At 35.8% G+C, this 72,089-nt stretch overlaps 1 long non-coding RNA gene across 1 annotated transcript; it reads right to left on the bottom strand.

The window, feature by feature from the left end:
- Positions 1-16,648: 16,648 nt before the first annotated feature.
- LOC116271279 lies at positions 16,649-67,626 on the bottom strand. Its single transcript, XR_004179748.1, has 3 exons — positions 67,557-67,626; positions 67,025-67,085; positions 16,649-16,716 (listed from the first exon to the last, which is right to left on the bottom strand). It is a non-coding gene; the product is annotated as an uncharacterized LOC116271279 (long non-coding RNA).
- Positions 67,627-72,089: the final 4,463 nt, after the last annotated feature.

The raw sequence follows: 72,089 nt of genomic DNA, 5'->3' as shown, positions 1-72,089 counted from the left end.
TACAACTATTTAGAGATAGAAGTTAACTTGAAGAAAACTCATAGTAATGTAAATACTTTCTGTTTAGAGCAATGCAAATTATTACTATTCATAGTAATGGAATAAATTTTATCAGGAAGATGCCATAAATCTCTCTAAATTAAATTATCATTTGAATCAATTTCAATATATTTCTGATTCCCTTATAATGAAAAAATGTAAAATTTTAACATAATTTTATATTATATAAAATATTTATATTTGCATTATGCCTTTAACTTTTTGGTTAACTTCACTGTTCTTTTAATTACTTTCTCAAAAATCTGTTTTAGTCAGTGGATTACAAGCTCAGTGAAGGCAAGGACCATATTTGTCTTGTTTATTGCTGTATCCTGAGGGCTCACTATTAGGAATTTAGAAAGGGCTTAGAAAATGTCCTCATGGTTTCCTGAATTAGTAAATGCAAATGAATCAAAGATACTTCTGAGCAATCAAATGAGTCCTGAGGGATAAAATTTCAGTGGTATTAAGAAAGCATTGAATGGCCTCATTAAATCAGAACATGCAAAGTGTTTACATGCAAAATTCATAATGAAAAACCACTATTTAGAGAGTATCTTTAAATATCACTGCTGGGGAACTGCAGTGTTTTTGGAGAGGAGTCCTATAGTGTCAAAAAGGTATGGACTGTTACTATTTTAACTTGGGATATAAACATATCAGAGAACAGTGCAAAATAATCTATTATATGCCCTGTACCTAGACATTAAAAACACACATATTTCTTATTCATTTTTTATATGTTTAAATGTTTACCTTTAAAGATGATTTTGGTTTTTTGTAATTAAAAATTATTATTCTGATAAAAATATTTTGCAGTAATCAAGAAAGTCAGGCCAATAAAATATTTGAGTCTTTTACACATCTAGATTTAGATCTATTATAAGCTGATGCAATTCGCTTAGTACTATATAGGTGACTGAAGGAAACCAAAATATACTACCTGAAAATATACTTCTTTAGCATATTTTGGGATGGCTATTCAGAGGGCTGCAGATACTGGAATAGCTCTGAAAAGCTGTCCTTTGTAGGGGAGATTCGCATCTATAGAGGAAATCTGTATTAGTGAAGTAAAAAAAGAATGCAAACAGGTTTACTCTGGGTCCCTTTTATCTACCGTATTCAGATCTAGGCAAGATTAACTCACAGAGCAAGGAGAATAAAAGTCTAATGCTTTTAAAGGTCTAACAGAGACACTTTCATAGGCTACCAGCTATTCTTTCAGAGGCCCACTACTTGTGAGGCTTTGCTCACCATGTCTTTCCTCCCCTCTCACTCCTATGACCTTTCACCATGCTTCAAGCATGTATTTCTTTCTCTGCAAAAGAAAAATTTTAGTCATGTGGGTCTTCCTCAAGTCTCACATTTTGTGTTTTTGCTGTGCTTATGTATGTTAATAAATTTGTATGCCTTTTTTTCTGTTAATCTATTTGTTGTCAAATTCCTTTACTAGGATGACTCAATTATTGAACCTTCAGAGGGAAAGTTTAAACTTCCTTCTATGATCTTATAAAGGCTAATGGAAACTGATTTTGTATATAAATATTTCCTAATAAATGCAGTACTCTTGCTAATATTCACATCTAAATTTTTGACACATATGTTCTCAATGAACATTGAAATTTTAAAATCTAACATTTCGTTGCTCTATAACATTTGTAATAAAATTCCTTATTCTGTGACTGTCTGTGGTATTTGTATGTTATAGAAACAGGGAGATGAGATGATAAAGGAAAACAAAAGCATTGCTATGGAAGTAGTAAATCTCTTCTGTAAATACACAAAAACATACACCAAAAAATTTTTAAAGTAATTTGTAATTCTAATTAGGCATTAGAAAACCCAACACCCACAGACCTTCCAACTTACATTAAGATGTTAAAATATCCAAAGATCTTTCTAGTGTTATCTTTTTACTAAGAATACCTGCTTTAGAGCTGCAAGCAAGATACCTACAGGAAGGCTGTTTTGCCTTGCATCCATATATTTAGTAACCATAGAACCTCAACTGCTTTTTTTAGCATAACTCCTGAGTACTTTTTTTTTTAACAACTGCAGAACATTCCTGATGCGTTAATTATAATTTCCAACTGGCAAATCTCTCCCTCCAATAATTGATATTGAGTAAATCACTGTGATTATCATCTTGATTTCTCTAATTAGTAATTAATATGTTTAAAATTTTAATAAGATGAAAATGGTCAGAGTGGAGATAACCCAATTTACCATCATTGTTTTCCTTATCCATTTATGAATTCATAGCTAACCTGCAAAGGCCTACAAAAGAGGAAGCTTGCTAAAGCATACTTTTTCCATGGGAAATCATGAAATACTATTTGTGTCACCACAGAATATGCTTACTGGTGTATTAAGACCTGGTTTCATTTCTGACCCCCTACTTAAGTAACTAGACCAAGGTCATGTAATTTTTACTTGTCTGAACTTCAGCTTCCTTACCTGTCAGCATGGAGCTGGGGGTTCAAATGAGATAATACTTGTAACACACATTGCACAGTACCTGACCCTAGCCAAAATTTAATGTGGTAGGATCAACTAAATTTGTTAATACTTTTGAAAATTGAAAGTAATTGCTGTGGCTTGTCTTTTTGATGGAGATCGTTATTTCATCCAAAACTAGTACACAATTTTTTTAAAGAAGTTTTTAAATAAATGAAAGAGATATCCAGGAAGAGAACCAGACAGATAAACAAAGGAAATCAAAACATAAAATGAAAAATTGACAGACAATGACAAAGTAGGTAAAAATCAGGCAATGAAGAAAGAAAACAAAATGCTGAGCACTATTTTGTGTCTGAATTGGGGCAGCTATCCATTTGTTATATCGTATTTTCTCACTTATACTCAGATTAAATGAGCAGTTAAGAAAAATGGATAGTTTTCATAATAACAGGACTGGTGGTCTAGAAAGTTGAGGTAAATTTGCTATTTATGGATTTTGTGTCTTCAGGCAAGGCACTTGATCACTCCATGTTGCTTTGTTCATCTGAGGATCTTAAAGCAATTATATACTAAACTTCCTTCAAGCTTGACAATTTCTATGTCTATGATTCTTTGAACTCTAATACCCCAGTTTAACCTACCAAGCTCAATTCTATTTGAGTCCAAATTGAGGACCAGCTAAACAGAAACAAAGTAGAAGCACCTTTCTATAAAACACACCCACCAGTGTGCCATGTCAGTTTACCATTGCCATGGCAATCCAGAAATTACTGTCCCTTTCCATGGCAATGATCTGGCAACCCGAAGTTACAATCCTTTTTCTAGAAATTTCTGCATAATCTGCTCTTTAATTTTCATATAATTAAAAGTGGGTATACATATGACTGCAGAACTGCCTTTGAGCTGCTACTCTGGGCACATTCTCTCTGGGCATAGCCCTGCTCCTCTAAGATCAGTACCTCTGTTGCTGCTGTACACTGCCGCTTCAGTAAAAGTTGCTGTCTAACACCACTGTCTCGTGCTTGAATTCTTTCCAGGGAGAAGCCAAGAATCCTCCCAGGGTAAGCCCCAGTTCTGGGGCTTGTCTGCCCTGCATCAAAATAGTCCAAACTTTTAATCTTTAGACCACTGTTTCCCCCCAATTTTTGTAACTTTGTCAGCATCCCCTTTACCTTGTTCTTTAAAGAAAAGACCCTTGACTGGTTTGTGAAAAAGAGACAGTGCATGCTTAAAGAATACCTGCAAAGTACAATAGCTGGCTAGTCATGAAATTCTTCCATTACCAATTAGTCAACTTGGATAAACAATGTTATAATTAGCTATACCCATAATTATAAGGAAGATAAATATCATAGCTAATATTGGAATAAGTCCATGAAATAATTATCTGTGTAGTATCTTAACTGCCCCTTCTCCTATTGTTGTATAGAGTAAAATTTGGTGGCTGGTGTTTGTGAATTTCCAAGTTCTTACAAGAAAAAAACAGCAATTGAACTACATTTTGTGGGTTAGTTTATATTTTTGAGGTAGGCTAAATCATGAAAATCACATAAAGTGGTTACGGTTTCCTAAAACTGTTCTTCTTGGATGATAATATGCAGACAGATAACATGAAGAATTATTAAAATAATGAAGATTTCCATTCAGTAAGTCTTGGGTCAGAATTGAGTACCGGAATTTTTAACAAGGTCACACATAATGCCAATGCTGCTGGTCTGATGCCTAGCTGTAGAATGGTGAAGGTATAGATTGAACAGTCCCAGCCCCTTCTGCCCTATCCTTAAATGTAGTTTAAGATTAAGTAATTACAACTGCTCTGCCGTCTTGCTTGAATGATCAATAGGCTAGTTGTTGTGCATCTCAGTTTTCTTCTCTGAAAGGGAAAGCAGAAAGGAATTTTACTGGTTCTGGCAAACAAGTAACATATCCAGTGGAAAGTATCCAAAGGAATAATATACTTTGAATAAAGTTGTGGAATCCTTTCAGGATGAAGTCATTTATCAGAAGACTAAATGTATGAGCTGTTTTGCTTCATTCACTCGGATCCTCAGACTAGAAATTTCAGTGGACTCCAAAATGTATAATTATAGTTGATATTTATCTCTGACATTCTGCTGATAATCCCTGTCTCAAGTTCTAGCTAGAGGTACCAATATAAATTCCATGAATTTCTATTCTAAACCAAGAACAGTTTTGTGGTTTAAATGGTAGCTTTTTCTTGCATTTTTTAAAATATGAAGTTTAAAATCGCATGGGGCTTTTAATTTTAAAAAGTTCAAGTTTGGATTATTTTTGAGTGGCTATGTGTGAGGCACTCTGCCAAATGCTTTATTTATGTTTTTATTTGATTTCCAGTAGAATCCAGCCAGGTAGATGTTTTAAATCTTATTCTACAGAGAGGGAAACAAAAAAATCTATTATTGTAATCAAAATCCAGGACTGTCTGGTACAAAAATAAATTGTTATTCTGAATTTTCCTACAGCCGAGTATAATTGGAATAATTGGAAATGCAATTCAGAGCAGCAACATTAAAAATAAAATTAGAGCATTTCCACTTCCAGAAAAATGGTGTAGATGTATTTGTCCCTACTTGTCTTGCTAAGTACAAATTAAAATCCTGGATACTATACAGAAAACAAACACAAGACTCTGAAAAATTGGATGGAAGAAAGCATGCTGACTAGGAAACTCAGGACCCAAAAAATGGTAGACTAGTGAATTCTCTAGGTTTTCTTCCTGTCTTACATGTCTCAGACTTGGAGTTGAAGAAACCAGCAATCCAGAAATACAAACAGGCATAGACAAAAACAAACAACAAGAGTCTGCTTTTTGTAGCTCAAAAACAAGGGAAAGGGGAGCTTAGCAAGATAAAAACTTTTAAACAATAATCATTCTATTTTAGCCACATGCTCTAGAAAAAGCTGTAGCCTCATGCTTACCCCAATATTAAAGGCTAGACTTCAACTCTTACCTGGTTGTAATAAGGAAATTAAACAATTTTTAGAAAGAGTCTTGAAACATAAGAATAAAAAAGAAAGAATAATGGAAAGAGTAAAAATGTGGTAAACATAAGGCATTTTGTTCCCCTTTGAGTTTCCTAAATTATGTTTGACATTTGAAAAAAAATTATAGCACTGTCTGATGTGGTTCTAAATGCTTATATAAAAATATTCAAGACAATTACATTATTAAAGATAATGGTAAAATGATAAAATGGGAAGCAAGTTTCATGCAGTACTTCAGTCTGTAAATTAATGACATCAGCAACTGACATTGTGGCATATTGTGATGACTCATGAACTTGTAAAATAATACCTACAACAGTTTAAAAGTTATAAAGAGATACACTCAAAATCACTTTAAATGTAACAAATGAATTTCCAAAAATTGTTGAAGTAACCCATGAGTAGGCAGAGAAGAAAAAAAAAATACAAACAATGAGAATAGTCACAATCTAAACATAAAATGGCAAACTTATGCTTTGTTGTATCAATAATTACATTAAATATAAATGGTCAAGTTTTCTGGTTCCAAAATAGCAGCATAAAAGCAAGCTGGTTTCACTCTCCCCTCACCCCTACAAAACCATAACAACACAAAACAAATATGCAGCACTACAATTATTACCAGCAATATCCCAGAACTTTAATAGTTAATTCTCAAGAACACAGAAAAGTGGAAAACTCTGAGCAGAAGGTGAGAGAACTAGACATCCATATCCATGTTGTCTTTGAGATTGAGGTGGGCAACCAATTTTTCTACCATCTTGAATTCACTGGCCGGAGGCTTGTCCCTGCGTCAATCTAAGGAAAACATAATGAGCTCTGAAAGGATAAGTACCTTTCAGAAGTACCTGTAAGGACAGCCAGAGACAAAGGGGAAAGTGAAACTATCCTCAGTGGTGGAAACTACCCTATAACTTGGGGGAAGGCAATGCCAAAATTAGAGTTGCTATTCAGTAGCATCACACTGTACATGGCAGGTTCCATAATTTCCCTGGGTAGAAACCTTTAGCAAGCCTTACCACTCTGCTGGGATATTCCCTTTGGGACCTCCTCTCATTTGGCATGGGAAGTGCTCTGATAGTTACTACAGTTGAAGCAAACCTGGGCTTAAGGCACCATCTAGCACCAAAAAGGAGGGGAAAAATGGATAAATCTAAATGTAAAATTAAGAATCTCTAAGCAAACATATACAACAGAAAGTAAAATAGGCCAAACAGAAAACACTGGAATAAATAATACTTCAATACAAAAACATAGATGCATATCCACAAGAAGCAACAGCAAACAGGGAACCGTGACCTCTCCAAAAGGACAAAGCCAAGAACCACTGATTGACAGTAAAGAGATGGAGACATGTGAGCAATCTGACCAGGAATTCAAAATAGCAGCTTAAGGAAACTCAGTGATCACCAAGATAACACAGACAAGCAATTCTGAAATGTATCAGAAAAAAAATAACAAAAAGATTGAAATAATCATGAAAGTAAATAGAAATCTTAGAAGTGAGAAATATATTTGATGAACTGAAAAATTTATGTGAGTCTCTAAATAGAATGGATCCAGCAGAGGAAAAAATAACTGAACCTAAAGATAGGCAATTTAAAAATACACAGAGGAGAAAAAAGAAAAAAAGACTGAGAAGTAATGAAGATTCCCTAGAAGATATAGAAAATCACCTCAAAAGATTAAATTAAATATTGGTTTTTAGCAGGAAGTTGAGAATGAGCAAGGGGTAGGAAGCCTATTAAAAGAATAACAGCAGGAAACTTTTCAAAACTTGAGAAAGATAGGAATATCCAGATAAAAGAAGGTTAGAGAACACAAAATAGATTTGACCCAGTTAAGACTACCCAAAGGGTTATAATAATCAAAATCTTAAAGGTCAAAAACAAAAAAAGAATTATAAAAGCAGTAAGATAAAAGAAACAAATAACATATACAAGAGCTTCAATTTGTCTGGCAACAGACTTCTCAATGGAAACCATACAGGCAAGGAAGAAGTATGTCAGCATTTTCAAAGTCTTGGGGAAAAAACTGCTGTCTAGTAACTCTGTATCCCACAAAGTTATCCTTTAAATATGAAGAAGACATAAAGTCTTTCTCAGACAAACAAAAGCGGAGAGAATTCACCACCATCAAACTCATCTTATAAGAAATGCTAAACAGAATTCTTCAGTCTGAAAAAAAAATTAATGTGCACAAAGAAAACAATTGAAACTATAAAACCCACTGATAAAATTAAGTATCAGACAAATATGCTGTAATCTAATACTGTAATTGTGGTGTGCAATCAACCCATAACTATAGTAAAAAGCCCCAGAGACAAATCTATTAAAAATAATAAATAGCAATATCTATAGCAGCTTATGAAAAGGAATAAGCAATATAAAATATAAAACTATGTACATTGAGATTTTTAAAAATTCAAAATGTTGGGAGGAATAGAGTTAAAGTGTAAGACTTTCTTTAGTTCTTTAAAATTTGTTTATTTCTATTCTTTGTGATCTCAGATAGGTTGTCATTTCTTTAAAAGAGCTAGTGATGTCTATAAGATGTTTTTGTAAGCCTCATGATAAGCACAATGTAAAAATTCACAATAGATTCACTAAAATTAAAATGCAATGAATTTAAATGTACTACTATAGAAAGTCACTTAACCACAAAGGAAGACTGTAAGAAGGGAAGAAATAAAGAATTTACAAAACCGGAAAACAAGTAACAGTATGGCATAACTCCTTATTACCAACAGTAACACTGAATGTAGCTGAATTCAATTTTCCAATTGAAAGAATGTATGAATGGATAAAGAAACAACTCTGTGCTGCTTACAAGAAACCTACTTCACCTGTGAAAACACACATAGACTGAAAGTGAAGGGATGAAAAAAGTTATTTCATGTAACTGGAAACCAAAAGAAAAAAAAAAGCAGAAGTAACCATACTTAGATAAAACAGATTTTAAATCAACAACAGTAAAAAGAAAAAAAGAAAAGATTAAAAAGATCATTATATAATGATAAAAAATTAATTCAACAATAAAATATAACAATTCTAAATATATATGCACCTAACACCAAAGCACCTTTATTTAAAAGCAAATACTACTGGACCTGTGAAAAAAGATGGACAGCAATACAATAATAATGAAGAAATTTAATACTAAACTCACAACAGTAGACATCATCAAGACAAAAGAAAAGTAAATAAAGAAACACTGAACTTAAATTGGACTGTAGACCAAATGAAACTAATAGACATGTATAGAAAATTCTACCCAGCAACTACAGAATATATGTTCTTCTCACCAGTGCATAGAACCTTTTGCAAGATAAATTATATGTTAGGCCACAGAACAAGTCTCCATAAAATTTTAAAAATCAATACTTGCTCATAAACTGGAAAACATAGAGGAAATGGAAAAATTCCTGGAAACATACAACCTCCCAGTACTGATTCAGGAGGATACAGGTATCCAGAGCAGACCAGTAATGGGTAGTGAGACTGAATGAGTAATTTTAAAACTCCCCCCGCAAAAAACAAACAAACAAACAAAAAAAAAAAACCAAAAAACCAAGACCAGATGAATTTACTAGACATACAAAGAAGAACTGGTACTAATCTTCCTGAAACTGTTTCAAAAAACTGAGGAGTGGGGAACCTTTCTAACTCATTCTATGAAGCCAATATCACCCTGATACCAAGGCAGGTAAGGACACAACAAAAAAGATAACTATAGACCAATATCTTTGATGAATATAGATGCAAAAATCCTCAGCGAAATACTGGCAAACCGAATCTAACAACACATCAAAAAGATAATGCACCACAACCAAGTTGGTTTTATCCCAGACATGCAAGGATGGTTCAACATACACAAATTAATAAATGATACTTACCTTGTAAGCAAAATTAAAAACAAAAACTATAAAATTATCTCAATAAATGTAGACAAAGCATTAGATAAAATTCAGTATAACTTCATGATAGAAACTACCAGAAACTAGGCATAGTAATACTATACTGAATGGGGAAACGTTGAAAGCATTCCCCTAAAAACCAGAACAAGACAAGGATTCCTACTTTCACCGTAACTATTCAACACAGCGCTGAAAATTCTGGCCACAGTAATCAGGCAAGAGAAAGAAATTAAAGAAAAAAAATTTTGAATTAGAAAGAGGAAATATAATTTTCTGTTTGCTGATGATATGATCTTATGTCTGGAAAACATTAAAAACACTAACAACTCCAAAACTCTTCTAGATTTAATGAATGAATGAATTCAATACAGTTTCAGGATACAAAGTCAACGTATAAAACTCAGTAACATTTCTATACACCAATAAGGATCAAGTTGAGAACCACATCAAGAACTAATTCTCATTTACAACAACTATAGAAAAATGAAATACCTAGGAATACGTTTAACCAAGGAGATGAAAGGTACATCAGTATCCAATATAAAACACTCATGAATGAAATTGTTGAGGACACAAACAAATGAAAAAAATCCCATGCTTATGAATTAGAGGAATCAATATCATTAAAAAATGACCATACTGCCCAAAGCAAACTACAGATCTATTGAAATATCCAAATTATTTTTCACAGAATTAGAAAAAAAACTATTGTAAAATTCATATACAACCTAAAAAGAGCCTGAATAGCCTAAACAGTCCTAAACATAAATAACAAAGCTGGGGTCATCACATTAACTTACTTCAAATTACACTGCAAGGATATAGTAACCAAAGCAACACAGTACTGGTATAAAAATAGACACATAAATCAATGGAATAGAAGAGAGATTTCAGAAATAAAGCTACATACATACAACCAAACTGATCCTCAACAAATCTGACAGAAACATACACTAGGGAAAGGATACTCTATACAATCAATACTGGTGGTAAAATTGAATAGTCGTATTCAGAATAAAACTTGATCCCCATCTTTCACCATACAAAAATTCAATCAAGATGGATTAAAGACAAATGTAAGATGTAAAAATATAAAAATTATATAAGAAAACCTTGGAAAAACTCTCAGCAAATGGCTTAGGCAAAAGTAAATGCAACAAAAACAAAAGTGGGCAAATGGGACTTAAACTAAAAAACTTCTGCACAGCAAAAGAAATAATAAATAGAGTGAAAAGATTCTGTCAAATGGGAGAAAATATTTGCAAATTGTATATCCAGTGAATCTACAGGAAACTGAAACAACTCAACCAGAAAAAAAAAAAAAACAAATAACCTAATTAAAAAGTGGTCAAAGGAACAGAAAATTTTCAAAATTACAGATATAAATGGCCAACAAATACATGAAAAAATGTTCAACATCACTAATATCAGAGAAATGCACATTAAAACCACAGTGATATACCATATTACAGTAGTTAAGATGGTTACTATTAAAAAGTCAAAAAGTAACCCACACTGGTGAGGGTGGAGAAAAGAGAATGTTTATACACTGTTGAAGGGAATGTGAATTGTACAACTTCTATTGGAAAACAGTATAGAGATTTCTCAAAGAGCAAAAATAGAACTACCATGTTATCCATCAATTGAACTACTGGGTATCTACCCAAAGGAAAAAAATCATTTACCAAAAAGTTGCTTGTCCTGATAATCACAGCACTATTCACAGTAGCAAATATGGAATCAGCCTACGTGTCTATCAATGGATGACTAGATACAAAATGTGGTGTGTATATATGTCATGGAATAGTAGTCAGGCATAAAAAATAAAATCATGTCTTTGGCAACAACATGGATGAAACTGTAGGCCATTATCTTGAGTGAAATAACTCAGCAACAGAAAGTCAAAACTGCATGTTCTCACTTATAAGGAGGAGCTAATTAATGTGTACACTATAGATATAGTCTATATAACAAAACTTGTTAGCTTGCATTTATTAGCTATAAAAAACGATGAGTGGATACTAAATCCTCATCACAAAAATACCATGTGAGGTAATAAATGTATTTGTTAATTTAACCATTCCACAATGTGTAAAAGTTTGAAAACATTATGTTGTACATGAAAAATACATACGATTTTATATACCCATTTAAAAATAATTAACTTAATTTGGAACAAAAAGAAATGAATGGCAAATCTAAATAAATTAAAAGACATGCCACACATATGAGCGGATTGGAAGGCTCAACAGTTCTTACCAAGCTGATTTACAAATTTAAAGCAATTGCTTTTAAAATCCTGCAGGGTTTTTTGTAGACATAGGCAAGATTATTCTAAAATTGGCATGGAAAGACAGAGGAATTAAAACAATTAATACAATTTTGAAAAAAAGTAGGAGGAAACAGTCAATTCAACTTCATACCTTATACAGTTCCAGTAATCAAGATTGTATGGTATTTGTGAAGGAATGGACATACAGGCTCATGGAGAACAACAGAGAATTCAGAAATGACCTATGCAAATATCCCCAACTAATATTTTGCAATAGTGCAAAGCAGTTTAATGGAGTAAAGGTAGTCTAATCAAAATTGATGTTGGAGCAACTGGACTACAAGGAGGTGGTAAATGAACCTCAACCTAATCTCACACCCTTACAAACTTATAAGTAAAACTATGAATCTTTTAGAAAAAAAATTAAGAGAAAATCTTTGAGATACACAGCTAAGCCAGTTCTTAGACTGCATACTAAAAGCACAATACATGAAAGGAAAAATGGGTAAATTCAATTCCATAAAATTTCAGACCTTTGCTCTGCAAAAGACCCTGTTAAACAGTTAAAAAAGGAAAGCACAAAATGGAAGAAAATATTGTAAACCACATATCCAACAACAGAGTAGAATCTAGAAAATACAAAGAGCTCTCAAAACTCAACAGTACAAAAATAATCTAATTAGAAAATAGGCAGAAAACATGAAGAGACAGTTCACCTGAGAGTATGTACAGATGGCAAATAAGCACATAAAAATGTTCAAATGATGAGTCATTAAGGAAATGTATGTTAACAGGATAATGAGATATCTCTATATACTAATCAGAATGACTCAGACAAAAAACACTGATAACGCCAAATGTTTTACAGGATGAAGAGAAATTAGATTATTAATACACTGCTTGTGAGAGTACAAAATGGTATAGCCATTCTGAAAAAGTTTGGCCATTTCTTTTTTCATTATAAATCTTATTTTAGGTTTAGGAGTACATGTGCATATTTGTTATATAGGTAAACTGCATGTCACAGGGGGTCAATGTATAGATTGTTTTGTCACTCAGTTAATAAGCATAGCCATTCTGAAAAATTTTGGCAGTTTCTTAAAAACTGAGCATAAAATTAACCATACAACCTAACAACCAAACTCTTGTGTATTTATTCTAGAGAGGTGAGAACTTATGTTTACATAAAGTCTATATGTAAATTTATGGTAGCTTTTTCATAACCCAAATTGAGAAGAACGTAGGTATTCTTCAATGTATACATGAACTGTGGTGCATTTCTGCCATGAAACACTACTCAACAGTAACACATTATAAACTATAGATACAGGCAGTAACTTGGATGAATAGCCCGAGAATTATTCTGAGTGAAAAAAGAAAGCTAATCCCCAAATGTTACTTAATATCAGATTTTTGAAATAACCAAAATTATAGAAATGGAAAAGAAATTTGTGGTTGTCAGTGATGAGAGAGTAGGAGTGAGATGGAAGTGATTATTGGTATCAAAGGGTTAAGGATCCTTGTATTGATGGCAATGTTCTGTGTCTCAATTGCATCAATGTCAATATCCAATGTCAATACAGATTTCCAAGATATTACCATTGGGTGAAACTGAATATACAGAAGATCTCTCTATTATTTGGTACAACTGCATGTGGCATTCATCCCTCAAGGTAAACATTTCTTTACAAAATGAAGCAACAAAAAACTAAGGAGCTTTGAAGTGAGTATGAACTTTAGTAAATTATCATTTATCAATACTGGCCAATTCATTTTGAAGTTGTTAACAAACAGGGGAGACCATGAATAGGATGTAAGAGAACTCTCATATTCTACCGACTTTTCTATAGATCTAAAACTTGTGAAGCAAAAACTATATACATAAATAAAATGAGAAAATATGAAGATACACTTATGTGTTGTGCCATTTAGAAAGTGGCATTAGGCCGGGCGCGGTGGCTCAAGCCTGTAATCCCAGCACTTTGGGAGGCCGAGATGGGCGGATCACGAGGTCAGGAGATCGAGACCATCCTGGCTAACACAGTGAAACCCCGTCTCTACTAAAAAATACAAAAAAATAGCCGGGCGAGGTGGCAGGCGCCTGTAGTCCCAGCTATAAGGAGGCTGAGGCAGGAGAATGCCGCAAACCTGGGAGGCGGAGCTTGCAGTGAGCTGAGATCCGGCCACTGCACTCCAGCCTGGGCGACAGTGCGAGACTCCCTCTCAAAAAAAAAAAAAAAAAAAAAGAAAGTGGCATTATTAGCTTCAAAGAGAATAAAGGACCTCTTCAAGGAGAACTACAAACCACTGCTCAGTGAAATAAAAGAGGACACAAACAAATGGAAGAACATTCCATGGTCATGGATAGGAAGAATCAATATTGTGAAAATGGCCATACTGCCCAAAGTAATTTATAGATTCAATGCCATCCCCATAAAGCTACCAATGACTTTCTTCACAGAATTGGAAAAAAGTGCTTTAAAGTTCGTATGGAACCAAAAAAGACCCTGCATTGCCAAGATAATCCTAAGCCAAAAGAACAAAGCTGGAGGCATCACGCTACCTGACTTCAAACTATACTACAAGGCTACAGTAAACAAAACAGCATGGTACTGGTACCAAAACAGAGATATAGACCAATGGAACAGAACAGAGCCCTCAGAAATAATACCACACATCTACAGCCATCTGATCTTTGACAAACCTGACAAAAACAAGAAATGGGGAAAGGATTCCCTATTTAATAAATGGTGCTGGGAAAATTGGCTAGCCATAAGTAGAAAGCTGAAACTGGATCCTTTCCTTACTCCTTATACAAAAATTAATTCAAGATGGATTAGAGACTTAAATGTTAGACCTAAAACCATAAAAACCCTAGAAGAAAACCTAGGTAATACCATTCAGGACATAGGCATGGGCAAGGACTTCATGTCTAAAACACCAAAAGCAATGGCAACAAACACCAAAATTGACAAATGGGATCTAATTAAACTAAAGAGCTTCTGCACAGCGAAAGAAATTACCATCAGAGTGAACAGGCAACCTACAGAATGGGAGAGAATTTTTGCAACATCAGAGTGAACAGGCAACCTACAGAATGGGAGAAAATTTTTGCAATCTACTCATCTGACAAAGGGCTAATATCCAGAACCTATAAAGAACTCAGTCAAATTTACAAGAAAAAAATAAACAACCCCATCAAAAAGTGGGCAAAGGATATGAACAGACACTTCTCAAAAGAAGACATTCATACAGCCAACAGACACATGAAAAAATGCTCATCATCACTGACCATCAGAGAAATGCAAATCAAAACCACAATGAGATACCATCTCTCACCAGTTAGAATGGCAATCATTAAAAAATCAGGAAACAACAGGTTCTGGAGAGGATGTGGAGAAACAGGAACACTTTTACACTGTTGGTGGGACTATAAACTAGTTCAACCATTTTGGAAAACAGTGTGGCAATTCCTCAAGGATCTATAACTAGAAATACCATTTGACCCAGCCATCCCATTACTGAGTATATACCCATAGGATTATAAATCATGCTGCTATAAAGACACATGCACACGAATGTTTACTGCGGCACTATTCACAATAGCAAAGACTTGGAATCAACCCAATTGTCCATCAGTGACAGACTGGATTAAGAAAATATGGTACATATACACCATGGAATACTATGCAGCCATAAAAAAGGATGTGTTCATGTCCTTTGTAGGGACATGGATGCAGCTGGAAACCATCATTCTCAGCAAACTATCGTAAGAACAGAAAACCAAACACCGCATGTTCTCACTCGTAGGTGGGAATTGAACAATGAGATCACTTGGACACAGGAAGGGGAACATCACACACCGCGGCCTACTGTGGGGAGGGGGTGGGGGGAGGAATAGCATTAGGAGATATACCTAATGTAAATGATGAGTTAATGGGTGCAGCACACCAACATGGCACATGTATACATATGTAACAAACCTGCACATTCTGCACATGTACCCTAGAACTTAAAGTATAATAATAAAAAAGAAAAAAAGAAAGTGGCATTGTTTTTATAATAAAAATAGTTTTTATAGTTTTCATTATTGTTTTTATGGTAAAAAATGTAAAAATCTGTGAAATAAATCACATTATAAATATACATTGGTAAATATATCTGTGTATGTTATATATGTTTACATAGATTAGATTAATAATAATATTAGCTAAATTTTTTTAAAAAGGCAAAGATATTGGTGATAATAAATCATATTGTGTGTCAATGTGTGAAACCTGGTATCACTCAATATTTTTATGTACGAAGAGAAGTATATATAATCCCACATGTGTCTATGGCTATGTTTTTAAAATATTTCATCCAATGTTCATAATAATCGGGTCTTTTAGCTCCTCTCAAAATCAGGTGTAATTATCATACTTAATCTTTGGATCACTAAATATACAAAAACACTTGACTCAAAGAAGACATACAACTACTGTTTGTTCAACCAAGATTTGTGTTGTCCAGGATATCACAATTATTGAGGGGAAGAGGGAAGGAAACCACAAACATATCCTCCTTCTAAAATTGGAGTTCATTTCACCACAGTTTAATTTCTGGTATGGCTAAAAAGGAGAGCTTTCTTCTGTGTTTTTTCTTTGTTTTCCCCATCATCTTTGGCAGATGTCACATACATAGTAAGTGCTCATTAAGTATAAGTTGAAGAGGATGAAGTCATTTCTCCCTCTAAGACAACTCTCTTGCTTCTCATGGTCTTGCCATTTCATAGTTGAGACAGTAAAACTTGGCAATTTTCATTCACAGTTTTGAATGATTTAGAATTCTGTTTTGCATTTCAGTTTTGTCTGAACCCATATGGTAAAGTCAAAACTCCAAAAAAATCTGATAAATTCCATCTTGCGCTAGCCATTCCCTGTGGCTTGGTACAGCACTACAAGCTTTTGCACTGCTTAATTTTTTCCTTGTTCCATTACCATCTGTATCTGCATCTTTAGACTTGAATAGGTCTTGCAATTGTCTGAAACACAGTATCAAAGAGCTCCGATAAGTTCATTTGTTAAGGATGAGTCTCTAAGAGGCTAAGAGAGTAAATAAACCAATCTGAGAACACAGAGTTTGCGGTACTAGAGTAGCATCATACCTCAGCACAAGTATGCTCACCTGTAAAGGATAACTCTTGGAGTTAGAGAGCCCAGATTTAGAGTTAATAAATTGTCACTTGTTGGTATGAATACTTACCAAGTAATTAATATGTATTCAATACTAAGGACAAAATGTATTAGATACTTTTTAAATTCTCCAAGCAAACCTTTGAACTAGCCCCACTAAATTGTCAGTTTCATTTTATTATCTATCAAAATGCTAGGCACTATAAATTTAGTTTTTTTCCAGGGTACAAATTGCATCTAGGAAGATGCCGACAAGAACATGTAGGTAGTCGTCACAGTGAATTTTACGTTTGAGCTGTATCTTGGGGAATGAGTGGGCTTTTAGCAGGCAGAGTATGATGGAAAGGATATTCTGTTCTAAAGGATCATCCTGTACCAAAGATCCAAAATAACTTGTAATTGAATGAAATATTCAGATAACAATGTGGCAAAATGCATGACTGAAAGTAATATGAGATATCTGATAAGCAGGAAGGTAACTTTAGATCTAATTATGGATGGCCTTGAATGCTAGATGAAACATTCTGGACTTCATTCACTAGCTAACAGTGAACTGAAATGTGGAATGCTGTGACCCTCTGGCAGCACCGTGAATCATGCATTGAGGGGAAATCAGAGATAGGGACACCAGGTAGGTCTTCTCAGACTAATTGGTTGAGGGTGAACAAGAGCTTTGAGCTCATTAATATGCTTTGCTCTCTATTAGACTTTATGTCCTGTGGCTCATTAATTCCCTGTTGATATAGCCTCAAGCTGTGTTTCTTCCTCAGTGAGTTCATGGGGTAAAGATTTTCCTCTCCCTCTTAAAAGTATATCAACATCCAGCCTTGCTGGGCTGTGCAGCATTTGCCTATTCCTTTGTGAGCACTTCTGACCCATAAGAGAGTTCAGTTTGAAATGTTAACTTAAAAGCTGGGGGAAAAAAATAATTAGCTATCATCGGCTCTGGCTTAGGTATTCACAACATCTATTTCTGAGACTTTCCACAACAGACACGTGGTTTCTTTGTTATGCCATTGGTCTTATTTCTCCAGAGGATGCAATTTAATAATTTGGGGGGTTACTTTTATTATTCAGCTTGCTTGTTTGATGAGAAGAGATGGAATAGGCCAAGGCAAAGGCTTAGATAATAGTTTTCTTTTTTCAATACATTGAAAATATTTACATAATTGTGTGTCTCCTGTTACATATAAACACCTAAGATAAAAACAAAATCTAAAAGAAGAGAGTGAAGAAATTAGAACAAATGGAAAATGAGACTCAGAATGAGATAATAAAAATGAGAATGACGCTAGTACCCGCAATTATTATTCTGAAAACCTGCACCCTTTTCAGCGATGGGCCATCAATTGGGCTCTAAACTTTCTCATAATTAACCCTGGGACTGTAAGCCTTTTCAAATGTCTCTAGAGGGAAGAAAGGGAAAAGTAAACAAAACACACATGCCAAAAAAAAATGTATTCATCATTTCTGTTTGTTCAATTTCTCTAACATCTAATGGTACTCAGGAGGATATTATAGGTTGTAATGAAAACAGTTCTTCAAAAATATCCTTGTAGTACAGATGCCACTTTGAAGAATTTTTCTCAATTTGCCCATTAGTATAAGGTTGAAACACATTTCAATAACATAAATGGAATGAAGTTGGGTGAAAGAAGGAAGAATACAGTAATGCTGTCTAAATATGGAGTTTTCTATTCATCCCATGTAATCCAAGACTAGGTCTTAAAACAGGCATTCTAAATCTCCAGTGGTGTTGGTGTCCAGAGAATTTTCTCCAGTGCATAGTTGAGGCCACCATCAGATCTGTTAGAACATTCCATCTTGGACCAAGTTTCTTTCTGGTATATCATTAAGACAAACTGGATGCAAGACATACAGCTAAAGAAGCAAATACATTAATTTGTGATATGATAATAAATATGTCAGTTTAATATTGAAAAACTTCACTAAAATTATTGACTTAGGATTTACAATAGTTAATTATAATTTTTGACTTGTTAATTATGGTTGCTTGACTTCTTGAGTAAATACCTAATTTATTTGTTTTTCTTTAAAGCTAAACACAAGGCATTTCTTAGAAAAGAAGACAAGGCAATGAAATAGATTCGGTCCCCAAGCAACCTGGCTGGTTGATATTGGGAGCTAAGGAGGTGGTGGGGAAGAAGGGGAGCATAGGATGCATTAAACACAAACTTCTGTTTCATAGCCTTGCAAGTAGCTATTTCAACTTAAGAAACACTCAAATTGGATCCCATCCAGAAGTAGGTTAAAAATGAGAGTTTTATTTCTTGCTTTCTCTATTGAGCATTTTCAGCATCTTTGCTGCAGAACCTCCCAAAGTTATTTACCACAGGTGTGTTCGTAATTATGATATATTATAAACATTTACACTGTATAATGGTCCTCAACATCTTGCATCTGTGACCTGGTACCTGTGTACCAAGCAGTCATGCAAAGCAGGTAGAAATACAGGCTGCCAACTTCTGGTAAAAGGCCTTTGTTTTGTATTTTCTTTTCTCAGATGTGCCATTCTCTTAGGACATTAATATTTGTGTAGCAATTTTTCTCTTAGTTTTCTACATTGCTTCAGTTAAATGCACCTTTTTAACTTAAAATATTAACAATGTTTAACAGAAACCTTTCTAAATGACATGCATGCTTCATTGTCTTCTTAAACCAAGTTAAGATAAATTTATATTTATTTTCTAAATGACCCAGAGTTTATTGCATCAATAATTGGAGTCCCATTGGTGTCCCATTGGTGAGTATTAATGACGCGTGAGCAGATTTTGCTTGGTCACATATGTCCTTGTCTTATGAGCCCTTGACTTTATTATATAATAATAATACTGATTCATCTTCTATATTATGAGTCCAACTGTCAGTTATTATGCTTACTGGTATCTATATTCCTACATGTATTATCATTTCCCCAGGTCCACCCCCTTTAATGGACATCACTCCTTCTTTTTTTTTTTTGAGATCGAGTCTCGCTCTTGTTGCCCAGTCTGGAGTGCAGTGGTGCGATCTTGGCTCACTGCAATCTCTGCCTTCTGGGTTCAAGCTATTCTTCTGCCTCAGCCTCCTGAGAAGCCGGGATTACAGGCACCCGCCACCACACCTGGCTAATTTTTTGTATTTTTAGTAGAGACGGAGTTTCACCATGTTGGCCAGGCTGGTCTCAACATCACTCTTTCTTAAAGCATACCTCCCATAATAGCAACAGCATTGGTGACATTCACCAACCACAGCACTTATCTAGCACCTAATGTACCTCAAAGACCCTATTAGGAGCTCTACACCCATTTACCTTCACAATTGCTTATGCAGTAGCTAATTGACTTAGGTGAGGAGAAAAAATACACAAATTTCAAGAGGGATGAAAATGTGCTTTTCACACAGAAACGATACACAGACATACAACTAAAAGAGGCACAACAAAATATTTTTGGAAGGAAATCTGTAAGAACATCTGTCATACAGGTAAATAAATTCAAACGAATATGTCTAAACAAGAGAATTCAAATCCCACACAGGAAATTCCCCAGACATAAGAAATTTACATCTAAGGGAAAAATAATAGGAACTTACAGATTTTATTTTGTTTCTCAGTATAACCCTTATCTTTAATGCTGTTCTGTTTATGCTATTGTTATTAAAATTCAAGAATAGGAATAGAAGAGGACCACGGATGGAGTGAGCAAGAAAGATGAAGGAGCCGAAAAGTGATCAGGAAAATACTATCCTGGGTGCTAAAGATGCTATAAAATGGCTTCAGAAATCAAGAAAAGAAGTTGGTGTGGAGATAAAGAAAATGAGCATCTGAGGCCAGGCCCAGTGGCTCTCATCTATAATCCCAGCACTTTGGGAGGCTGAGGTGGGTGGATCACGTGGTCAGGAGTTCGAGACCAGCCTGGCCTACCTGGTGAAACCCCGTCTCTACTAAAAGTACAAAAATTAGGCGGGCATGGTGGTGCATGCCTGTAATCCCAGCTACTAGGGAGGCTGAGGCAGGAGAATTGCTTGAACCCAGGAGGCGGAGGTGGCAGTGAGCTGAGATCACTTCACTGTTTCACTGCACGCCAGCCTGGGTGACAGAGTGAGACTCCATCTCGCAAAACAAACAAACAACAACAACAACAAAAAACGAGCCATTGGTATATTGATTGTGAGATGCCACAAGTGCACCTAGAAGGCCACATGACAGCTGGCTGTACTCTTCTTGAGATCCTCAATATGGGAGGTCTGAGGAGAAGATGAGCCGCTAGAAGAGAGGAGACAAGAAACAAGGCTAAGGCACTATCTCAGAAGCAGAGGAAGGAGAGGACTTCAGAAGGATGGGGGTGGTGGTCAGGAAGGCCCAATTATATTTTGCAATAACTAAAACAGCAACATAATTTTAGTGATTCTTTTATGTGACTATGTGGGTTGAACCCAAATGTGCTAGGAAAACATCAAATGTGTTGGAAATTCTGGTCTCTCTTGAAGTTAACAGTCTTCCTTGACTATTCATTGAAAACAGTTCATAAAAACTAATTTGCTTTCCATCTATATTCCCCAGTATTTAACCTAGATGTTTATCATTCATTCTTCCTGCACTTTTTCATCCTTTGTAATTGCAACTAGGGTTCTCTGTCTAAATTTCCACTTTGACTTCTCTCCACAGTATTTCTGGTTTACTCCTCACCTTGACTGGGCTGTTTCACCAGCCTTATATAAGAACTTCACAGTTAAAAATGTCCTCTCTGCCTATCTAATCCTGTACCATCCTCATGGACATGTAAAGACTGTGTATCAAAGAAGCCGGCTATACCAGGAGCGTATACAAGCAACTGTTAAAATCCAAATAACTATTTTGTTACTGAAGCTTTTAAGCATCAGAGCTTAAAATGAAGCATCTTTTGTAGTTTTGTTTTAAGTTGTTATATGTAAATTAAGTTATTCTTCCATTTCACAGTTGGTAACACCTAGAAAACCTGATTTAAAAAAACACATCCTAACCTTGTTCTGTAGATAAAAACTAAATTGCTTGGGAGAAAGAGGACACAGATAGCATCTGGAAGGGAAAAAATTTGTGTTAACAAATATATGTGCTCACAGTGGAAAGCCCCCACTTCTCACTTTCCCTCCTCCTTCCAGCTGACATGGGTTTGGGTTTGTTTTGTTGTTATTTTATAAGCTGTCACAGTGGTAGATGCAGATTGAAGCTCCAGGCAATTGCAATTAAATCAGGAAAAAGATATGCATTCACCAAGGTTAACACAAGTTGCAACTTAATCAGGGTGAAACAAACAAACACATCCAAGGACCTTAAAAAAATTCAGCCATTTCAATCACCTTCTTTTAATATCTGCCCCCACCCCACAACCCCTGCAATAACTTAAAAAAACATGCACAATGAAAAGCTAAATAAATAAGTTCCCAAGTCAATATACAGGTCATGAAAATTTTCAGCTACCAATGTAACATGTTATTTCAATTTATTGGTTATTGATCTCAAAACAAGTCATTATAGTATTAAAGACAAATTTTGATACAATTGAGGCTTCCCATATGTAAGCCATAGACACATGTATAAACTTAATATTGATTGACTTAACAGATAAATATTCCTAATGAGCTCATTGTTTTAATTTGTGTTTGAATACATGTCTCTTTTTAAATTTGGTTTGAGGATATAAATTTTGGTAAATGGCTTATCAGCATTACATCTAAATAGATGTGCATGTTACAAATACATTGAGGATGGTGGTTCAAATGTAGTAGGCCATATGAACTTTATATGATTGGGTTTTTGTGATGGCATTACATTTGTCGTCATCTCTTGTCATTATCATTTTTTAAATGACCTATTTAATTTGGATACTTTCAATCTCTATAGGTAACTCTCCATATTACTGCCAGACCTATTATCCTTAAAAAAAATAACTTCTATTTTTCTCAAAATGTTGTATGCCTCTCTGTTTCCTACAGATATAAATTCTAAACTCTTTAGCTTAATTGTTAAAGTTATCTATTTTTCTCTATGCCCTTGTTTTTTTCTGATTAAATTACTTTATAGGAATGTACTTATACAAAGCTTAGACCTAACAGTCTTGATTAACTCATCTTTAACCAAGCTTCTGAGCCTTTGTTGGTGCTGCTCCTACAACTTGGGATGGTATTTTCACTGCCCCCACAATTATCAGTCTCCTAGTATTTTTTAAAGACTGAAGCCCCAGTGTGTGATGTTCCCCTCCCTGTGTCCATGTGTTCTTATTGTTCAACTCCCACTTATGAGTGAGGACAAGCAGTGTTTGGTTTTCTGTTCCTGTGTTAATTTTCTGAGAATGATGGTTTCCAGCTTCATCCATGTCCCTGCAAAGGACATGAACTCCTCCTTTTTTTAGACTGAAGGCATCCTTTTGTGATGCCTTATCTAATGCTCCCAGTTAGACTCACTCCTTCCTTTGCACTGCCAGCAGTACTTTGCTTATACTTTTTGAAATAACATGTGTTTTATTCTATTGCCTTGATTTTAGTCATTAACACTTGCATCTCTTGATAGACATTTTTATCATCTTAAGGTAAGGGGCCACATCCAATATAATTCTGTATTTCACTCCCGTATTATTTAGATTACTATTGGTACCTGGTAGGTTTAGACTTATTAATTTATATTTTAATCCACAAATCTAACCATCTGTTTATTCAATAATTTATCAGCTCTCACATAAATATTGAGCTCTTTATATGATACTCAATGGTAACTAAGATACAGTGAATGAACCGTAACGAAGACACAGTGAATGAACAGACAGTAGTACCTATCCTGGCTTCACTGACATTCTTGTCTGAAAGACAAGCTTTAACAAGTAGTTGCAAGGAAATGTGCAATGAGTGTTTGGTCTAGTTTGAACACTAGGAAAAGAAGAATGCCATAGTGTAGGTATCATTAAAGTCCACCTTGAGAAAGTGTTCTTTAATTTGAAGTTTGAGTGATTAGAAAATGTTCACCAATTTAAAAAGAGGAAGAAGGCAGAACGGGGTGTTTCACTCTAAAGAAGAAAGAGAATGTGGAAATCTGGAAAGATGAAAGAAATTCTTTATAGTTATTTTCTGAAAGAGAAAGTGGGAGAAAAGAATGAAGGAGAATGACAGAAAAATACTAAAACAAGGGTTTTATGGAATAAGACCTCAAAAGGATGTAGAAAAGCCATTTAAATTTATAGTCTTGAGCAATAGCAAAATAAGTAAGATAATTTTGAAAAGATTCTATTATATTCTGACTTCTCCAAAGAGAACTTAAGGATGCCCTTAAACAATAGTCAAATGATAAGTGAATAGGGAAGGTGGGAATTGATTCTAGCATCTACAGATAAGACCAAATATATTTGTCATTACCAAACAATGGTATGACTATGTGCTTAATTGGCTATCTATAGTCAACTCTGAATATCTATCCCATATCTAATTCATCGTTTCAACTATAAGACCCAAAACCTAGTTGGTATCCAATAAATCATTGTTGTGTGATAGAAAATATTTTAAACATTGCATATCTTCCCAGATGTGTGCAAATTGTTACATTGCCCACATGTTATAGAGACATATATATGACAGCTTTCACTTTTATTTCTCACATCTCTCAGATGCACATTTTTTGCTTTATTGGCTTCAAACTCATATTAATACCATAAAATCAGCCCTGGGGGCACTATTAGGCTATAAGTATTTCTCTGCTTCAAATGTTGTATATCCATACTCCTACATCATTATTTCCCAGTGTCTGTTATTTTCAGAATTTTCTGAAGGCAAGATTCTTGCCCTCCTCTGTCATTTAGACTTAATTTATTCTCTTAAAAATTGCATTCAAGTCAGAACCAGTTATTACTAAATGGTACAGTTTGTTCCTTTTCTAATGTTTTTCCTTTGTTTTGTTTCTTTTCTACACTTCTTTTTAGAAGGAGCTCCAAAGATCTGCCACTTTATTTTCCTCTCTCACTCTTAAATCCTTTCTGCAGTAATGGCAACTAGTGGTCCTTTTGTTCTATTTAAGCAATTTATGGAACAGCTGGTTCCCAACATCCCAATAATTTTGTACATGATTAATTGTCAAAATAGTCTTTATTTTAATGAACTCAACTTAGCCTCTTTGTAACCTTTGTAAAAAAAATTCTACGTTATGCTTTCTAGAGACATTAAGAAAAAAATAAATAAAATTACTCTCTTCCTTGCATGGTAGAATTCCACTATTTTAAGACAATGCTTACAGTATACTTTTTTCCTTCTAAACACAATATGGTCCAGATGACAGGTATGTGTTCCTGATCTCTTGAGAGTTACATATCCCTGTTTCAACCCCTGTCCTGTGTTCCACAGAAGTTTAGATCAACCACCAATATTTCTGGAATTTAATGGGTTAACTGCATTCTCAAGGCTCTCTATGTTTGTGGTTTGTGTTTCTATATACAGTCATTCTTACCTCAACCTAATTAGTCAGGATAGGGAATTTTGCAATTTCTCAATGTCTTGATTCCATTTAACACAAATGATTTGCAGAATATTGAAGATTCTGGGAATACAGTAGTGTAGAGGAATGGTTTATTTCTATTTTCCAATAACGTATACCCTTGAAACAGAACACTTAACATTCCTGTTCTTATACTGCCTTTTACTGTCTTATACTTTCTTTTTCACTGATTAGCTTTATTCTATGCCCTTCCCAGTCTCTTTATCTTCTCATTGGCTTATCTTCTCACTGCACTATCTTCTCTGTCTTTTCCCTTCTCATTGAAATTGTGGGTAGATCCTCTCTCCCCACTCTCTCTGTAACTCTGTCCCTCTCCTTCACCCTTGCCTTTCTTCCTCTCTTTCTTCTCCTATCTCTCCAACCTCTTAACCATCTCTCTGCTTACCTCACTATTAGTTCTAGTTTCTAAATTCAGAAAATGAGTCTCAGAGAAGTTAAGTGACTTGTGCAAGTTCACCTGGTTAGCAAGATTAGGATTCATACTCTGCTCTGTCAGCCATCTATTTTTGTTTAGTTTGACCTTCTTAAAATTAATGTTGTTAAATCTGACCTGTGATGACTCCTTGTTAGACAGTAAAAGCTTATTGAATTACATATTTTATGCTTTTTGGAAATGTGGCCAATGTGTAATGGATACTGTTAACAACAAATTGAATAAAAGGTATACGCTTAATACCAGAGTGAATTAGGGCAAGCTGCAAACCATGTGATATATTACTGGAGTCATTGTTATTGAATTAAAGCTTTCCTAGTATTTTATATATGGACTACTAATCAAACATATATATGTATTTTAATATGGTCCATCTCTGAATGATGAAACATGAAAAGAAAACATTGCACCCATCACTGTTACATTGTTTTTAATTTTGAAAGTAACTAATGTATTTATCTAGAAATAAAATCATATTAACCCATACAAGCTTATACATAGCACAAAACATTATATAATACACATTAAATGAATAGATATTTTTACATGTGTCAAGATTGAAATTGAAGTGTGGGGTATAGTAATCCCAGAAATAAGGAAGCTATGAGTGGGGGAATCATAAAAATATGAAAAGAAACTCCTTCCAAATTATTGAATGATTCTTAAGCTGTGCATATGCAGAGTAAAATTTCAAACAAAAGCAATAGCTATAATTGAACAGTTTCAGCAATTGCCTTTTGAATTTGTGCTTTTAAATTTTATACTTTTACATTTTGATATAACTGGAAGCTTACAGGAAAACTGTAAACTGTGTATCCAGATTCACCAAGTGCCTTTATTGCTCTCTGTGTGTATGAATATATATGTAAAATAAATATTACACATATAAAACTAAGCTACATGATCCATGATCTAATTTTACACACACACAATTTTTTAAGTATTTGAGAAGTTGTAAATATCATATCCCTTTTTCTCTAAATACTTCCTAGTGTAATTTTTAGGAATAAAGATAGTATCTTACATATGCACAGTACTGTGATCAGAATGAGAAAAATTTACGTGGATACAATGCTGTTATGTACTCTACAGTCCATATTTAAAATCTGTGTGTTATCCCAGTAATGTTTTGCATACTATTTTATTCTTAGACCAGGATCCAACGCAGGATTACATAGCATATTTAGTGTTCATGGTTCTTTAGTCTGTAATCTGGAACGGCCTTTCAGCCCTCCTTCAAGTTTGTTGACTATGAATTTTGAAGAGTACTGGACAGTTATTATGAAGAGTGTCCTAAATTTGAGTTTATCTGATTTTATTTAATAATTAGATTCCTATATGCTTTCCTGGAAGGAATACTACAGAGATAGTGCTGTATCCTTCTCAGTGTATTTTATCATAAGCACATGATATCCATTAGTCCCAATGTTGGTGATATTGACTTTGAGAACCTGGTGTTATAGTCTAAATGTGTGTGTCCTTCCAAAATGCATATGTTGAAACTGAATCCCTAATGCAGCAGTATTAAGACGTGGGGCTTTGGGGAGGACGCTAGGTCATGGGAGTTCTGCCCTCATAAATGGGATGAAGGCACTTATAAAGAGATTTCAGAGAGCTGCCTTGCCTGTTTGGCCCCTTTTACCATGTGAGGATGCAGCAATAGGGTGCCTTCTATGGAGCAGAAATGAGCCCTCACCAGACACTGAATCTACTACCTTCTTGGTCTTGAACTTTCCAGCCATTTTAACCGTGAGAAATGAATTTCTATTATTTATAAATTAGTTGGTCTAAGGTATTTTGTTACGGCAGCAAGAACACATTAAGACACTTGGAGTGTCTGAGTTATATCTACCATGAAGTTACTATTTTCTCCTTGTAATTAATGAGTCGCTTGTGGACAGGTATCCTAAAAATACTCAACTCTTCTCTTTCTTGACAAAGTATCACTCAATAGCTTAGTTCCATTGATGGTTTTCCAAAGCTACCGTTCGTTCTGTATTTATTAGTTAAACGTCAACTGTAAGGAAGAATTTTCTTTTTCATTTCTTTATTTATTCAGTTAATTATCTATATAATTTTGAACCTCACAAATCCTTTTGTTACGCAATGAGTCATAGCCCATTACTCTTATTATTATTTTGATGTCCAAATTGTTTTTAGTTTTTGGCCAGTCAAGTCCCTTTAAGCTGGCTTCTGTGTCACTTGCATATGTACTTTCTTTATATATTCCTCACTTCAAGGCATATCAAGAGTATCAAGTTTATTGTTTACTTTCCCTGACCCAGCCCTGAAGTCAATCTTTCCTCCAAGCCACCTTAACTTAGTTTAAAGAAGGGTTGCACTTAGAAAACTGAACCTGAATGCCATGCATCTTTTTTGCTAAGGGTGTGCCATTACTTTTAAAACCTTTAAGATGGAAGAAAATGACAAAATGTGTGTGTGTGTGTGTGTGTGTGTGTGTGTTTATATCTATATTTTAAAATTATTCTTTCAGGTATTTTTCTATTCCATTCTCCCTCACCTCTCCCTCTCCTCTCTCTCTCTTGTCTTTCTGTCTCTCCACTCTAGCCCTATGGTTTGATATTATTCCACAGGTCACTAAAAACTAAAACTTCTTTCATCTCTCTTTTATCTTTCTTTTTTGTCTTTATAAAATTGATAAATATCTTCCCATTTCTCTTCAAATTTACTGACCCTTTTCTCTACTGCCTCTACTTCTCCACTTTGCTGTTAAGACTTTCAAATGAATTATTCACTTCAAATGTTATACTTTTCCATTTTATTATATTTTTATTATTTCCATTTTACTGTTAAAAGTCTCCATATTTTCACTCATTATGATTATCTTTGTTAAAAGTTATTAATATACTTATTATAGCTGCTTTAAAACCCTGTCTGAAATTTAAAATATCTATGTAATTTGGGGCAGCTTCTAGTTACCTCTTTTTTTCTTAATTTTAGGTTATACATGTATCTATATATATATAAAGATAAATATATCTTTATTTTTGTGTATATCTTTTTTTATCTCATACTAAACATTGTGAATAATACATTTTAGAGGCACTCTATTCTGTTATTTTCCTTTGCAGAGTATTTAATTGATTAACCAGCTAAACTGTCTAGAGTCAAATCCTAAATTTTATGGTGACAATTGCTGAAACTGTTCAATTATAGCTATTGCTTTTGTTTGAAATTTCACTCTGCATATGCACAGTTTAGGAATCATTCAATAATTTGGAAGGAGTTTCTTTTCACATTTTTATGATTTCCCCCTCTCATAGCTTCCTCATTTCTGGGATAACTACACCCCACACTTCACTTTCTATCTTGACTTGAAACAATAAACTACAAAAACCCTCAAACATTTTCAGCTAAAGTCAGCATTCTCCCACACATGGAAATCCCCTTTGATCTTTTAAAAACAAAAGCCAGTGAAATATAATTTAGGCAAAGCAGAACAAAAATATCACAAATGAAATCAAAAGGGAGATGAAATATTTCAGGGATTCATCTGTTGTAATGCTAGAGCCCTGGACAGGTACCTCTTCAAAGAGAACGAAATTCAACAATTACCATTGTATTTATACATGTAATATTCTAATTGGACTCCAAAATCTTTTGGTTGACAACAGTACATGTTACTGGGAATCCGTCTAGTAACAATGTGGACTAGTACATCTTTTTATAGGTTTAGCCATATTCATAATAGAAAAATTAAATAACATTAGATTGATGAGGTTTCTAGAAGACTTTTTTTCTTTTTCTTTTTTTTTAGATGGAGTCTCACTCTGTTGTCCAGGTTGGAGTGCAATGGTGTGATCTTCGCTCACTGCAACCCCTGCCTCTAAGGTTCAAATGATTCTCCTGCCTCAGCGTCCTCAGTAGTTGGGATTACAGGTGCTCACCACCACACCCAGTTAAATTTTGTGTTTTTAGTGGAAACAGGGTTTCACCATGTTGGTCAGGCTAGTCTTGAGCTCCTGATCTCAAGTGATCCACTGGCCCTAGCCTTCCAAAGTGCTGGGATTACAGACGTGAGCCACCACGCCCGGTCAAAGACATTTTAAACAAAATGAATTTAAGAATGCATTTAGAATACTGGAACATGTAATCTTTTATTTAAAAATGTTCCCCTGCACATGGAAACTGATACAGGATGTATGCGTAATGTTTTCAACTCTCAATTTTCTTTTGCTATTTTCCCTTTTACTCCTTTCCTTTTGCCGTTATAGATATATACTCCATTCCTTCAACACTCCTCACTTCATCCTGGTGATATAAAATAAAGACTGGAAGTTCCAGAAGACATGAGATTTCCAGAAGTTTCTAATCATTCTATGATTAAACTATACACACTTATTATTTAGAAAATCATAGTATACAGAGAGCTAGTACTTCCTAAGAGCTCCCACCTAGCACATGGCTGTGTCTGGACTGGAGCTTAGCTCTCCTAACTTTAAGTTATGTGCAATTCCTACTACAACTGTCTCTTATTTTACCTTCTTTTCTGGGTAAATGATACAAATCCTTCCTCAACAAAATGTTTCAGGCAAGAACCCCAGGACAGAACACCAGCAAATAATCTTTAGTTTTATCCATGAAAATGACTTAATTTCCACTACATCTTTGAGATATGAAGGAGGGAAGTATTCAGTATGCTGTTGACTCAGTGGGTCTCTTATTCAATATTCATTAATTACTATAGCCTGGTGTTCTGCTGGGCACTGGAGAGAAGGTGATAAAAAAGATTCAGAGCCTATCTTCATAAAGCCCATAGCCTCGTGAGGCTTGTGACAAATACTGTTCTAGAGGCATAAAATATATAGTAGACCAATGATGTAAGGATAACTCTAGATGAGTGATTACAGATGGATTCACAAAGGCAATGGTGTTTGCCCCATATTTGTCTTGTTTAAAGAGCCTAGAATGGCTTTACAGGCTAAAGGGGACACTATGGTATTTTACTCAGACTCATCTTTTAGACCAAGGAAGTTATGCTTCCATCTTTCTGGAGTTTTGGCTGTTGATGGCTTATAGCTGAATCTCTTTCTGTTGCTTACGTTCAGCCAAAGAAAGATGCCTTGTTCAAGACCACACCTCCATACCCCCCAGAGAGATACCACATTTAATGACAGGTCAGTTTTGACTACAAAGTCCTGGCTTCTTTGCTTTAATTCAGAAAAGTGGCAAATAAGATTTTCTAAGGTCTTGGTTTCAATGGTTTCACAGTTTAATTTCTCCTGCTACCCAATTCTACTTCTCTTACTCCTTTCAGCTTTTTTCCCATAGACCATGCTCCAGTAAACTTCCTGTGGTCCAAATATCCATCTTATAATATGTTTCCTGGAGAACTTTACCTAAGATATAGAGAAAAGGAATTATTTGTTTAAAATGCCAAGAAAAGGCAAGAGGCAAGAGACAATGGTTAAGTAGGCATAATGCATGGATTTGGTGAGGTTGGAGGGAAGGACTGAATACGTGGCTAACAGAGAAGAAGAGAGCATAAAGACCTTGGCTGGGGAATTCAGAGCTAATCTTGTGGACACTGGGAGGTCACTAAGAGTTTTCATTTGTTGTTTTCTTGTTGTTGTTTGTTTTTTATGGTACATGACTGAAAGAGAAAGATCAGTCAAATGGCCATAGGAAAAAACACAGATAGTGATTTATCCTAGCTCTGTTTCCTCTTCTATTATTAGAAATTTTATGCTAAATTTTGTCTCTCATTTAAAAAATACTTACAAAAGATGTTGTTGCAGTATGTGGTAAAAATAATGAGATCATGGCTTCTGCTATCAAACTTTAAAAAATTACCTCTGACTCAAATTATAAGGAAAAAAAGTATTTTAAGGTTCTTGTAACAGAGAGAACACCCACATGGTGTGCCTTCCAATCACAAGGAATGAGAAGGGTTTTATAGGTGCAATGAGGTAGGTTTTGGTCAGGAAGATGTTGCAATCTTGCAGAAAGGAATTGTTTTCCTTTGCAATTTGGCCCATCTCAGTGCATGATATCCTGTTTTAGGAACTGTGAAACTGAAGAAGGAATTTAGAAGGAGAGGATTATTCTGTTTTCTTGGGAGCAAGGGGGTTAGTGTAACCATGGAGCAATACGTTTTTTAGGTCTTCATATTTAAGATGACTGAGCAAGAATTGGAAGGATTAATTCAGGGCTCTTGAGAGTTGAAAGTGTAAGGATTCTTGGCAACTAGATGAGGAGGATGATTAAAGATGAGTTTTGGATAACTGGGGGCCAAAAATGAGTTGGGTTTAGATGATTGGTTGACAAGGAAGTGATGATTCTTAACCCTGATGTGTAGTGCTGCTGAGGAAGCGGATTTGTGAAAAACTAATGGATTAAGCTAATGTATTGAGTTTGAATCTTCTGTGTAGCAGAGTGCAGTGAAAAAGGTATGGCCACACTGTTTACTAGTTCTTTGATCTTAGGAGTGTGACTTACCCTCTTGGTGTCCTGAGCTGAAAAATGAAGACATGAAAGAATACTAACTTCATAATGATGTTAAAATTGAAATGGAATCATGCACATGAAGCACTTCATACACTGAGGGTTAGAGAAAGTAAGTGATTACATCATACATATATATGATCATTACATTCTGATAATGAGTCTTTGGCAAGAAAGTGAAAAGTAATTTGAATTGTAATAGCAAGAGTCAAGGGAGGTGCCTATCATGGTAGCAGTACAACTGACTTGTAGTTTCGAGTAAAGTTCACATAAATGCAAAAAGCTAAGTTTCACCCATCTGTTAAATGAAGTTTTATAGACCACCTCAGTAATGACATCAGATAAATATTTCTCCCTATTAAAAAGTAATATAATAAAATGTCAGAAAAAAATTTACAGAATCTCTTTTATATGTCTATCTTGTGTAGGTGGTAGAAATACTGGGGCAAAGAGTACCGTCATAGTCACTGCCTTCATAGACAGACTCATGCCACAGTGCTTCTACCTTCTAAATGCAATCATTAAGTACACAGATAATTACATTGAGGAGCCAACTCTGGTGTCTCACACTCCTCCTTCTGCCTGGATTGCAGCTGGAGAATATGAGTATAAATTAATACATTTATTGCCAAATACTTAATGAACACCTTTTGTATTCACGGCACAGTACAAGGTACTTTGGAAGCTCGTGAGACAAATTAATCAAATATTCTCAAGGAGTTTCTGATGTACCCTGAGTAAAATATATACATATAAATAATGAAATTATAAAGTAGAAAATGTTCTACACTATAAAAGAGAAAAATTCTGCAGGGATGTTGAGAAATATGGAATTGTTTTTATTTGAAAGGAAAAAGGTCTTCGATGATATTTTTCCTGGGACTTAATGAGTGAGACATAGTTGGATATGATCGGAAAGTCTTTCCATATACTATTTTCATACACTATTTCTCTTCTTACTCCCTGGAGTTTGTAATTCATGGTGCTGCCATGGGAAGATTTCTGGATGCAGGGTCAAAAAGATCTGAATTCTAGTCCTGTTTTTTGTTTTTCCACTTACATGTATCTAATACGTAGAATGATTATCTTTATGCAAATTTTACATTTTACTAAGCACATCTCTGCATTTTCTGTCTCTTGACTTCGGGAGGAACCACTTAGAATTCTGAGCTTCAGTTTTCTCAATAGAAAAATGGGAAAATTAGCCCTTCTTTGTGGACATCTGAGGAGCAAGGATGTTAGGAATACGACAGTCTTGTACAAACTGTAAAACATCATATGGCCGCGTAGAGTTGTAATCAGAACATTAAGTCCTGGACAAATCAAGCAACTCATTTCACAAAGTGTTGGATGACTGAGTTTTAAAGCTTCAAGCTCTTAATATACTATTCAACACCCTGAAAAGATAAAGTTGAGAAAGGGGGAAAAAAGAAGGAAAGGATAGCGGCTTCTTTTCAGAGGACCTGAATGCCCATTAAAATGCATCTAGCAGGGGTCATAAAACCAATGAGAAGGAGCAATTTACTTTTACTGCTGGGGCAGGAGCGATGCAACTATTTTTACTAACTACGACTGTTCCCAAGTCTATTAGAGTACCTAAAATATTTATGATCGCTGTGTCTGTATGAAACACTGTCTGTCGCAAGCAGAAACGCTAACCTGTGTTGGAATGTGTTTGCTGTCATTTTCTTGTCTGATAATTAATGCAGTGGAAATAGAGAGGGGCTGAGCAAAATCCTCATATAGCACACGAAGAAAAGAAAAATGAAACCGTGGCACCATGCCAGGGGCAAGAGCTTTGCCAATTTGGCACTTTGCCTACCTAGACTGGGGGATTACCCTGTAGTATATTAAAGTATCAGCTTTTTAATTTGCCAAATTATTTTCCAGATGTTTTTGGTAGAAAGGGACTTCTTGGCAAACACTTGTCAGAGAATTACACACTTAATATTACACTACTCATTATTTTAATTAACGACAGGAAGAAGTTTGCTTGAAGACAATTCTTAACCACACAAAAAAAGAATGTTAATATTTTATGAGGTGAGGAAATTATCTTTAATACTGATGAATTGAAATGTTCAGAAATTATAACAGAAGGAATATTACTAGGAAAAAAATGAGCTGGTTGTAGTGACATTTACTGTTAGACAGCAATTCTGACAGAAAGAGATCATAAGGAAAACTGATAGGCAGCATGCTGTAAGATTAGCAAGACATATGTGAAATTAATATGTACCATGCGTAAAAGGTCAATAAATAATAGTTCAATTAGAATTTGAGAATAGATGTAAAAATAGCGTTGGATGCAAGTGACATCAATCCTCATCTCTGGTCTGTTAGCAACTTTGTGTACTAATGTTCCTGCTATCGTTTCTTGAATGCTCTCTGTGTGTCAGGCATTCTGTTAAGCACTTTACACAAATGTTAGAACTTGGAACAACCACTTGTTATGCTCGGGAGAGTGAGTTTCATAGAATTTAAATCATTTGCTCAACCGCATTGAGCAAATAAGTGGTTAAGCCATTCCACAGTCTAAGTTTTAAACTGTGTTATCATTACCTCTCTAAATCATTCGGGAAAAAAAGAAGCTGAGTTTCTCCAGCTTTCAAAAGAATCGGCTGCCGTAGGAATTCTAGTGGGTGCCATCCATTTTTGAGGACTCATATTCTACATGTATTTAGTTCCTTCCCGCTGCCAGACCCTCCGCCAATCAATGATCAGTTTCACTTCAATGTACTTACTAAATCCATGACTAAAGATACCTGCTGAATGCTCTCCCTTTTGCCCCTTTCAACATTTCTAGCTACTTAGAAAGCCATCCTGCCACCTCAGCCTCCTGAGTAGCTATGACCACAGGCCATAGCCTTATTGGTTCCAACCAGAAACATCTGAAAAATAATATAGTAGCATTTCAAGATACTCCTTCAATCCAACCTCAATCCAACCAGGGTGAAAAAAATGAAACATACATAGCTTGAGACATAGAAAATTCTTTAAAACAGTTTAACCTCACAATATGTTAAGTTGCCTATTGACACCCTTCTGATTTTTATCACAATGGTCAGTTGCTGGGATCCTCTTTTTGTTCCTTTTTAACTGGCCACCACTTTGATAGCCTTCTGAACAAACTTGTGTTTTTGTTTTGTTTTGTTCTGTATTTTGAAGGTTTACAACCTTGGTTTTTACTAATGATATGGGTATTTTTTTAAATAGATGAAGTGTCATTTTTTTTTTTGCCCAAGCTGGAGTACAGTGGCTTGATCATAGCTCACTGCAGCCTTGACCTCCTGGACTCAAGCAATCCTCCCACCTCAGCCTCCCGGGTAGCTATGACTACAGGTGCACTGACTCTACTATATATGCATATATAGTAATATATAAGATCTCACTATGCTGATGCTGGTCTCACACTCCTGGCCTCAAGGAATCCTCCTGCTTCTGCCTCCCAAAGTGCTGCAATTACAGGCGTGAGCCATCATGCCAGGCCAATGATGTGGATCTTGAGAAATGTGACCATTGGTGATAACAATATCCATGTTAGAGGACTATTCCTTTTCTGTAATAAATTAGTACAAAAGCAAGCAAGACAGCTAATGTCATGCTCACACAGTTATATCCCTATAATAATTTCTTGAGTAACAGAGAAAAATGATAGAGTTATAGCTAGCATGCACAACGATGACACATTAATATAATTTATTTTTCACGGATATAAAAATCAATGATTATTTGTTTTATAGTAGAAAAAAATTAAGAATGGTGGCTATATCTAAATGTGAAGATCAATGACTTCTTTCTCAGTCTTTTAATGTTGAACTCGTCCAATAATGACTGCCAGTCTCAGCTTTCCTTAGAGTAGTATCATGGACTATAAAATTAGTAATACCCCAGACTCCACTCAATCTGAACCAACATTATCAGTGTACATTGAGATTCACCTCTGTGCTCTACTTCCACATTCAAAGTCACAGCCTCAGCCAGTCCTGGAGTTCTGCTTACACTCCTAGCTCTCCCTTCCCCTGCACACTTAGCTCATCTTGTCACCAACCCCAATACCCACTTTTATATTACTTTTCTTATCTTAATTACTCTGTCCCTTAGAATGAACTTTTATTCTTTTAAAAATAATTATTTCAGCATTTGGAAGGAACAGCACAGAATATACTTTATGATTCAAGGGATTTATAAGCAAAATTTTACTTTTAAAACTCAGTGCATGAACTGAGCATTCAGTTGCCTCGTTTTCTCAGCTGTGTAGAGAAGGCAAAGATAAATGCTGTTTTCGTTATTTAATGTGAGTGCTCACATATGATTTAAATAAATACAGGATCTGAAATATTAGTTATATATTAAGGGATATTTGATATGCAATTTCAGGACATGAGAACCAATGTCTAGCTATTGTAATAACTTGACTTGTCATTTGGTGTTAACATGCCTAAAATATGTGTTGTCAAGTTCCATAATAACAATTTCTTTTGGCCAGGATTCCACTTCCATGCAGGTCCATGAAAGGTGATTTCTATCAATACCATAAAGGAATTAAACCCCTCAAAAGAGATTCAAGTACATTCCCAGGATAACATTTCATATTCAGTCAGAAACATACAGGTATACTGAATATAACAGCAGCCACTCTCAGCTAATGAATAAGTCTACCAGAAAAGACTGGACTATTTCTCTATCAAATTCACCTCTATGAATAAAGACAGACCTTTAAGCATTCTAAAGAGAGCTGGTTGCAGAGAATAAACTGCCTTAAAAAGATTTCCAGTTGGAAGCTGTTCTGTTTGTCCATTTTTCTTTTCCCCAAACCTGCCTTGCCCGTCGTTCAAGCCATAGCACCTAGTATTACGTTTTTACCATTAACAAAAGATGAGGCATTTCAAAGAGGTGAGGACGGTATTTTAATTGCCTATTGCTTCCTAACAAATGTCCTCCAAACTTAGCAGCTTAAAACACTAAGCATTTATTATCATGCACTTTCTATGGTTTGGAAAACCAGGGATGACTTAACTTGGTGGTTATGACTCAGGGTCTCTCATGAAGTTTCAGTTAAGCTGTTGCTCAAGGTTTCAGTCATCCCATAGCTCAACTGGGGATGGGGATTCTGCATCCAAGATCACCTACACTCATATTGGCAGGCCTTCGTTCCTAGCTGGCTGTTGACTGGAAGTCTCCATTCCTCACTATGTGCTCATGATGGGGCTACTTGGCAGGGCAGTTGGCTTCCTAAGAACAAGGAATCTAAGAGTGAGAAACATGAGAACAAGAAAACACCAAAGACAGAAGAAACTGAAGTCTTTTATAACCTAATCTCAGAAGTGAGATACTACCGTATGCTTCGAATCACACAGAACCAAACTCTAACATCATGGAGGGATGACACAAGGCTGGGAGTACCAAGAAGCAGGGATAATTGTGGGTCCTTGCAGTGGTCACCTTGCAGACAGGTGACCACAATCTCCTCTTTGACCCCTAATCATTCCTTTCCTTCACACATGCAATATATATGCATCCTTTCTCCAGGCACCTCAAGTTATCATTCTATCAAGCATCAGCTCAAATTCTAGAATCTCATCTTCTATGTCAGACCCGTATGTTGGAGGAGATAGATAAGGCTCAGAACTCTCAGTAATTCTTCCTGTATCATGAAATGCACCACATGTTTGCAGCTAAGTCATTTTCTCATTCTGCTTCTTGTCAGTAGAAATTGGAGTGTCTAAAAGTTTTTCCTTTTTGCACTCTATCAACCCAGTTCAAACTGACTGTTTCTGCATTTATAGAGCTTGTAAAAGCTTTGTAGATCTTCTGTGAATCTCTTTGGGATCCATTTGATCAGCAAAAACAAAAACAGAAAACGCACACTCACAGGTATCTCTGTGATAATCCTTTACCTTTAGCTTCTGCTGAGATTGCTGAGGACAATACCTTTAAACATCCTAGAAGCTCTATTGTTTCATACAGAATATATGTGTATACCTTCAATTCCTTTAAAAGATTTTTTGTCTGACATAATCCTACTCTGTGATACCATGTTTGATCTTTCTGAGGTCTTAAAAAAAGATTTTGGAGTCATACTTTTAGTTTTATCTTTAGATTGCATTTTGCTCTCTGTAGAGGCTGAGAATTTTCAAACCCAAGTTTTAGATATTTTTTGTTTTACTGCCCTTCTTTTATTTATCTATCTATTCTTACATTTTACTATAAACACGAAGAAATCAGATGGCAGGTTCAGCATTCTGTTTGGAGATCTCTTTAGTTAGATTATCTTATTCATTAGATACCTTTATCATATCCCACATAATTGCAGGCAACAGTCTTGCTAAAATGTCTGTGACTACTTAGAAAGGATCCGTTTCTTCAGTTTCCAATAGCACTTATCTCACTTTCTAAAGCCCTCACTTATAGCTTTATCAGAGACCACGAGGCTTCTAGTAACATCTTCACCAACAAACAGGGCTTTTACTAACGCTCTTCTCAAATTCCACCTCCAAGTTCCAAAGCCCATCCCACAGTTTTAGATTTTTGCCACAGCAGTACTCCACATTCAGGTACTCAAATCTGTTTGGGTATAAATAGTTTGCTACTGCTGCATAACAAATTACCTCAGAACTTGACAGCTTTTTTTCACAGTTCTGTTTATCCTGAATCTGAATATGAATAATTTGGCTCTGTGGTTCTGAATCATCATCTCCATTGAGTTTGCATTTAAGTTGTTGGCTCCGTTGGGCATGGAGAAGCAGTTTCTAAGCGTACACACATGGTTGTTGGTAGACCTTGGTTCCTTGATGACTGTTGTTTAGAGGCCTCTGTTCCTCACCACATACGCCTTTCCATAGGTCTATACAACACTGCAAGTTATGCAAGTACTGGAGAGAGACTGTGTAAAGGAGAGAGTGTTCACAACAGAAGCTGTAGTCTTAGAAGTGACATAGCTTCACTTATGCCATGTGCTGTTGATCACACAGACCAACTGCGGTGTGATTTAGGAGGAAAATTCACAGCATGTCCATGCCAAGAAGGAGTAAAATTTGGGGACCATCTTGGAGGCTTGCTACCACAAGGTTTCAGCCATAGGCAGAGCTCAGGAAATGAGAGAGATGATATAGAATGATAACATCTCTTTATTAAGAGAGTGTTTTGAGTAAGTTAGCCAAAGCTTTACTAGGAAGACACCCAGGAAAGCATCACGAGAGAGCCATTCTCCACCACGACAATACTCCTGCTAATTCCTCTCATCAAGTAAGGGCAATATGGGGATGGTTGCAGTAGGAAATAATGAGGTATCCATCTTACGGCCCTGACTTGGCTCCTCCTGACTTTTTTTTTCTTTCCTAAATCAAAGAATCTTTAAAGAATGCCCATTTTGCTTCCATTAATAATGTATAAAAGACTTCATTGACATAGTTAAATTCCCAGCACCCTCAGTTCTTCAGAAATAGACTAAACGGCTGATATCATCACTTAAAAACTATCTTGATTTTGATTGAGTTTCTGTTGAGAAATAAAGTTTATATTTTTTATTTTTATCTTTTCTCTGTTTCCATAAAATATACTTGAAGTCACGTTATATGTACTCAGCATTAAGAAATGATCTGGAGTAGTCAAGTCAATCAATAGTTTTTTTAAAGATAGATTGGTAGATGGGTAAGTGGAGGTTAAGAGTGGGTAACGGATTCCTGGAAACTTGCCCTAAGTATACTAATTCAGAGAATTCCTTTTTCTTCTATAATCCCCTAGAGCATATTTATATATACTAGTTCTATTTCTCCCCTTTATGTACTATATTATGTCTCTCTATTCACTGATATACACTTACCTAGGACCTACAACTAAAATCTATACCGAGAAAGTGATAAAGATATATTAATAATGTGGGTTAATTAAAAAATTAAATAAACATATTGAAGTGTGCTTGTTGAAACAGTATTCTAAACAACCGTTTTGATATCCAGTTTGTCCACAGTACCATTTATGCACGCATAAAACATTGACTCTCCAATTGATTGACCTGATATAGGACAGCAATTAAAATAGAAAATGACTATTTAAGAACTCGCATATTAATAGGTTTTATGTTTTCAAATAACTCTCTCATCAACTCTCTTTGTATCAAAATTTCAACTTTGCTTTTGAAGTTATCGAAGTCTAGTTTTCCAGTTCGCTTTACTACTGGAGATTTCTGAGAGTACTTCAGTTCTGAACAAGCCTAAGACACTTTCAGACTCCCAGTTTAATTTAACTATTTGAAGAAGGTATGAAAATAAAATTAATAAATGAAGGAAGGCAGCAAGAATATGCTCTATAGCTTTATTCAAGAGGGCAAAGGCTCTCTGAGAGTGGCTAAAGAATTATTTGATATCCAGTTTGGTTTGATGTCACAGTGAGCAGTTCAGACAAATCTAAACATAAGTACTTTCCTTATGTCAAAATTATTAAGAACCATATATACTTTGGAAGTTATTTTTCTGAGATTATCAGTATCTTATTTAATGTGTGTCTCTTTTATCATTTCTTAAATGTAGAGTAAGGACTCTTTTCAAAATAATTCTGATGCCTTGATACCAGAACTCATACTGAATAAAGCTCATATTGTCTCATTCTAGGGGACATTATAATTATCTGTCATATAAGCATGTACATTTTAGTATCACTGAAGAAGTTTCACTGGACATAATTAACACAAAAACGATTCCACTTTAGTAAGATTTTTTTTTCTTTTTTCAATTGAGCACTTTTTTTCTGGTTAATGATTTTCTCTGAAAAAGAAAATTATATAATCACAGTTCTTTTCTTCTTCTTCTTTTAATCCCAGACAACTAAGATACAGTGATTATGTTGACTGGATTTCAGGATCTGTTATAATTATATATTTAACTCCTGTGAATGACAATATAAACCCTTCCTCTTGCAGTATTGAGGAGTTACTTTCAGTCTTGATAAAATATTGCTCATTTTAACATACTCGATGTTTTACATTTGCGAACTGCCATAGTCCTCATTTTTCTGCAGGTGTTGTTGTTGTTGCACAATGAGTATGGAGATTCTCTTTGTCACTTGCTTGATTAAAATAATGGAAAACATAAAGTGAAAAAATATTCCAATACAATTCATTCATTAACATAGCTTTCTTTTATGAGTACTGTTCTTCTAGTAGCTTCACAAAGAATATTAGTCTGTGTGTTCTCAGAGGTGATTTACAAAACTCATTAAAGATATGAAAATTATTTTAGAAACTATGTAAATTGAATTTAGGAAGGATGGTAAATCCTATATATGATTTTAAATAGTACACATCTCATGTGAAGCAAAGCTCTTCAATAAATACAGAAATATGAAATTGGATTTTCCAAGACAGATAAAATTTCTTCTGTTTTTCATGCTGTTTTCTAAATTTGAATTCAGAAAATAGTATCATCCTATTTAGAAAAGAGAGTTTGGAAAAGCATATGAAGTTTTTATTTAGTAGACCAGTTGTGCCATTCATTGGTTCTGGAATTCTACATATTTTAGGGCAAAGCTAATCCAGCCCTTTTTTTTCTGTTTGCACCCAATGGCTAGCTCCACTCTGAAAAAGAAAATTATCTAAGTGGTTCACTAAGTTCTGTTTCTGTCTATGCCTTTTCTATTCCTGTGTCCGTTGTTACATTCCTGATGGCAACTGTCATGTTGAACTAAAATTCCTCAATACTATGATCTCTTTGGTTTTGAGTTATCCCATGAGTTGTCTCTGTACTCAAACAGTCACATTTCTTGATCTCACTTGGGCAAGTCCCAATTATAACTCTTAATTGATTAGAAATTTCACACAGTAAGTGGCCTCTAAACAGAATAGCTCTTGTCTGCTTGCTCTCATAGTCCCCTATCCTTCCATGGACCATATCACATTATATCGTATTTTCCTTTTTCTTGATAAAACTTTGTTACTGTACTGGAGGCAATGTAAAAGCAAGTACAATACCTACAATATCTACCATGGCCTAGACATTGCTTTCTTTATACCTCAGAAAAAAAAAAAAAATCAATAATATTGTTAGTTGCCCCAAAGAACGAGTGAGCAACGAAAAGATCAGTGAGTTTGAAAATTTAATCTCGGTTTTCTCTTCTTAGATACTTGGATAAGCTCACAGGTTTGTTGGGGATGGTGTCAGCTAGTTGTCTGTCTCCAAGTCGTTTGTTTCATTCTGTTCCTCCTCCTTGGGAATACAACTGTGATATTATTCAGGAGTGAAATGTGCCTGTTTTCCAAGTCTGGTCAAAAGATTGTGTTCTGGCTACTGTGATGTTAGCAGAAATGTTGCATGGGATTTCTGTGCAGGTTAAAGTTTAAAGGTGCTATCTCACGTAGAGGACCCCTCTTTGCCCCTCTGCTTTTTCTCCACTTCTGTTCTGTGAAGAAGGAAGTTGGCATTAATGACTTCCATCTTGATCCATGTAGTGGTCTTGAAAATATATGATGTACTGGATGGCAGAACAGAAAGATGGCACAGCTCGAGTCCCGGGTATCACTATGAAGTCAACAAGTCACCTCTGGACTATGTTCAAACTTACTTTATATGTGTGAAAATAGACTTTAATTCTCTTTCAGCTAATGTTACTTTACAATGTTCAGTTATGTAATGTGAAACTGAACTTAAACTATTGGTGTGAAATTTTACTGAAATAATCCATATGAAAAGTACTAGTGCGACTTTATACAGAGAGAAGAGAAGAGAGAAAGAAAAAGGACGACAAAGAGACAAAGTCACTGTTCTTTCTTTTGTTATTCTCCAGGAAACAATCAACTAACTTAATGAAGAAGGAAAAGAAATCTTATATAACAAAGTGTGTAGAACATGAACTTAGTCTTTGAGAAAATTCAAATTGTTGCTTATTCTAAACTTACCAAGATGTTAAGAGAAGCTAAACAAGTTTTCTTTTGCCTAAAAAGATAACAGAGTAGTGTGATCTTTGTAGAGCTATATCCTACAAGTAACTTAGCGTCATGATATGTAGACCAGGCTTCTTTGGGTGCAATCGTCATAAGCCCAGTGGATGAAGATGGATAAAATCTGAAGGCCTGATGCATAAACTATCTAAGTTTCCTGCACCTAGATGTTTAAGGAAGTTTTCAAACAAAGTCTTCTCTGTCTCTGTATATTAAACAGTTAATCAATAAATGCTAAGAGCCCAAAGTTTAGAAGTGAAGCTGTTTTCCCTCATCCAATGGAACTAGGTAGCAAGACACCTGTTTTTTACTTTCCGTCATCTTTATACTTACCAGCAAAATCATGGGCTAATATCAGAATCCCTGCCATTTGCAAGTTTTAAAGGTCCCAGGTGAGTGTGAACTCAGTCTAAGCTTCAACCTTCAAAATTTGTTCCCTTAGTGGAGTGAAAAGAACAATGTTTATCTCTTGAACACTTATAGTAAGACAATCAAAAAGAACTATTGGAAATGTATAAGACAGGTTTAATAATGGAGGCTTACCATTTTTTGATTGCTGTAGTACTAGCTAATAAATTATTGTTCTGAATACACATAATGCATGTTTTTGTTAATTCCTTGAAATGCTTATTGATAAACATTTGATTGTTTGTATTAACATCTTATCCTTGAATTCAAAGGCACTATTTTCATCACGTCCTCTTATTCTTCTTCAATATGTTAAAATATAAAAAAAAATCCCAGAAAATGTCACTAGACTGCTCCCAGTGTTCCTCCAGAGCAGAATGTGTGCCTTAATGACATTTACATTAGATTACAACAAACACAGTGTCCAAATCACGGTGGTACTCAAAAATATGCTGACATGATTGTGGCGTACTTAAAACATTTTTGTATAAATTTGTTACAACAGATTAAACTCTAAATTGATATCTTGTTTCTGATGGTTCAGGCTTTTCCAAAGAAATCCACATAGATTTTCCTTCACCTCTCAAATTATCATCCGTAGTCAGTATTGATTAAGCATCTTTCTGAGCTCTGTTACTTTGTACACACTGTGCAAAGCAAGTTCAATCAGCACGGTTTCGTCTCTTAAAGAGCCGTACACCTAAGAGACAGTCAGTTTTTGAGGGACCTGAGGCTGCACGTGAGTGTTCCGTTTTCCATCCCAGAGAAAGGGTATTTGTGAAACTGAAGAAGGAGGATGGCACAGAATTGAATGGGAGAAGGAGGGGTCGGCGTTTACCTGGCTTTAGGTCTTTATGCAATTCCAAAATGGGAAAAGACTGCAAAAGTAAATGTTTATGTAAAGTGTTAGAGAACATAGTATTGTTTTCTTTGAAAAAAAGTTTAGCTCTGTCTAACTTGGAGGTTTACTATACTGCTTTGGAAATGGCTGAGCACACAGAGAACATTAGCTGAAGATGCAGTATCGCTTTGTCTCTTCATACCCTAGTTTATTATTATAATTACAATTCGTTAAAGTCTTGCACTTAGGAATCTCTTCCCCTATATCAACTTCAGTTAAAACATGTGTGGATAAGAGTAAAAAGCTGTGGATAGAAGAGATAAATTCAAATGCTTTTATAGCACTTCTTTCACGAAATGGAACTCTGTAAATATCTAAACATTTCAAAACATTTTAAAGATAGTAATGGTGATAATAATTATGTTAATAATGATGGTGATAATACTGTTTTCAGCCCGCATTTTGGGCATGTACTATTTTAAGCACTTTGTAACAATAATCTTATGTAATCTCACAATAATTCTACAAAATGTTTCCAAGTCTCCAAGCTAACTTGACTAGCCATTTTTCTTGAGACATATATTTTTTTCTTCACTGTAAACCCTCAATTAGGCAAAAAGGGTTTTGTGATGGTGTCAGATATAATGATTTCTTGAATTTCCCTTTTCTGTTTGCAGACAATTTATATGACCCTGTCAGAAGTTTGTTGTGTTGTTTGCTGATGATTTGATCTCAGAGGAAAGAATGAAATAACAAACAAAAATTTGTCATACATTTTGTAGAATTGCGTCTCATGGTAGTGAACCACGAAAATTCAATATCAATATTTGAAGTTTTCACAAGCCTACTTAAAGAAAAAAATGACTAAAATACAGAAATAGTAATTAAGTTTTAAAATATTTGTTTAAACAATTATTTCATTATTTTTCTTATAATAAATTAACTTCTTGTGTCTCCTCTTGTAGATTATTGAAACCTTAGGATTATTATCATTTCTCATCTTTACATAGTTTGCTTAGTGCTGAATACATATTTGAAATTGTAGTATTCTTTCTTTTTTTTTTTTTTTTTTTTTTACCTACTAATATAATAGCATAGTTTCTACTTGAAAACAATCTTCCTCTAAGGAACAAATTGACAGAAAATAATGAAGCTACATAAATAAGAATAAAAAATAGTTAAATTACAAAATGCCAGGTTGTTATAGTCAGTAGAGTATGAAAATATTTACTGGTGAAAAATAAATATCACAAGTGCATAACAGTGATATATGTACGCTGTTCATAGAATTTGTTCAAAAATATATGCTAGCCTTTAAAAAACGAATATTATGCTAAGTTCTAGAATAAAAATAGCACCATTTGTTGAGTGATGAATATAAGATACGCTAGCAGTGCTTTACATACATTATTTTATTTAACCCTTGTATAAACCAAATTGTTCTAAACATATTTTTGCTTATATTAACTTTGCTAAATTCCTTGATGTTAATTGTATTCTTTTAAACATTCCGTTTATGAAATTGCTATAAATTTCTGAGTATAACATGCTCCTTTGGGCTTTCTAAAGGCAAATCAAAATGACTGGATGGTGACCAAAGTGAACAGATATGATATTTATTTTTGTGTTATATAATGTATGAACACTTCACTCTTTATACCAAAGAATATGTCATTTGAAATAAAATATACATTGTTGTTTCTTTCAGATACAGCTTACTTAAGATTCTAAATTCCTAATGCTACTGTTTATGCAATTAAAAATGTTTTATATGAATTTGAAATGGTGTCACCAAAGCAGAAATTGATATTATAGAGTTCATACCTATAATGTTGCTTTCCACCTAACAGATATCCAAAAATTAAAACAAAGCCACTAGTGGAATTTCAAAAAAATATAACAACGTATAAAAGAAATAATTATATTGAACTGGTTGTACAAAATAAAGCAAATTTTAAGATGAGTAATACTTTTTTTAATTTATGCAAATATATTTCTTATTATATGACTATTTGGGCGCTACTGGTTTTACCATAAGTTGACTACAAAATTGGTTATATTTTTTTTCCTTTTCCTATATTCAGAACCCATGGAATGCAATTTTGAATCTCCTCCCATCAAGAGGTAGCATGTATTTCACCATCCCTTGTATTTATACTGTCTTTGTGATTTATTCTGGCCAACAGAATGTGTCAGATGCAGTGTTGTGGTTTGTGCTTTCTTAGAGTGTGTTGGATTCTGCCATTGCCATGTAAATAAGCTGAAGCTTGTCTGTGGGAAGATGGGATGTAAGTAGCCCAGTCACCTCATTGTGCAAACTGACTGCCATCCCATCTCCAGGCATGCGACTGAAGCCACACTAGAGCAGTCAGTTCCTGCCAGTGTAGAAACAACACTGAGCCACACCAAATCATCCCTGAGGACCTGTGGACTCAGGAGCAATAATGAATACTTCTTTTTAAAAGCTAGAGATTTTGGGGGTGACATTTTTTACAGCAAGAGCTGAGTAATACAGAATTTATATAAGAAAATGTCTTAACTCATTTAAAGGATAGCAAAAACTGACTTACGAAGAAGCTCTATAGCAATCAAAAAATGATGTCTCCATTATTAAGCCTGTCTTGTGCATTTTCAACAGTTGCTTTTGATTGTCTTACTATAAGTGTTCAAGAAATAAATATTGGTTGTCTCACTCCATTAAGGGAACAAACCACTGAAGGTGGAAGCTCAGACTGAGTTCATGCTCACCTGGGACCTGTGAAACTTGCTAAGAATGGCAGGGATTCTGATATTAGCTCATGATTTTGCTGGTGAATATAAAGATGACAGAAAGTAAAAAACAGGTGTCTTACTTGTTCCACTGGATGAGGGAAAACAGCTACCTTTCTAAACATTGGGCTATCTCTTAGTGTTTATTGATTAACTGGTTAATTAATACCAGAGACAGAGAAGACTTTGTTTGAAAACTGCCTTAAACATCTAGATGTTGCAGTGAATTCAACAGGAGGCTGTCACAGGACAATAGGGCTTCTGCTTGGAGGAAAAGAACATCAAGGTGAAGGAACATCATTTATCAATATATAAGTGTGAAGGCAAAGATGGGAAGTTTCAAGGGAAGGTATTTATCATGAGATATTGTTCTATTAAGCTGGCTTTATTTTGGTTATGTCACGTGATTGATGTGCAGTAGATGTAATCATTTTGTCAAAAAGATGTTAGCCCGGCAATGTGTCAACTGTTCAGTGTACCATTATTAAACGGTGGCATTCTGATTGACTTCCAAGCCAGAGACTTTCAACCTTCTGTTAATCAGAAATAGGCAATCCAAAAGCAAAACCATGGCAAAAGGAGAGACAAAAGTACTCAATAGATCTTTAAACTGTCAAAGAAAAGAACCCGATTACATTAAATACATCTTATTGTTAAAGAAAAGGTAAAAAAAAAACCAAAAACCACACGTACTAAGCAATAATTGAAAATAATAAATTCTTTGTTTTGCCACTTTGGGTTATAATTGCCTTCTATTGTTATCTCCCTAAAGAAAGATAATTAATCTTGAAATATTTGATGGTTTTAAAATGTAAATTTCTTTGAGTAAATTGAATAGTAGAGTCCATATTTTTTAAAAAGCTATTCTGACCTTGGACCTTATTGTAACTGAATTTCCTTAATTTGCTGACATTTAGAGAAAAAAAACAATTTTTCACTTTGACGTGAATGAGTCTTGAGGAAGAAGTCATTTGTTTTTTGTGTGTGTGTTTGGGGTTTTGAATTTTTTTTTCTCTTGGAAATGCAAACTATGACTTGGCTGAATAATGGAAAATATGAAAGGTAGTGAGACTAATTTCTTGGTCTATATCCGTATAAAAGCAGAATGTAGGCATGGAAGGATCCATAACTGATTTAAAAAAAAAAATACACTAGAGGAAATTATCTCTGTGACTTTGACTCAGTCATCTAGCATCCTTTGGCTTTTATTCTCTCTGTGGTGAGCATAGGGCCTGGTCTAAGGTAAAAAGCAAGTGAGAGACTTGCCTTGAACACAAAATTTAAGGGACACCAAATATCCAGCATTCAAAACAAATAACATTTTAATGCAATACATTTTTTTTCTTTTTTTTTAAATCATACTTTAAGTTCTAGGGTACATGTGCACAATGTGCAGGTTTGTTACTTAGGTATACATGTGCCATGTTGGTTTGCTGGACCCATCAACTAGTCATTTACATTGGGTATTTCTCCTAACTCTATCCCTCACCCAGCTTCCCAACCCCTAATAGGCCCCAGTGTGTGATGGTCCCCTCCCTGTGTCCATGTGTTCTCATTGTTCAACTCTCACTTATGAGTGAGAACATGAGGTGTTTGGTTTTCTGGCCTTGTGATATTTTGCTGAGAATGATGGTTTCCAGCTTCATCCATGTTCCTACAAAGGACAAGAACTCATCCGTTTTCATGGCAGCATAGTATTCCATGGTGTATACGTGCCACATTGTCTTTATCCAGTGTATCATTGATGGACATTTGGGTTGGTTCCCAGCCTTTGCTATTGTGAATAATGCCACAATAAACATACTTGTGCATGTGTCTTTATAGTAGCGTGATTTATAATCCTTTGGGTATATACCCAGTAATGGGATCGCTGGGTCAAATAGTATTTCTTGTTCTAGATCCTTGAGGAATCACCACACTGTCTTCCACAATGGTTGAACTAGTTTACACTCCCACCAACAGTGTAAAAGTGTTCCTATTTCTCCACATCCTCTCCAGCATCTGTTGTTTCCTGACTTTTTAGTGATTGCCATTCTAACTGGGATGAGATGGTATCTCTTTGCGGTTTTGATTTGCATTTCTCTGATGACCAGTGATGATGAGCATTTTTTCATACGTCTGTTGGCTGCATAAATGTCTTCTTTTGAGAAGTATCTGTTCATATCCTTTGCCCAGTTTTTGATGTGGTTGTTTGTTTCTTTCTTGTAAATTTAAGTTCTTTGTAGATTCTGGATATTAGCCCTTTGTCAGATGGGTAGATTGCAAAAATTTTCTCCCGTTTTGTAGGTTGCCTGTTCACTCTGATGGTAGTTCCTTTTGCTGTGCAGAAGCTCTTTAGTTTAATTAGATCCCATTTGTCTATTTTGGCTTTTGTTACCATTGCTTTTGGTATTTTAGTCATGAAGTCTTTGCCCATGCCTATGTCCTGAATGGTATTGCCTAAGTTTTCTTCTAGGGTTTTTATGGTGTTGAGTCTTATATTTAAGTCTTTAATATATCTTGAGTTAATTTTTGTATATGGTGTAAGGAAGGGATCCAATTTCAGCTTTCTTTAGTTTAGTTAGATCCCATTTGTCAATTATGGCTTTTGTTGCCGTTGCTTTTGGTGTTTTAGACATGAAGTCCCTGCCCATGCCTATATCCTGAATGGTATTGCCTAGGCTTTCTTCTAGGGTTTTTATGGATTTTAGGTCTAATATTTAAGTCTCTAATCTATCTTGAATTAATTTTTGTATAAGGAGTAAGGAAGGGATCCAGTTTCAACTTTCTACTTATGGCTAGCCAGTTTTCCCAGCAGCATTTATTAAATAGGGAATCCTTTCCCCATTGCTTGTTTTTGTCAGGTTTGTCTAATGGATCAAAGTCCATGATTAACACAATATCAAAATTTGTTTGTTTGTTTCAGACAGGGTTTCACTTGTCACCCAGGCTGGAGTGCAGTGGCACAATGTCAACTCACTGCAACCTCTGCCTCCCAGGCTCTAGCAATCCTCCCACCTCAGCCTGTCACGTATCTGGAAGTACAGGTGCACACCACTATGCCTGGCTTATTATTATTATTATTATTATTTTGTAGAGATGGCATCTCACTAGGTTACCCAGGCTGGTCTTAAACTCCTGAGCTCAAGCAATCCTCCTACCTCAGTAAAGGTGTGAGCCACTGTGCCCAGCTATGAAAAATTTTATTTTATTTTATTTATTTTATTTTTATTTATTTATTTATTTTGAGACGGACTCTCACTCTGTCGCCTAGGCTGGAGTGCAGTGGTGCGATCTTGGCTCACTGCAAGCTCCGCCTCCCAGGTTCACTCCATTCTCCTGCCTCAGCCTCCCAAGTAGCTGGAAGTACAGGCGCCCACCACCGTGCCCAGCTAATTTTTTGTATTTTTAGCAGAGACGGGGTTTCACCGTGGTCTCGATCTCCTGACCTCATGATCCGCCCACCTCGGCCTCCCAAAGTGCTGGGATTACAGGCATGAGCCACTGCACCCGGCAAAAAATTTTTAAAAGACAGGATTAGTATTACTGAATTTTCCTTTTGCTTCAGGCAATGTCCACACCAAATTGTGTGGATAACTTTGCAGCTCAACATATTTTCACCAAAAAAGCACAGTCCTTGAAATGAGCACTCAGATCAAGAAACAGAGCATAACCAATATGTCCAGAACCTCCTGATGTGTTTTTTCAGTCACTCCTACTCTTTCCTCAAGAGTTACCAAAATCTTGCCTTTTAACATTATCAGTTTCACCTATTTTTGCAATTTAAATAATTAAAATCATACAGGACATTCTCCTTTTGTCTAGCTTCTTTTGTTCAATATTATGTTTCTGAGATTCATCCATATTTGTGTACATTTATAGAAGGCATAGTCTCCTTACTGTATAATGTTCCATTGTGTGCATATTTCAGACCTTATTCCCTTTATGACTGATGGACATTTGAGTAACAAAAAAAAGAAAAACAAACAAACAAACCAAATCAAAACGATATTTGTGAGCATTCTTTTCCTTTGTCTCCTTTTTTGTAACAACACCTCAGTTGTCATTTGCGAATCTTCCACTCCTACATTCTATACTGTGCTAGTGAGTCTCCTATAATAATTCCCTTCCTCCATCTCACAACTATGGTGAGTTCAAGACCTAAACTAAAACAATCCCTACAATTAATTCTTAACATAATGATACACAGCAGATGTCAATGCTATGCTACTCGGGAGGCTGAGGCGGGAGAATGGCGTGAACCCAGGAGGCGGAGCTTGCAGTGAGCTGAGATCCGGCCACTGCACTCCAGCCTGGGCGACAGAGCCAGACTCCATCTCAAAAAAAAAAAAAAAAAAAAAAAAAAAGATATTGTGCATTAGTACTTGTTACAGATATATTTCAACGTGTGATTAGATTTCTCTTCCCAGGTATTCAGGTGTTGTTTTAGTCCATTTTCACACTGTTATAAACAACTACCTGAGACTGGGTAATTTACAAATAAACAAGGTTTGATTGACTCACAGTTCCACAGGTTTAACAGGAAGCATGGTTGGAAGGCCTCAGGAAACTTACAATCATGGCAGAAAAGGAAGAGGAAGCAGGCACTTCTTTACCATGATGGAGAAGGAGAGAGTGAGTTCACTAGGGAGGAATTGCCACATACTTTCAAACAATCATCTTATGAGAACCCACTCACTATCAAGAGATTAACAAGGGGGAAGTCCACCCCCATGATTCAATCATCTCTCACCAGCCCCCTCCCCTGACACGTGGGGATTATAATTTGAGATGAGATTTGAGTGAGGACAAAGAGCCAAACCACAAGTGTTCAGCTTTACATTTGATTCTGTGAGTTACCCAGTGTCCCTTCAACCAATTGCTTGAAAAGATTAAGCTAGCCAAATTATGTTTTTGTTTCTTGCGTCAAAAAGAATCTTGACAAAGAGAGAGAAGTTAAAGCAATTCACATGGGAGGAAAGAGACAGTAACCTGAATAATCATACAAAGTAGAAAATGTAAACCTGCGTTACCTTGTACATTACTTTGTTTCCACACTGCTGATAAAGATATACCTGAGACTAAGCAATTTACAAAAGAAAGAGGTTTAATTGGACTTACAGTTCCATGCGGCTTAGGTGCCCTCACAATCATGGTGGAAGGCAAGGAGGAGCAAGTCACATCCTACGCAAATGGCGGCAGGCAAAGAGGGAGCTTGAGCAGGGGAACTCCTCTTTATAAAATCATCAGATTTCATGAGACTTATTCACTATCATGAGAACAGCAGAGAAAAGACATACATGCCCCCATGATTCAGTTACCTCCCATTGGGTCCCTCCCACAACACAAGAGGGGAATTCAAGAATAAGATTAGGATGGAGACACAGCCAAGCCATAACATTCTTCCCCTGGCCCCTCCCAAATCTGATGGCCTCACATTTCAAAACCAATCATGCCTTCCCAACAGTCCCCCAAAAGCCTTATTTCAACATTAACTCAAAAGTATACAGTCCAAAGTCTCATCTGAGAGAAGACAAGTCCCTTCTGCCTATGAGCCTGTAAAATCAAAAGCAAGTTCGTTACTTCCTAGACACGATGGGGGTACAAGCATTGGGTAAATACAGTCATTCCAAATGTGAGAAATTGACCAAAACAAAGGGGCTACAGGCCTTACGTAAGGCTGAAATCCAGTGAGGCAGTCAATCTTAAAGCTCCAAAATTATATCCTTTGACTCCACGTCTCATATCCATTTCACGCTGATGCAAGAGGTGGGTTCCCATAGTCTTGGGCAGCTCCACACCTGTGGCTTTGCAGGGTACAGCCTCCCTCCCGGCTGCCTTCATAGGCTCATGTTGAGTGTCTGAGGCTTTTCCAGGAGCATGGTGCAAGGTGTCAGTGGATCTACCATTCTGGGGTCTGGAGGACTGTGACCCTCTTCTCACAGCTTCACTAGGTGATACCCCAGTAGGGGCTCTGTGTGTGGGCACCACCCCACATTTCGCTCCTGCACTGCCTTAGCAGGGGTTCTCCATGAGGACACTGTCCCTAGAGCAAATTTCTGCCTGGGCATCTAGGCATTTCCATACATCTCCTGAAATTTAGGTGGAGGTTCCCAAACCTCATTTCTTGACTTATGTGCACTCTGAGGCTCAACACCATGTGGAAGCTGCCAAGGCTTGGGGCTTCCATCCTCTGAAGCCATGTCTTGAGCTGTACCTTGGCCCCTTTTAGTCAAGGCTGGAGTGGCTGGAATGCAGAACACCAAGTCTCTAGACTGCATGCAGCACTGGGACCTTGGACTCAACCCACAAAACCATTTTTCTTCCTAGGCCTCCGGGTGTGTGATGGGAGGGGCTGCTGTGAAGACCTCTGACCTGCCCTGAAGACATTTTCCTCATTGTCTTGGGGATTAACATTGGGTTCCTCGTTACTTATGCGAATTTCTGCAGTCAGCTTGAATTTCTTCTCAGAAAATAGAATTTTCTTTTCTATTGTATTGTGAGACTGCAAATTTTCCAAACTTTTATGCTCTGTGTTCCTTTTAAAACTGAATGACGACGGGGTGCTGTGGTTCACGCCTGTAATCCCAGCACTTTGGGAGGCCGAGACCACCCTGGCTAACATGGTGAAAACCCGTCTCTACTAAAAAATACAAAAAATTAGCCGGGCATGGTGGCGGGCGCCTGTAGTCTCAGCTACTCGGGAGGCTGAGGCAGGAGAATGGCATGAACTTGGGAGGTGAAGCTTGCAGTGAGCCGAGATCGCACCACTGCACTCCAGCCTGGGCAACAGAGAGAGACTCCATCTCAAAAATAATAATAATAATAATAATTAATCCCTTTAATAGCACCCAAGTCACCTCTTGAATGCTTTGCTGCTTAGAAATTTCTTCTGCCAGATACCCTAAATCATCTCTCTCAAGTTGAAAGTCCCACAAATCTCTAGGGCATGGGCAAAATGCCACCAGTCTCTTTGCTAAAACATAGCAAGAGTCACCTTTGCTCCAGTTCCCAACAAGTTCCTCATCTCCACCTTATCCTGGAATTCTTTGTTATATCATTTTCAGCATTTTGGTCAAAGCCACTCAACAAGTCTCTAGGGAGTTCCAAACGTTCCCAAATTTCTCTATCTTCTTCTGAGCCCTCCAAACTGTTTCAACCTCTGCCTGTGACCAGTTCCAAAGTCACTTTCAGATTTTTGGGTATCTCTTCAACGGTGCCCCACTCCATGGTACCAATTTACTGTATTAGTTTGTTTCCATGCTGCTGATAAAGACATACTCGAGACTCGAGACTGGGCAATTTACAAAAGAAAAAGTTTTAATTGGACTCACAGTTCCACATGCTTGGGGAGGCCTCACCATCACAGTGGAAGGCAAGGAGGAGCAAGTCACATCCCACATGGATGTCAGCAGGTAAAGAGAGAGAGCTTGTGCCAGGGAACTCCTCTTTGTAAAACCATCATATCTGGTGAGACTTACTCACTATCAGGATAACAACATGGAAAAAACTTGCCCTTGGTCCCTCTCACAACATGTGGGAATTCAAAATGAGATGAGGGTGAAGACATGGCCAAACCATATCACCTTGTATGTAGAAAGTTTTAAAAATCCCCTTAGCATCTGCCACACTATGAATTAAAAGTATTTTAAAAATCCAACAAAAATTTATGATTTAAATGGAATTTTAATCGTCATGGCTGACATCTTATCTTTGGAGGCTTTGGAAAATGATGACCATGACTTTTTCAAAAGTCTACCCAGATGTTTTATAATATGTATTTCAGCCTTACACAAACAATGCAATATGTAGTGTCCTGCCACTGGCCTCTCCTTAGGGACCACAGTATCTGGTAATAGAGCTAGACGTTAGTGTGGTTTTCCCAGAAAACTGTCTAAAACATGATTGGGCATGACTTTAAGAGAGCACAAAGCATGAAATGTTTGTTGGTAGCAGCATGGAAAACAATCTATGTCGTATTTAGTTTTCTGTTCCTGAAAATTTGGAAACATTTTTTTCAGTATTTAAAGAAAAACACGATAGCTGACCATGAAATGTTGCAAAATAAGTTGTCAATCTAATGAGACTCAAAGTCACTCATCTCTTCTGAATACATGGAAAAAAAGGAATCTATTATTCTGATAGGTAAATATTCCTGTATTTTTTTTTCTGCCTACATATTTTTAAGCTCTTAGATAAATCATATAGGCCTGATAACTGAAACCTTTCCTATGGCATAATATTATCTGAGAAGCTGTCAAGCATAAGAACATAAATAAAAATCATGAAGATTGTCACTGTGAATCTAGTCCACTTCATCTCTCTTCTTTTGGGTAGGAGAAAAGGCCACTTGCTATAAACCATATGTGCTAGTATGGTATTTTGCAATAAATAGCTCTATATTCAAAGGTAGATATTTTGTAGTCAATTTTAGAATGAGTTTTAAACATTTAAATGTAGGAGTGAAAAAGATAGAATGTGATATCTATTTTTCTCTACTTAAAACAGGTTGGATAATCTTGAAGCATCTGTCAGCCTTCTTAAATAATTTCAAAGTTAGTCTGTGCTTGCAAGGAAAGTGTAGGTTGCTGGCTAATTTTAATGCCATCACTTAATATTCATTCTACCAATAAATAATAAGCCAAAACTATGTAGACATTAATTTGGAATTTCCAGATACAGAATCAATTGATTGATCTAGATGCTTAAAGTGTATCAATTTATCTAATTTTCACGTCAAACTGCCCAAGGAAGCTCTTATTATTGTTTGCTAATAAACTCTGCATTTTAATTGAGATTGAATTTGCTTTGGATCAGAAATGTGAGATCTGAGTTCAAATATGAGTTCAGTGGCTGTGAGACCTTGGGAAAGTCAGTCATTCTCACTAAGCACTTGTCTTCATATTTGACCCTAGGGAATACAGCAGTACCTGTTTCATAGGGTAGATGTGAATATTAAATGAGATAATGTATGTGCAGTGACTGGAAGATGAATGAGGCTTTACATGCTTTTGTGTTAGGCTCCCTCCAATCTCAAAACCTTTGCATTTACTGTTTCCTCAGTCTAAGATGCCCCCTATTCCTCCTTACTTTTCATATAGAGAACCTCTTTTTATTCTAATTGCTTCTGAAATGCCCTGAGCTTCCAGACCACGTCTGGTTCTCATACCATGCACATTCATATCTGCTTCGATTTCTCATAGGCATTGATCAGATAATCACATGCCTATTTCTCATAGGCACTGATCAGACAGTCACATGTAATTTGTTTAACTTATATCAACTATAAACTTTCGGATGATAGGACCTACATCTGTTTATTTTGTTTCCCATTAGATCACAGAATTGAATTCAGCAAATGGCGCATGGTGAAAGTATAGCCTCTTCCTTAAGAGGCTTCTCCTGCCCCAAAGACCAAAATCCCCTCTGCTAGTCCTACTTTTTATTAACAGAATGGTAGTAGTGATCTAGACAGCAAAGGATTCAGAACTCCTAAACAGTACCTGGGTAGAGATAGTTTGTCCAGATCATAGGTAGCTCTACAAAGTTAGCCTCTTGGTCCTCAGCTTTAGACTTTGGTATGTTGGGTGCATTTTCTTCTGTTCTTTTGGGAAAGTGGTCAAGTAACCCTTGTTTTTTTAATTCGCTGCAATTAGGGGTTAACTACGAATTAAAGCAATCAGTCATTTTTTAAGGTTTCCTCATTTTGTAATTCCAGCCATATCAATGATTGCTATCCACAATCTAGGCTTTTTATATTTAACCTCATGAGCTATCTTGTTGGAGACAAGGGAGCAAGAGAAATTATTATCTATCAAATGATCGTATTATTAAGGCATGTATTCCTAACCATTTCCAAATAATTGAAAAATTCTCAAAGCATCTAAATAGATGTTTCTAATAAGATGATATTAATAGTTACAGAGTTAACAGAGTGACAGGTGTAATGTTACACCCAGAGTCTGGATGAACTACCAACCAATCTCAGACCTATCTAATTCCAAAAGCTCCTCACAAGCTCCACAACAGATGACAGTATTGGTTGAAGTTAGTACTTTTACATTTTCCATTTGTCTTTTAGCACAGAAAGGATTACTGAGAGAAAGCTTCATATTTCTCAGTCTATGATTATGATTGTGCTACTAGTATGGCATCTGATAATTAGCTTTCTAATCAGTGTTAGAAATTGAATATCATTGCTGAATTTAACCAGAAAAATAGACAGTCTCTGCTTTTCATCCTGGAGTTTACTTTATATTGGGGGAGCATATTTTTGTATTTGTTATTTTAATTATAATTTTTTTTTTTTTTTGAGATGGAGTTTCACTCTGTTACCAGGCTAGAGCACCATCTCAGCTCACTACAACCTCCCAGGTTCAAGTGATTCTCCAGCCTCAACCTCCCCAGTAGCTGGGAATACAGGTGTGCACCACCACACCCAGCTAATTTCTGTATTTTTAGTAGAGACAGGGTTTCACCATGTTGGCCAGGATGGTCTTGATCTCTTGACCTTGTGATCCGCCCGCCTCGGCCTCCCAAGGCACTGGGATTACAGGCATGAGCCACCGTGCCCGGCCTATGATATTATTTTTAAAAGAAAAAGTAAGTATCGATAAGAGCACATAGAAGGAATCTAACCTGGTCTGAGAGAAGGAATGATTTTGTGGTGATGGCGTATTTAAGATGAGCCTCATGCCACTCTCTAGAGAGGGAGCTTAGGGAAACTTTTCTCTCCCTCTTCCCTCCTTCATAAATTACACAGATCTAGGGTGGGAAGGAGTTTGGCCTATATGAAATGATCAGATAGTCGATGCCAACAGGATGAAAAAAAAGAATATCACATGAGAAATAGTCATGGGCTGAACCAAACAGTGCCCCTAAGCCTTAATATTCTTACCTGTAATCTGAGAATAATTTTCTCATCTGGAGCTAATGATGATTCCCTACATATCTGACAAAATTGCCAGAAACCAGTGACACTCTCCATTAAAAGGTATGCATAAAATTTAATTTCATATATAAAATGCTAAATAGCTATATTATGTAATATCATATACATATACATGAGTTATATAATGTGAGAACAATGCATAATACAACTATGCAAATAGAAAATGCATCTCTCTGAAGCCCATGCTCTAGATACATGGAATGAAACTCAAATTTTTCACTGGGAGAGACCCTGATAAAAGGAAACTTAACATTCATACCACAACTCACAAGCTGGTACTATAACAAGATTTTGAGCAGGGTTTATTTCAGACCAATTTGAACTATTGAGTACATACCAATAAGAATGCCAGCATTCATTACATTTGGAGAGACAGATGGTCTGGACTGAGACAACCAATTAATGTAAAATGTGTTCTTTGTTGGCACTTACCACAAAGGAGGATCTTTTTTTGAAATACCTTCTTAAAGTTTATTCTATTTTCAGACGAATGCGTCTTTATGTAGAAAGTGAGTACTTAAGGCATCTATGGGCAACATTTTACCTACTTTTTATGACATCTATGGAAAAAGCTAATTTATATTAGTTATTGCTTTTTTTAATTTTAAAGAATGTAAAATAAGCTATTCACTTGAAATATTCTGATGTTCCATTAATCACATTTTTCATTTGGCAGAAAAGTATAAAGAAATTGCTTTTCCAAAGATTGCTCAATGAGGTCATTTCCTGCCTTCTTAAGAAACTTTCGTTAAATTGTGTGGTGTCAGTGGATGTAAAAATTAACTCTGAATTGTTTGCAGAAAAAAGAAAACACAAGTATACCCTTTATTTATGACACATATCCTTTAGGTCCTGGCTGTTTAGTCAAAGCACAGGAAACATTTTTATACTTAAAAATGTTCCAAGAGATATTTGCCAAATGTTGTATTACTCAAGAGTTATTGATGCTCAAGTTCACCCAGACCGTGTCACTTTACTCCCTTTCCCAGGTCAAAGCCCATGCAAAGAAAAACATGTCTGCCTGGAATGATAAATGATGAATAGGCGGTAGAGTTAGAGCATTATTTTGGTATCATTATTGTACATTAGACCATGAAAGCTAGAGTTCAGAGATTATACATTATGTTCTGAGCCAAAGTGAAATGAGAAATAAATTTTTTGAAATGTGGAAAGCAAATGTGACAACTTATTTTCCTATAGCTTATCAACTTTTAAATGTTTTATTTTCTGTATATTTGATAATATACAGAATATATTAGTGCAGAAGTCCTTGTATATTATTTGCAAATAAAAATGCATGAACTGGGGATACATGCTTACATATTTTACTGATGAGTGCATGCTAAAAAATGTTTAGATTGTTACTCATCTACGCAATGTTAAACCAATCAAGTACATTAAACCTGAGATATTGCTTTTAGAAAATTAAAAAAAAAAGAGGCGGGAGAAGAGGAAAGGAAAGAAGAGGAGGAAAGAATAATCACAATGCACATCACATAAAAACACATGTACATAGATTAACAAAATTGTCATGTATCCAGAAATAATTCAATCAATGGAGTTTTAGCATATCAATTTCATAAACTGGAACAAAGATACTCTTTAAAGCAAGACGAAGTCAGCTTGGTTTTACCCCTAGAAGTGACATAAGGTACTTGTGAAAAGTCATCTATGCCTCTGGTTTCACTGTTTTGTGATCTATTATGTGTTTTGTTTCTGCAGGTTTTTATTGTTGTTGGTGTGCAATACTAGAATATTATGTCTCGAAAATACAAGAGAGGCAAGAATGTAAAAAGTGCAAATAAGAGTAGCATCGAATTGTTACAGAAATAAAGGTAGAAATGTAGATGGTTAATTGCAATAATTAACTCAAAATGGTATGATTAATTTTATCTATGATTATGGCACAAATTTCTTAACAGAAAAACAATTGATGGAGGAAAAGAAATTTCTAAAAAATATGAATAGTCCTATGCTTAAGTTGTGAAAAATAGTATTTCTGGGGAGTAGCAATTTTTTCTCTTCATTTTCTGATTTCAGAAACTATCATTGTACACATACTTTTGGACAACATAAAAGAACAGGGTGCATTCAGGGCACGCAGTTTTTAAGAAAATATAAATGTCATGGCCAGAACATGAAATTATAATTCAAATGAAAACCAGTCTGTCTGATTCCAAAGTGTGCCACTAACAAGCTGTTAGACATGAAGAAACTACTTAACCTCTCTGGTCTCTATGTCCATTATCCACTATATGAGAATAATAAAACCCAGTTAAGAGCACTTCAAACGATTAATATAGAGTCCCTAGCTTGTGGTGTAAGGGAGTCTTCAACAAATCACAACTATTATTGAAAACTGTCTTCTAATCTCTAATCATAACAATCAATCACCATAATAAAAATATTAGGCAGAGAGATATTTCCAACATCTCACACTTAGTAAGGCACAGAATTATGGTTACTTTTTTGCCTCCTTTTTACTTAATTCCATTAATTTTAATAGGAAATGCAGAAGAAACGTTTTTATAAGGGAAAAAGGAGAGCAGTTATTATACATTTGTTTATTCTTTTAATTTTTTAAAAATTGTGGGTATATAGTAGGTGTATATATTTATGGGGTACATGACATATTATGATACAGGCATACCATGCTTAATAATCACAACAGGGTAAATGGGGTATACTTTGCCTCAAACGCTTATGCTTTCTTTGGGTTACAAACAATCCAATTATATTATTTTGATTATTTTTAAATGTACAATAAATTATTGTTCCCTGTAGTCATCCTGTTGTGCAGTGAAACACTAGATCATATTCATTCTATGTAACTATATTTTTGTACCATTAACCATTCCTTCTTCCCCTCACCAACCCAATACCCTCCTGAGCAGTGAGAAAAAAATCTTTGCCCAGTCTAATGTCCTGGAGAGATTGATTCCCCAATTTTTTTAAAAAGTAATTTCATAGTTTTTCTTCTTAGATTTGAGTTTTTAGTCAATTTTAATTTAATAATTTTTTTTTTTTTTGGAGACAGAGTCTCGCTTTGCCACCCAGCTTCGAGTGCAGTGGCAGGATCTCAGCTCACTACAAACTCCACCTCCCAGATTCAAGCGATTCTCCTGCTTCAGCCTCTGAGTAACTGCGACTACAGGCCCCCACCACCACGCCCAGCTAATTTTTGTATTTTTAGTAGAGATGGTGTTTTGCCGTGTTGGTCAGGCTGATCTCAAACTCCTGACCTCAGGTGATCCACCCGCCTTGGCCACCCGAAGTGCTGGGATTACAGGCGTGAGCCACCACGCCAGACTGATTTGATTTCTTGTATGGCTAGAGATAGGAGCCCAATTTCATTCTTCTGCATATTAATATCCAGTTTTCTCAGCACCATTTATTGAAGAGACTGTCCTTTCTCCAGTGTATGTTCTTGGCACATGATACGGTTTGGCTGTGTTCCCACTCAAATCTGATCTTGAGTTGTAGTTCCCATAATCTCCAGGTGTGGTGAGAGGGACCCGATGTGAGGTAATTGAATGGTGGGGATGGTTTCCCCCATGCTATTCTTGTGATAGTAAGTTCTCAAGAGATCTAATGGTAAAAATAAAGGGCTTACTCTTCACTTGGCTCTCATTCTTCTCCTTCCTGCTACCGTGTAAAGACAGATGTGTTTGCTTGCCCTTCCACCATGATTGTAATTTCTTGAGGCCTTCCCAGACCCTGGGAGCTGTGAGTCAATTAAACCTCTTTCCTTTATAATATACCCAGTCTCGGGCAGTTCTTTGTAGCAGTCTGAGAATGGACTAAAGAGCACCTTTGTAAAATATGAGTTCACTGTAAATGTATGGGTTGGTTTCTGGGTTGCCTGTTCTGTTCCGTTGGCCATGTGTCTGTCTGTATGCCAGTAACACACTGTTTTGGTTAATATAGCTCCGTAGTGTGATTTGAAGTCAGGTAACATGATTCCTCCAGTTTTATTTTTTTTCTTAGGACAGTTTTGACTATTCTGGGTCTTTTCTCATTCTAGAATATAAACTTAAAGGATTAAGTTTATATTTAAACATAAATATAAATTTTAGGATTGTTTTTTCTTTCTGTGAAGAATGTCATTGCTTTGGGTAGTATGGACATTTTAATAATATTGACTCTTTCAATCCATAAATATGGAATATTGTTCCATTTTTTGGTGTCTAGCTCAATTTCTTTCACCAGTGTTTTATAGTTTTCATTGCAGAGTTCTTTCATTTCTTTGGTTAAGTTTTTTCCTAGGTATTTAATTTTATTTGTAACTATTATAAATGGAATTACTTTCCTGGTTTCTTTTTCAGATTGTTTGCTGTGGGCATACAGAAATGCTACTGATTTCTGTATGTTGATTTTGTATCCTGCAACTTTACTGAATTTGTTTATCAGTTCTAATAATTTTTTGGTGAAGTCTTTAGGTTTTTCCAAATATAAGATCATATTATCTGCAAACAAGGAAAATTTGACTTTTTCTTTTTCAATTTGGATGCCTTTTTTTTCTTTCTCTTGTCTGATTGTTCTGGTTAGGACTTCCAGTACTATGTTAAATCACAGTGATGAAAGTGGGAATCTTTGTCGTGTTCCAGATCTTAGAGAAAAGGCTTTCAGTTTTTCCCCATTCAGTATGATACCAGCTGTGGGTCTGCTCTGCATAGCTTTTATGTGTTGAGGTATGTTCCTTTTGTACCCAGTTTTTCAAGGTTTTATTTTCACTGTGAAGAGATGTTTAATTTTATCAAAGGCTTTTTTATATCATCAATTGATATGATCATATGGTTTTTGTCCTCCATTCTGTCTATATGTATCATGTCGATTATATATGTTGAACCATCCTTGCATCCCTGAGATAAATCCCACGTGGTCATGATGAATGACCTTTTTAATGTGTTGTTGAATTTGTTTTGCTAGTATTTTGTTGAGGATTTTTGCATCAATGTTTATTCAGGGATATTGGCCTATAGTTTTTTTTGTTTTGTTTTTGATGTGTCTTTGTCTAATTTTGGTACCGAGATAATACTGGCCTCAAAGAATGAGTTTAGAAGCATTCCTTTCTCCTCCATTTTTTGAAATAGTTTGGGTAGGAATGGTATTTGTTTTCCTTTAAATGTTTGGTAAAATTCAGCAATGAAACCATCAGGTCCCAGCCTTTTCTTTATTGGAGGCTTTTTCTTACAGCTCTGATCTTGTTAATTGTTCGCTTGTTCAGTTTTTATTATTTCTTTATGACTCAATCTTGGTTGGTTGTATGTGTCTAAAATGCACTCATTTGTTCTAGTTTTCCAAATTATTGGCATATAGTTGCTCACAGTATGATTCTAATGATTCTTAGAATTTCTGCAGTATTGATTGTAATGTCTCCTTTTTCATATCCAATTTTACTCATTTGATCTTCTCTTTTTTTGTCTTAGCTGGTCTGGCTAAGAGTTTGTCAATTTCATCTTTTAAGAAAACAATTTTTAATTTTGTTGATCTTTTGTATTATTTTCTTCATTTCAATTTCATTTATTTCTGCTATGATCTTTACAATCACTTTTTTCCTACAAATTTTGGGTTTGGTTTGGTCTTGTTTTTCTGTTTCTTTAAGATTCATTTTTAGGTTGTTTATTTGAAGTTTTCCTACCTATTTGATATAGGTACTTAAAGCTATAAACTTCTCTCTTAGCTTTCACTGTATCCCATAGGTTTTGTTTCCAGTGTTGTGTTTCCATTATCATTTGTTTCAAGAAAATTTTCAACTTCATTGTTAATTTCTTCATTTACCCACTGGTCATTCATGAGCATATTGTTTAACTTCCATATATTTGTATAGTTTCAAAAATTCCTTTCATTATTGATTTCTAGTGTTATTCCATCATGATCTGTGAAGATACTTAATTTCAATTTACTAAAAATTTTTAAGACTTGTTTTGTGCCTAACATATATTCTATCCTTGAGAATGATCCATGTGCTGAGAAGAGTATTCTGCAGCCACTGGATGAAATGTTCTTTAAATATCTACTATATTCATTTGGTCTATGGTGCAGATTAAGTCCAATGTTCCTTTTTTGACTTTCTGTCTGGAAGATCTGTCTAATGCTTAGAGTGGGGTATTGATATTTTAGCTATCATTTTATTGGGTCCGTATTAGTCAAGATTCTCTTAGAGGGACAGAACTAATAAGATATATATGTATATAAAGGAGAATTTATTAAGTATTGACTTACACCATCACAAGGTCCCATACTAGAGTGTCTGCAAGCCGAGGAGCAAGGAGAGCCAGTTAGAGTCCCAAAACTGAAGAACTTAGAGTCTGAGGATAGAGGGAAGGAAGTATCCAGCATGGGAGAAAGATGTAGGCTGAGAGACTAGGCGCGTCTCACCTCTTCATGTTTTTCTGCCTGCTTTATATTTGCTGGAGGCTGATTAGATAGTGTCCACCCAATTAAGTGTGGGTCTGCTTTCCCCAGTCTGACTCAAATGTTAATTTCTTTTGGCAACATCCTCACAGACACACCCAGGATCAATATTGCGTCCTTCAATCCAATCAAGTTGATATTCAGTATTAACCATCATAGTGTCTGTCTCTCTCCTTAGCCCTATTATTTGCTTTACATATCTTGGTGCTCCATTGTTGGGTGCATATATGTTTGTAATTGTTATATATTCTTGCTTCATTGACCCCTTTATCATTATATAATGACCTTTTTTATCTCTTTTTATAGTTTTTGTCTTGAAATCAATTTGTCTGATATAAGTATAGCACTCCTGCTCCTTTTTGGTTTGCATTAGCATGAATAACCTTTTTCCATCCCTTTATTTTCAATCTATACATGTCTTTATAAGTGAAGTATGTTTTTTGTAGGCAACAGATCCTAGGTCTTGTTTTTTTGGTTTTGTTTGGTTGTTTGTTTGTTTAATCCATTCAGTCACTCTGTTTTTTGATTGGAGAGTTTAGTCCATTTATATTCAATATTATTATTGATAAGTGAGGACTCCCTCCTGCCATTTTATTCTTTGTTTTCTCACTGCTTTGTTGTCTTCTCTCCCTTCTTTCCTTCCTTCCTGTCTTCCTGTTAGTGAAGGTGATTTTCTCTGATGGTCTGTTTTAATTTCTTGTTGTATGTTTTTTAATCTGTGGTTACATGAGGCTTGCAAATGATGTCTTATAACCCATTTTAAACTGATCACAACTTAACACTGATTGTGTAAACAAACTAATCAGCAAAGAGAAAACTCATAAAATTTCCACACTTTGGCTTTGTCCCCCTTCCTTTTTAACATTTTGTTGTTTCTGTTTATATCTTATTTTACTGTCTATATCTTTAAAAGTAACTGTAGTTATTATTTTTGTTTGGTTCACCTTTTAGTCTTTCTACTCAAGATATAAGTAGTTTATACACCACAGTGACAGTGTTATAATATTCTGTGTTTTTCTATATATTTACTATCACTAGTGAGTTTTGTACCTTCAGAACATTCATTATTGCTCATTAACAATATTTCAGACTGAAAAACTCCCCTGAGTATTTCTTGTAGGACTGGTCTAGTGTTGGTGAAATTTGTCAGCTTGTGTTTGTCTGGGAAAGTGTTTATTCCTCTTTAAGTTTGAAAGATATTTTCACTAGATATACTATTCTAGTATAAAAGGTTTTTTCCCTTTGGTACTTTAAATATGTCAAGTCTCTCTCCTGGCTGCCTTGTAAAATTTCCATTGAGAAGTCTACTGCCAAATGTATTGGTGCTCCATTGTATGTTATTTGTTTCTTTTCTCTTGGTGCTTTTAGGATTTTTTCTTTATCCTTGATCTTTGGGAGTTTGATTATTAAATGCCTTGAGGTACTCTTCTTTATGTTAAATCTGTTTGGAGTTTTATAACCTTCTTGTATGTGAGTGTTGATATCATTCTCTATGTTTGGAAAGCTCTTTGATATCCCTTTGAAGATTTGCCTTCTTGAGGTTATTTTTAAATGTTCTAGGCATGTTCATTCTTTTTTATTTTATTTTCTGTTGTTTCCTCTGACTGTGTATTTTCAAATAACCTGTCTTCGACTTCACTAATTCTTTCTTTGGCTTGGTCAATTCTCTTGTTAAGGGACTCTAATGCATTCTTCACTATGTCCATTGCATTTTTCAACTCCAGAATTTCTTGATTTTTTAAAGTATTTCAATCTCTTTGGTAAATTTGCATGATAGGATTCTGAATTCCTTTTCTGTGTTATATTGAATTTTGTTGAGTTTTCTTAAAACTGCTATTTCAAATTCTTTGTCTGAAAGGTCACATACCTCTGTCTCTCCATGATTGGTCACTGGTGCTCTATTTAGTTAAGTTGGTGAGGTCATGTTTTCCTAGATGGTCTTGATGTTTGCGGATGTTCATCAGTATTTATTATAGTCTTTACAAGTTGGGCTTGTTTGTATGTATCCTTTTTAAGAAGGCTTTCCAGGTATTTGAAGGGACTTGAGTAATATAAACCAGGTTTTTGGTCACTGCAGCTATATCTGCCTGAGGGGTACCCCAAGCCCAGTAAAGATGTGGCTCCTGCAGACTTGTAGATATACTGCCTTAATGGTCATAGATAAGATCCTGAAGAATTTGCTGGCTTACCAGACAGAGACTCTTGTTCTCTTCCTTGACTTTCTCTCAAATTTTGAAGTCTCCTTCTCTGTGCTGAGCTGCCTGGATCTAGGGGAGGGGTGAAGCAAGCACCCCTCTGGACACCACCATTGGAGTCCACATTAGACCTGAAGCCAGCACAGCACTGGGTCTCACCCAAGACCTGTGGTAACCACTGCCTGGCTACTGTCTGAGTTTTCTCAAGGCTGTAGGATTTTACAATAAGCAGGTTGTGAAGCCATCCTTACCTTCAGAGCAGTGAGTTTCCCTAGGTCTTAGTTGAGTCCAGAGTGAGTCCAGAGATACCATCTAGAAACCAGGACATAGAGTTGGAAATCTTAGGCTTCTACTATTCTACTACAGCTGAGCTGACACCCAAACCACAAGACAAAGTTTTTCCCATTCTTCCCTCTCCTTTTCACAAGTAGAGGAATCTCTCCCTATGGCCACCACTGCCCCAGACTCACAGTGAGTACTATCTGGCTGCCACCAATGATCACTCAAGGCTCAAAAGATCTTCAGTCAACTTTCAGTGAATTCTGCCAGGTCTAAGACTCTTCCTTTAGACCAGTGGGATCCCTTCTGGCCCACAGAATGTCCAGAAATGCCATCCAAGAACCAAATCCTAGAATTTGTGACTTCAAGCCTGTTTGGTGCCCTACTCCACTGTGGCCAAGCTTGTACCTAAGCTGCAAAAGTCCCCTTTACTCCTTCCTCCTTTATTTTCAAACTGGAGTTCCACTTGATAGCCACCACAGCTGGGAGTGTGTTGGGTCACACCTGAAGCCAGCATGTCTGTGAACCTCACTCGAAGCCCACGGTGAGTACTGCATGGGTACCACTGCTCACTATTCAGGACTCAAGGGCTCTTTAGTCAGCAGGTGTTGAATTTTGCCAAGACTATGTCCTTCCCTTCATGGCAATGGATTCCCCTTTGGCCCAGAGCATGTCTAGAAATGTCATTCTGAAGCAAGGTTCTGGAATGTGGGCCTTATGACTCTGCCCAATACCCTGTTCTATCATTTCTGAGCTGGTATCTAAGTTGCAAGACAAAGCCCTCTTTACTTTTCCCTCTCCTCTCCCCAAGCTGTAGGAAGGAATCTCTCCTGGAGCTGTAAGCTGCACTATCTGGGGATAGGGGCGAAGTGGTACAGGCACTCTCTTGACTAACCCAACTGGTGTCTTACTGTCATGTGCCCCCCAAAGCCCACTGGCTCTGAGCCCCGTGCAACAACAGTGATTGCCCAGGGATTGCATGACTTGTGGCCTAGGCTATTTTGGGGGTTTGTTTAGAACCTCGGAGCACTTTAGCTCACAGTGGTGAGGCCTGCCAGAACTCAGGTTCTGACTGCTGAGATGGGTGATTCCCCTCTGGCTAGGGGTGGTCTATATGCTCTCTTCATGGGCGCCGGCTGATTTCTGTCTGGTGTTGCTTTCCACTGTGACAAGGCAGCACTGAGTTCAAGTGCCAAGTTCCATAGTCACTGTGCTCTCTCTCTCCCAAATGCACAGATTCTCTCTCCATGCCATGTAGCTGCTGCGCAGGGATGGGCAAGCGGTGGCATATGCAATTTAAGACTTTTTTCAGTGCTTCTTTCAGTGATATGAAGTCAAAACAAGGTACTGTAATGACTCACTTGATTTTTGGGTTTTGTGAAGATGCTTTTTAGTCGTTCAATTTGATGTTCCTACAGGAAGAACGATCAGTGGAGGCTTCTATTCAATTATCTTGTCCTGTCACCAGTCTCCATTTGTTTATTCTTACATCAGGATTGACTGAATTCTAATCATTTAATCTGGCTTTTAAGTGATGGTGTTTTGCCACATCACATTGGACTTGTAGGGAAGCACTGATACGATCTTTTCTTCATTTTTATTAGAATGACTTTTGTAATGGTCAATCAAAAATGTGGATACATATTAGGAGTGTATATGAACTGTTAGTTATGGCTGTTATAGATGAGCAAGGATGTCCAGAAAACACAGTGAATGAAAAATAGACTTTTTGGTCATCACCAGATTCCATGAATGTGCCTAAGTTAAGAAAAACAGGGAGTACCTAATTTTAAAGTGTACGGAATAAGGTATATTTGGGAGAATTTTAAGCATTTTGAGTATAGTTTGACAAAGATGTTTGGGGAGCAGGCCAGATCAATAACCTATCTCAGTTCTGGCAGTAAACTGGAACTAGAATGAGGGTGGTACCTCAGATAATTCTTTAAAATTCCTTAATCTGATTGTTTCAACTCTCATTTTATCATGATTCTCTTTATTTTGATTTGTTTGGAATAAAAATATTTTTATTCCTTTTTTCATACAATGAAGTAAATATTTGCTGAACAAGAAAGTTAATAAATGTCCTGGCATTGACTCTATGTACCGAATGTGGGGAGTTTTATGTGAGCATGTGTAGGTGTTGTTTCTCCTTTCTGAAAACAATATGGATATGTCAAAGAGTATACCTGCTTTGTTGATTAAGGGTGTCAAGATGTATTTACTGGCTAGGGGTGAGAGCACCATATAAAGATAACTCTATAAACATTTATTCATTTCTCCAATGGTCTCAAATGCATGGTTTTGTAAGAGATATAAAGGTTATCTGCATGTGATGTCTCTAAACAAAGAGGTAGCTAATTGGCAGCCCCTTCATCCACACTGATAAGTAGTCTGTTCTCTTACCAATCCCTACCTCTCCAATTTTCCTATATGCTTCTTCTCTTCCCAAGATAAGGGACTGACAAAAGCAGGGTAGTGTCAGAAGATTCTTTTCATAAGAAGAAGGGCTGATATTGTTGAGGCATTTTTCTAGTGGAGAGGACACCATTGGTTTTGAAATCTCAGAACCGAGATTGAAGATAATGATGAAATTTACTTTCTCCAAACAAAAGAAGGAGAATTCTGATACAAAGAGTAAGGTCATTGCCATCTAGAGGAAAAGATCAGAGAAACAAGCGAAAATATAAAAGTCTTTTAGGAAGAAGATTCAGAACAACCCATAGTCATGACATGCATTATAAACCATTCTATTCCTGTAGCAATTTGGGGATATATAATACATTATTATTATCTATGGTCAGCGTGCATGATAAGTTAGTGAGGTGAAGAATATGTTAATTAGATTAAAATTTTTCACAGTGTTTTCTAAATAGGTCAAAACATCACGTTGTACTCACAGATATACACAATTAATAGTTTTCAATTAAAAATAAATTAATTTAAAAGGTTATTTCAAGAGTTTTTCTCCAGAGCTGGCTAACAGAAGCCTTCCTAAGATTCCTATTTATCATCAGTAGCCAATGCTTTGTTAACTAGTTTACTGAATACTAACATGGAGTTTCACCGGGGGAATCTAGCAGCATCTTGTAAAGTAGATGAAATGAGCTCTCAATGGCAACATTAGGGATAAACAAGATTTGTGACTTGACTAAAATAATTTAGAGAAGCGCTATTCAATGTGGAGTTCGTACACTAGCAGCATTGACATGACCTGGGAGCTTGTTAGAAATAGAGAATCTTAGGCCCTACCACAATATTCCTGAATTAGAATCTGTACTTTAACAAAATGCCTAGGTGATTCATTCACACATTCATTTTTTTCTTTTTAGTTTAATTATGTTTTCTTTCAAAATTTGGGATACATGTGCAGGACGTACAGGTTCGTTACATAAATAAACGTGTGCCAAGGTGGTTTGCTGCACCTATCAACCCCTCACATCGGTATTAAGACCCACTTGCATTAGCTATTTATCCCGATGCTCTCTCTCCTCCTGCCTCCCCAACAGGTCCCAGTGTGTGTTGTTCCCCTCCCTGGGTCTATACATATGCTCGTTAATTTTAAGAGTAGTAGTTTAGAGAAATCTTTCACCCTTACAAGAACAAGTTATGGCACTCTAGCAAATCTTAGGGATGATGGCTTGGGCTAAATACTGAATCAGTTCAGCATCTAGTCACACCTCTTAGATTCTGATAGTTAAAGATCCTGCTTCTGGAATATTGATGTTTGCTTCATCTAAACCTTCTACTGAAAATGATGATAATGATTGCATCCCAAATGAAAACTTATATTCAAGGTAACAAAATCAGCGTGATTAAATTCCCATGTTAATTCCAGTTTGTTTTTGCTGTCCTGCTCTCATTGTTAATAGAGCCCTATTTTACTCTCACATAAATCTAGATTTTGGAGATGGATTACATAAGTACCCTAAAAGGTAATAAATATACATATGCTTATTAAAGATAAATAAATAAATAAAAACACACCAAATGAGCCCTTTCCTGATTTTCATGTAAATCACACACACACAAACATCTTCTTGGTAGCAGTGGGTAATGGAAGACACTTGAGGTTGATGGCGATAAGGGCTCCCCTCATGGGTGCTGGCTGCCTTCACATTTGTGCACCTAAAATTGTTTGCCAGGAAGAAGTGACAGCTTACCCCAGAGGAACATTCAAGCCTCTGACTCCTGCAAGACAGATGCTTGCTTCCGAGTTTAAAATGGCATTTCATTCCAGATTCTTCTCAATTTGACCACTAGGGTTTTAAGGCTGTTGGGCCAGGTTTTATTCGGAGTTCAAACTGGAGGTATTGTGTTTTCCTTTCTCAGCATTCTCTGTGGGAAGAAATATTTGCTAGCTGCTTGGCCAAGCAGCTCCGTCTTTGATAATAGTAGGTGAGGTTTTATTTCTAACCTCCTTTTCTTAGTGTATAGAATTACTGCAGTGACTCCTATGACCGCCCTCTTTTTTTTAATAGGTAGTCTCACTTGCTTTTAAAAAACATCTCTACTTGATTAAGCATAAGTAGTATTGCCTTTATTTCCTCCTACCCTCTCATATATCTAACAAACTCTTTAAAAATATTCTTTCTTTTTCTACCCCCAACAAATATTAAAAAAAAAAAAACTACTCAGAAGTAAAACAACAATTAAATAGAAGAAAACTCCAGTATCAGTCATCTAAAATAAAAAAAATCAAAGGAGAGTATTTTGTAAATCAAAATAAATCTTTCCAACTCAATGGGCTTTCTTTGAAGTATTAGATATTTATTTTACACCAACTTCAAAATATTGTCTAGGGAGACAGATAGCTACACAAATGATACGCATATTTTTGTAATAAATTTAAAAATTTGATTTCCCCCTGACAATGCCAGAAAAATAATAACAAAGCTTTAACAGAAAAACTGTGCAATGATAATCAATACAACGGCAATCAGTACAATGTGTTGTTACTCATGTGTTTGCCCGAAAACATTGTCAGCAAGGATTCTGAACACAACACAGCACATTCTCATTGTTGGCACCACCTCATTG

The sequence above is a fragment of the Papio anubis genome, chromosome 18, assembly GCF_008728515.1.
Source record: "Papio anubis isolate 15944 chromosome 18, Panubis1.0, whole genome shotgun sequence".
Classification (NCBI taxonomy): domain Eukaryota; kingdom Metazoa; phylum Chordata; class Mammalia; order Primates; family Cercopithecidae; genus Papio; species Papio anubis.
The sequence above is the reverse complement of the archived record's forward strand: the minus strand, read 5'-3'. Positions and strand labels throughout refer to the sequence as shown.